Below are 53,707 nucleotides of genomic sequence, written 5' to 3' on the forward strand. Positions count from 1 at the left end.
CGAGTGATTTTGGAAGTGGGGGCGCATCCGTCTTGCTGTGAGGACCAGGACAAGAGCCACCTTCTCGATCATTTGGTACCTTGTCTCGACCACATGGAGGGTTCGACTGACGAAGTATACCGATCGTTCCTCGCCCTCAGCCTCCTGTACCAAAGCAGCATTGACTGCTTCCTCCGAGACCGCTAGGTACACCAGGATTGGGTGATCGGGTCTCGACTTCTGGATGACGGATGAGGATGTCAGGAATTCCTTGAACTGCTTGAAGATCTCTTCGCATCTGTCGTCCTAGCTGAACTTTGCGGCCTTCCAAAGTAGTTGGACCATCGGTCTCGTTTTCTCGGCCAAGCGGGGAACGAATCTGGAGAGGACTGTCAGGCGCCCTAGGAGTTGTTGTACCTCTTTGATGTTCTTTGGACTTCTCATCCTAAGTATAGCTTGACATTTATCGAGGTTGACCTCTATCCCCCTGTGGGTGAGCATGAAGCCCAAAAACTTCCCTCCCTCAACTTTGAATGTGCAGTTCTAGGGGTTGAGCTTCATATTGGCCCCTTTGAGTGCCTTGAACACCTCGTCGAGGTCCTTCACATGTTGTTCGAAGGAGTCAGACTTCACTACTATGTCGTCCACATATACCTCTACCGACCGATCAGACCTCTAAAGATCTCTTCCATGAGACGTTGGTAGGTCACCCCTGCGTTCTTGAGGCCGAACGACATGAACTCATAGTAGTAGTTAGCGTCGATCGTCATGAAGGTCGTCTTCTCCTTGTCTTTGGGGTGCATACTTATCTGGATATAACTAGGAGGGGTACCCTCCTCAGCTCTTGCCTTGCCTCCAGTTTGTTCTCGGTCGCTAGGGGGTCAAGGTCTACTAACGCGACGGTTGGCTCGACTGACATTGGTCGGGCCTCCCTGGGTGAGCGGTCCTTTCGGGAGGACTTTCTCTTGGGAGAGATGTCATTCATTAAGGACTCCACCCGGAGGCTTTCAGCATAGCACTCTCGTGCCTTCTTTTGGTCCACGTGGACCGTAAGAATGTCCCCCGTCTTCAAAGGGAACTTCATTGCCAGGTGAGGGGTCGATACGATGACCATTAGTTAGTTGATGGACGGTCGGCCGAGGAAGATGTTGTAGGAGGTATTGGCATCGATGACCAGGTATCGGATCCTTATGGTCTTGGTATTCTTCTCCGGGCCGAAAGTGGTCTAGAGCTCAATGTAGCCCTTGGTACCCACCCTCTCACCCGAGAACCCGACAACATGGTCGTCGTAAGGCACCATCTCGGCCTCGAAAATCCTCATGGCCATGAACGTTTTCCAGTAGAGGATGTCTACTGAACTTCCTTGGTCGACAAGGGTCTTTTTGATGGTGAATCGGTCTATATCAACCGATATCACCATGGGGTCGTCCTGGCGGTAATCCACGTCCTTGAAGTCTTCATCTGTGAAGGTGATGGGTGACATCCTCGGCCGGAATGTCACCGCATTCATCTGGTGCACTGCCTGTAGGTGTTTCTTCTGGGCGTTGTTGGTGCTCCCTCTTCCGGCGAAGTCGCCGGCTATGGTGTTGATAACCTCTCGATTACCTCCTCTTTCGGCCTCCCTAGGAGGGTTGTCTCTCCGAGACCGGCGGTCGTCCCTATGGTCTCGATTGTCTCGGCCTCGTGGGGGTGACCTCATTCTCTTAGAGGGCTCCTCCCTATGAGGTGAGCATCTTGTGTCTCAGCCATTTCTGACGAATCGGCGCAGGTGCCCGACCTGGATGAGCTCCTTAATCTTGTCCTTCAAGGCCTAACATTCCTCAGTGGAGTGTCCACTGTTCTGATGGTACCGACACTGTTTCCTTCGGTCGGCGTTGTTTGGGCTGGCCACTTTTCTGGGAGGAGGGATCAACCCGACGTTGAGTGCCTCGTCCAGAATTCTCCCCCTTTCAGCAATTAGGGGTGTTTATCTTGAGAATCAGATTGATCGATCTCTATTATCTCTGCGCCTGTCGCCCCGCTGTCCTGATCGACCTTGACGGTTCTTTTCTTCCTTATTCTTCTCCCTAGTAGCCTTGGCTCGGGCTTGGTTACGGAACTCCCTGAGTTCCTCCAGTTGCATATACTTAGCAGCTCTTTTTCTCAGCTCGTCCAGGCTGTCGGACGGCTGCATGCACAGGTTGTCAGCAAAAGGTCCTGGGCACAGGGCCATTAGCATGTGATGCATGGCAACGTCCGGGCTGAGGTTTCGGATGCTCATTGCCACTTTGCTGATCCTATCAACAAAGGTTCTCAGCGACTCTCCCTTCTCCTAGCGGATGCCTACCAGGGCGATGGAGATCAGGTGATGCGGCCTGCTGGTGACGAACTGAGTCTCGAACTTTGCCACGAGTGTGGCAAAGCTGTCAATGGAGTTGGGTGAGAGCTTGGTAAACCAGTTGAGGGCTGCTCCTTTCAGCGATGTAGGGAACACTCGGCACAAAACTGCATCGTCCAAGGTATAGAGACTCATATGGGTGGTGTATGCATCAATATGTTCGTCCGGGTTTGTAGACCCGTCATATCGGTCTCGGTTGAAACCCTTCCACTTGTCTGGCAGTGGGACTTCAATGATGGTGTTGGTGAACGGGTGTTGGCGAGCCGAGTCCGTGGTGATGGTCGTCCTAACCGACCTTTTGAGAAAGGATTCTCCCTCCATCTCGTGGGTGAGAACCTTGTCTCTAGTCTTCTCCACCGGTCTCGAGTGGGGAGGAGAGGCGAAGGACCTGCCGACCACATTGGTCGGTCCAGTGGATGGTCCTCCCTCCATTAGCTTCCTCTTCATCTCGTCATCTCCCTTCGGAGAGCTTGCATCTCTTGTTCATTTTTCTAGACAGCTTCCTCTGTCCTCCTCTTCATCTCGGCCATCTCTCTCTAGAGAGACAGCAGCAACGTTGCTTGGTCGGCATCAGTCATCCTTTCCATGCTTCTGGTTGAGACCATCTACTTTCTCTCTTTAGCTAGTTTCTTTCGGCCCCACGGTGGGTGCCAATTGTTCCTGCTAGGGAGATGAGACCTAGAGAACTATTGAAGTCTTCGTCCTTCTCCTTCGGTCGGGCAGCTTGCTAAGGCTTCACTGGGATCCTTCTCGCCTCCGTGCTTCTCCTTCGACTCTCGTCACGGGTGAATGCCAAATGGGGGAAGTACCTGCAGAAGACACTCTGACGCTCAAGTCAGTAAAGCGGGTGATCGGCACTCGGATATGTGCATAGTAATAAATGATGTACCTTGTTCCTTGGAATGTGTGTTATTTATATTATTTTAATGGGCTTACCTCATTGGGTCTGATTAATGGTATGGATCACACTTAGGGTTGCATTACCTAATCCTTAATGATAGTTTAGCTTCACTAACCTTGGTTTGAGCGTTAATGGTTATACGTGTTGGTCAGCCTGACCGTGCGTGGTGTCTTGGTCAGCTCGGGTAGGCAGACTGGAACACGTCAGCGGGTGTCTCAGTCATCTCGGGCAGGGAGACCAAGACACGTCATGATGTCGGTCGGTCATATCGGTACAATTATTTTAAAAGCTAAATTGATATTAGTTTATATTTTAGGGACCAAAATTACCTTACTAAAATGATTGTTTTTTTTTTATCAAAGATGTGCAAAATGTGAAATATGAAGTAAACAAGGGAAAGTAATCTTTAGCAAAACTTGCGTTTGAAAAGTACTTAAAAAGAATGAAACAAAAAAGGTAGGATATGTTCACATGCTATATTAGTTTTGTTGTCAAAAATTATTTATTCCATAATTGAACAAGATTAGATGAATAGTCGCGTCAATGATGCAACAAAACAAGTTCTCACACGTGGTTTTTGGATTAAATAATAATGAATTTAGAGATTAAATTGTGAAGTAAAATAACATGGAAGTTGATTTGCATACGCCACGAAATACAAAGAATTGCTTACAAGTACATCCACTCTGTAATGTATTACGTTGCTTTACTTCAGGTTCATTTAATCGAATCCCAAACCCAAAGCCATAGAAATTCCAATTTTACAAGTACAAGTACCTGTATGGATATTGGGGACTGAGTAATGTTGATCCACGTCGATACAAGGTGTCTTCTTCACTCTTGGTTGTCCTATTCTTCAAGTCTTCTTTCTCTTCGCGTGCTTCGGTCGGCCGGCGGGGGTACCTGCGATTGCACTCCGACGCTCAAGTCAGCGATGGTGCTCAAGTGTGAATTCTCTGATCGTATGGAAAACGTACCTTTTCCCCCTTTTCAGAAGTCCCTTTAGTAGGTTGACCTGGGCCTTGGCCATGTGGGCCAATCAGTTGATGGTTAGAGACATGCTTAGTGGTCTTTGGGTCGTGCCTGGTGGTTTCCTGAAAACCAGGGGAGTGGTCTAGAGAACGTGTTTTTACTTCGTCAATGGTTGTCATAACTGCTCTTTTCTACACGTGTAACCACGTTCTGGATTAAATTAGATTTAATCGACATAAACCATTCGGCCGTCCGGCTAGAGGTCATGGAAGGACGAAGAGTCGTATAAGACGCAGGGTTTTGTGATGATTTTACCATGAGTACCCTGGGGTCGTCCGGTGCCGACCGGTACACTTGCCCCCCAGGCTCGAGGTCATGGAAGGACGAAGAGTCGTATGAGACGCAGGGGTTTTTGTGATAATTTTACCATGAGTACCCTGGGGTCGTCCAGTGCCGACCGGTACACTTGCCCCCCAGGCTCGAGGTCATGGAAGGACGAAGAGTCGTATGAGACGCAGGGGTTTTTGTGATAATTTTACCATGAGTACCCTGGGGTCGTCCGGTGCACAAAATCTATTCTATAATGCCGCTGGAAGCACAAAATTTCCATTCTATTGGACGGAGAATCCCATCTCTCTTGACCATCGGCTTTGGGAATCTTTGTCTCCCATCGACCAAGAAATTTTGATGGCCGTGAATCAACTACCGTGTAGGCTCCCTACGCGGGAACTGATAGCTCTTTATGGGTCGTCCAAGCAGTAGGCGGAACTAAAAGGTGAGCACCTTCTTCTTGCGGTCGTTCGGCTAATAGCGTATCTGTTTCTTACTTTCGTGTTTATGTTGCAGAGATTGTTGAGCATAGATCCGGGTTTGAAGAAGTATATGATTCGGAGAGCCGTAGTTATATAATCTCGACCGAATGAACGGTTAATTAATAAATTGATTGAATTTCTGACCAAGGTTGGTGAATAATTGTAATGATATAATTCTGATGCCGGACGAGGCATAAATAATTCGGATTACCTTAAAGTAATAAGATAATTCTGATGCCGGACGAGGCATAAATAATTCGCATTACCTTAAAGTAATAAGATAATTCTGATGCCGGACGAGGCATAAATAATTCTGATTACATTAAAGTAATAAGATAATTCTGATGCCGGAGGGGCATAAATAATTCTGAATAATTCTGATGCCGAACGAGGCATAAATAATTTCGATTTCTGACCAAGGTTGGTGAATAACGTTCAAGTTATAATTCGTTATATATTCTGGCCGAACGAACGGTTAACGAGGCATAAATAATTTCGATTTCTGACCAAGGTTGGTGAATAACGTTGAAGTTATAATTCGTTATATATTCGGATTTCTGGCCGAACGAACGGTTAACGAGGCATAAATAATTTCGATTTCTGACCAAGGTTGGTGAATAACGTTGAAGTTATAATTCGTTATATATTCGGATTTCTGGCCGAACGCACGGTTAATGAATTAATAGATAATTCGGACGCCGGACGAGGCATAAATAATTCGGATTACCTGAAAGTAATAAGATAATTCTGATGCCGGACGAGGCATAAATAATTCTGATTACATTAAAGTAATAAGATAATTATGATGCCGGACGAGGCATAAATAATTCTGAATAATTCTGATGCCGAACGAGGCATAAATAATTTCGATTTCTGACCAAGGTTGGTGAATAACGTTAAAGTTATAGTTCGGATAACTTTCGTTATGTATTCCGACCGAATGAACGGTGAATTAACTGAATTTCTGACCAAGATTGGTGATTTAAAGTGCCTCGTTAAAACCTTCTCGGTAGAAAACCCTCCTTAGGGATAAAACTACCGAGCGAGGAAAGAGTGCACTAAGTTTATTCATCAACTGTAATAGAATTTGAGATGCGTGGCATTCCACGTTCTCGGTGCAGATTTTCCTGACAAATATTCTAAGTAATAAGCTCCTCCTGTTGCTGTGTCGGAGATGCGGAACGGACCTTCCCAATTGCTTGAAAACTTTCCTCCGTCCTTCCGGGCGTCGCTGCGCATGCGCCAAACTAGATCTCCTTTCTGATAGCTTCGTGGCTTCACTTTGGAGTTGTACCTTCGTGCTGCTCGTATCTTGCATGCTTCTTCCCTTATCTTGCATTTGTCCCTTAATTCATTGATGAGGTCGAGGCCGACTAGTAGACTTTCCTTGTTTAAGTCTAGGTCTAACGTCTGTCGGCGTAGTGAAGGCTCGCCGATTTCGACCGGAATCATGGCTTCTGTGCCGTACGTCAGGCTATAAGGTGTTTCTTGAGTTGTTGACTGGGGAGTACAACGATAAGCCCACAGAACCTCTAACAATTCTTCAGTCCAATTTCCCTTGGACGGGCCAAGTCTCTTCTTTAACTCATTGAGAATAACTTTGTTGGCGGCTTCCGCCTGACCGTTGGTTTGAGGGTGTTCGACCGAACTCGTTATATGTTTGATGTGAAGTTTCTCATAGAATTCAGCTAGCCCACGGTCGGTGAACTGTCGACCGTTGTCTGTGATAACGATCTGAGGTAGGCCGAACCTGCAGACAATGTTTTTCCACACAAAGCTTTGTACGTTCCGGGCGGTGATGGCTGTTAGTGGTTCAGCCTCAATCCATTTGGTAAAGTAATCTATACCCACCAGTAGGAACTTGCATTGCCCTTTTCCGGGTGTGAAAGGTCCGATAATATCCATTCCCCATTTCACGAACGGCCAAGGGGATAGGATGTAGTGCAAATGCTCTGGTTTTTGGTGCAATAGGGTGCCGAACTCTTGACATTTCACGCACTTTTGAACGTATTCAGTGCAGTCTCCTTGTAAGGTCGGCCAGTAGTATCCTGCTCTCAGAATTTTGGCGGACATAGTCCGCGCTCCTGAATGGGTTCCGCATATCCCTTCGTGTAACTCGGTCATTACATAAGTGACTTGTTCTGGACCAAGGCATTTTAGGAGGGGACGGGAATACCCTCTCCTGTAAAGATCTTCGCCAATCAGTATGTATCGGGCGGCTTGTAACTTCATCGTTTTCTCCAAATGTGGATCGCATACACCATCGGTAAGATATTGTTTTATGGGAGTCATCCAGTTAGGTTGGGTGTCAGTCGCCATGCATTCTTCGGTACCAACACTTGGTTTAGCCAGGGTCACGTGTATGGCCGACCGGTGGGCGCCTTTCTTTTTTAGGGTAGCCAATCTCGATAGAGCGTCCGCCCTAGTATTATTTTCCCTCCGTACGTGTTGGAAGGAGATTTCTTTGAACCTGTTTAGAAGATTTTTTACGAAATGAAAATACTGTTGGAGTAATGTTTCTCTTACCTCATACTCCCCTGTAAGCTGTCCGACGACTAGACGGGAGTCGCTTTTACAAGTTATATTTGTTACCTCCAATTCAATCGCCAGATGCAAACCTGCGATTATAGCTTCGTATTCGGCTTGATTATTGGAAGTTTTAAATTCAAATTTCATGGCTTGTTCGACAACAATCTCCCCTGGTCCTTCAAGTACAACTCCTGCTCCGGACGAACGACTGTTAGATGACCCATCTACGTATAGTGTCCATCGGGGAGTCCGTTCGGTCAGATAGGGAGTGAGTTCTGCTGTGAAGTCGGCGAGGGCTTGGGACTTGATGGCTCCCCTGGGTTGGTATTCGATGTGGAATTTTGACAGTTCGACTGCCCAACCTATCATTCGTCCGGCGAGGTCAGGTTTGGTGAGAATCTTCATAATGGGATAGTTAGTCCTAACAATGACCTTGTGATTTTGGAAATACATCCGCATCCGTCGTGCGGTGATGACCAAAGCGAAGGCAACTTTTTCGACCATTTGGTACCGGGTTTCTGCGTCATGTAAGACTCGACTTACAAAATATACCGGTCGTTCTTCCGCTTTAATTTCTTGTACCAGAGCGGAACTCACCGCTTCATTGGAGACGGCGAGGTAGACCACAATGGGTTCCCGTGCGTTCGGTTTCTGGATGACCGGTGGAGATGCCAGAAATGCTTTTAACTGTTGGAAATTTTGTTCACATTCATCTGTCCATTCAAATTTACTTGTCTTCTTCAGAAGTTTTATGATGGGTCTCGTTCGTTCGGCAAGCTTGGGTACGAATCGAGACAACGAAGTGAGACGGCCGACTAGTCTCTGGATCTCTTTGAGTCCGTTGGGACTTCGCATTTCGGTGATTGCCTTGCATTTTTCTGGATTAGCCTCTATACCCCGATGTGTGAGCATGAAGCCTAAGAACTTCCCCCCTTCTACGCCGAACGCGCACTTCTCCGGGTTTAAACGCATGCGGTATTGACGCAAGGCTTGAAAAACCTCTTTTAAGTCAGAAACATGTTGTTCGCAAGAGTCTGATTTGACGACGATGTCGTCAACGTATACTTCTACATTCCGACCGATCATGTCGTGGAATACGTGATCCATGAGTCGTTGGTATGTGGCTCCTGCATTCTTGAGGCCGAACGGCATGACTTCATAGAAGAAATTATCAGAATCTGTTCTAAACGCGGTTTTTTCTCGATCACGGTGGTACATTTGTATTTGATTGTAACCTGAATAAGCATCAAGGAAACTTAGGATTTGATGACCGGCTGCACCGTCGACCAGCCGGTCGATAGTAGGTAGAGGATACGAGTCCTTTGGGCACGCTTTGTTAAGGTCTGTGTAGTCTACGCACATTCTCCATTTTCCATTCGTCTTTTTTACCATCACTACATTGGCTAGCCATGTCGTATAGTGGGCCTTTTGAATAAAACCAGCTTGAATTAGCTTGTCGGTTTCTTCTCGTGCGGCTTTCCGCCGTTCTTCACCTAGTTTCCTTTTCTTTTGAGCGATCGGCCTGGCCTCCGTATAAACAGACAATCGATGGGTAATCACATCTGATTTTACCCCTGGCATGTCTGCAGCCGTCCAGGCGAAAAGATCAGCGTTCTTTGTTAATGTTTTACCGATCGTCTCTCGGTCGTCTGGTTTGAGGGATGTTCCCATGTATGTTTTCCGGTCTTTGTCCCGAAGGAATATGGGTTGAAGATCTTCTCCTGCTTCCATTCGGGGATCATCCAGTCGAGGATCTAGATCGACTAAAGCGACCAAGTGTCTTCTAGATTCTCTTCCTCTGGAGCGTCTTTCTGTTGACCGACCTCTTCGCTCTGTGGTCCGTTCGGCTGATGTGGTATAAAGCCTTCGGGTCGGCTCCACCTTCAGGCTAGCTACATAACACTCTCGTGCTGTCTTCTGGTCTATATGTACGGTTGCTATGTCTCCATTGACCGAGGGGAACTTCATAGCTAAATGAGGAGTTGAGACAATGGCTTTCAATCTGTTGATAGATGGTCGACCGAGCAAAATATTGTACGATGTATTGGCATTAACGAGTAGATATCGTATGTTGATGGTCTTGCTGAGGTAATCATCCCCGAACGTGGTGTATAGATCGATAAATCCTTTCGTATCCACTCTTTCCCCTGAGAAACCAACTATCTGCTCGTTGTAGGGTTGTATCTCTGCCTCTGGAATCTTCATCTTCTTAAACGTTTCCCAATATAGGATGTCGACCGAGCTACCCTGATCTACCAAAACTTTTGCAATTGCGAATTTATCTATCTCCACAGTTATTACCATGGGGTCATCTTGAGATGGATCGATTGCTGTGAAGTCTTCGTCAGTGAAAGTGATTGGTGGTATATGCGGTCGGCGTTGTGTGGGAGTCGAATGAACGGATTGAATTGCTCTCAAATGTTTTTTCCTTGCCGAATTAGAGCATCCTCCACCCGCAAAGCCGCCTGCAATGTAATTAATTTCTTGAGGGGGCTGACCGAGCGACACCGGTCCAGCGATTGTATTGATGACTGTGCGAACTTTTTGTTTAGTTCGACTTCTACGTTCAGGGCTTTCGCTTTTAGGCCTCGTTCGTCTGATCGGACTTTCGCTTCTTTTTCTTCTGCTTGAACGATAGTGGTTGTCACGGGTCCGGTCGTCTCTTCGTCCCGAACGTTCGCGGGGATCATGATCACGCTGGGGTGACCTGGGTGCAGTGATGGTGGTTTTCACGAACTTGCGCAGATGACCGGCCTGGACGAGCTCTTCAATTTTATCTTTCAGTGCTTGGCATCCTTCGGTCGTGTGGCCATAGTTACGATGGTATTGGCAACGTTTACTGGTGTCGGCATTGGGAGGGGTTTGTGATGGCCTCAATGTCGGAATCAATTCAATCTGCAGTGCTTCGTCGAGAACCTTACCCCTTGGTACAATCAAGGGAGTGTAGTTGTGGAAACGGGGTCCCCTATTGGGGCGATGTCGTTCTCGGTCGGTCGGTATTGTGGGGGGACGAATTCCTTTGCTATTGTCCGTGTTCTCAGCATAAGTTTTTCGATGGTAGTCAATATGTTCTTCTATCTGCATGAACTTTGTTGCTCTTGTTCTTAATTCATCCATATTGCACGGAGGTCGTTTGATAAGGCTTTCAGTGAACCTTCCTGGTAGTATGGCCGAGACCAAATGATGCATGGCTATTTCTGGATTAAGATTACGAATGTTCATACACACTTTGCTAAATCTGTTCATGAACGTTCTCAATGATTCTCCCCTTTCTTGTTTGACATTCAGAAGAGACATGGAGGATGTCCGATGAGGTCTACTTGTGGCGTATTGCGTGGTGAACTTCAATTCCAAAGCGTCGAAGCTTGCAATGGAATTGGGTGGAAGGTCCGAAAACCATCCAAGGGGGCCTTCCCTGAGAGAGGTGGGGAAGACTTTACACCATACCGTTCGGTCGGTTGTGTAAAGGGTCATTTGAGTTCTAAATATATTCAGATGTTCGTCTGGGTCTGTGGAACCGTCATAAAGGTTTATCGTTAGGCCCCTCCACTTGTCAGGGAGAGGAGTGGCTATGATGTCATCAGTGAACGGATGGCCTTTCGGGTTTGCTACCTCGTTTGGGGTTACTGGCTTTGCACTCTGACGGGTGTGTTGAACGAGTGACGTGTGAGGTATAGCCTGGGCTATTGTTCTTGTTCCTGATTGGAACGGTGATGGAGAAGGTGCACGTGAATGCCCTTCGCGTTCAGATTGCTCAAGTCTATCCAACAATCTCTTGTTCTGTTCTTTCAATTGTGCTATCTCCTCTGCGTGTTGTTGACGCTCTTCTTCTCGTCTTTTCCTTTCTTCATCCTGGCGAAGTTGATCGATGACTCCTTTTTGGAGTAACTCCTGCATCTGAATCTGGAGGGTTTGGAGTATGGTCCTATGCTCTTCGGAGATATCATTGTTGTTGTTTGCCGTTGAGTCCATCTTCAAGCGTTGGGATCCTTGGGTCTGGGAATAATGATTACTCGGGCCCCACGGTGGGCGCCAATTGTACCTGTATGGATATTGGGGACTGAGTAATGTTGATCCACGTCGATACAAGGTGTCTTCTTCACTCTTGGTTGTCCTATTCTTCAAGTCTTCTTTCTCTTCGCGTGCTTCGGTCGGCCGGCGGGGGTACCTGCGATTGCACTCCGACGCTCAAGTCAGCGATGGTGCTCAAGTGTGAATTCTCTGATCGTATGGAAAACGTACCTTTTCCCCCTTTTCAGAAGTCCCTTTAGTAGGTTGACCTGGGCCTTGGCCATGTGGGCCAATCAGTTGATGGTTAGAGACATGCTTAGTGGTCTTTGGGTCGTGCCTGGTGGTTTCCTGAAAACCAGGGGAGTGGTCTAGAGAACGTGTTTTTACTTCGTCAATGGTTGTCATAACTGCTCTTTTCTACACGTGTAACCACGTTCTGGATTAAATTAGATTTAATCGACATAAACCATTCGGCCGTCCGGCTAGAGGTCATGGAAGGACGAAGAGTCGTATAAGACGCAGGGTTTTGTGATGATTTTACCATGAGTACCCTGGGGTCGTCCGGTGCCGACCGGTACACTTGCCCCCCAGGCTCGAGGTCATGGAAGGACGAAGAGTCGTATGAGACGCAGGGGTTTTTGTGATAATTTTACCATGAGTACCCTGGGGTCGTCCAGTGCCGACCGGTACAAATAATAATGAATTTAGAGATTAAATTGTGAAGTAAAATAACATGGAAGTTGATTTGCATACGCCACGAAATACAAAGAATTGCTTACAAGTACATCCACTCTGTAATGTATTACGTTGCTTTACTTCAGGTTCATTTAATCGAATCCCAAACCCAAAGCCATAGAAATTCCAATTTTAATTCCTTTTTCAAATTTTTATATAATTTTAGCATAAAAGTTGCAATAATAATATAACTAACATCTTTTGTGGAAATAATTCAAATTATCTTATCTGAATTTGGCAAGTGTATATTTAAAAAAAAATATGTTATAAAACATCATTTCAATCTTTTTTAAAAAAGTAAATCTTATTTTAAACGTGTGTTTTTTTTTAAATCCATGTTGTCCTCTTCAGAGTCAACTCGTGTTTTTCTGTCGAAGCCGCGAAAAAGAATAACCGCCTCCAAAACTAATTTAACATTTTACAAAGAAAAAAATTATGAACAGAAAAAAAAAACCTTTATAGTTTCGTTTGTTAACAGCCCTTCCCTGCATTCTCTTCAATGTGAGTTAACTTTCAAACTCTCTGTCCAGAAATTGTTCTATGTTAGTCTTTGGGTTGTTTTTACTCTGTTTTGTTTCTGTGAAAAAACAAATCTTTCATATATCTTGTGTTTTATATACGATGATTTGAAATTACCCTTTTCAATTTCTTCATTTGGAAGTTGATTACTAACGAAATAATAGTGTATTTTGGAGTTTATGTTATCTTTAGACTTTTTTGAATTGTGGTTTTCTAATTTGAAACTGCCAAGAGACGATATTCATTGGGTTCCTCCTCCTCCCACTCGCCCTACTGCAATTTCAAATCTTTCTCTTGTTTTTATGAGTTTAAATGTTTGTTTCAATCTTCATGCTGTTGTATATTTGTATGTTATTCCCTCCGTTCTACACTTTAATGCAGAAAACTTGAATTAACTGTTTTATTGTGCTGAATTACAGAATTGACTACCCGATCTTCATGAATTTGACAAGTGTCGCTAGATCCAACGTTTCCTGTAGAGCGGGAAGCAAAAGCAATTTCCTTTTCTGGATTTTGGTTTGCTTCTTGCTACCAAGTTTTCTGGGAGCTCCTGAAGTAGTATACGTTCATTCTCAATTGATAGAGCTAATTGTTGGGTTTCCATCTTCCTCCATTTGGGGAGTAATCTTTTGGCAAGGCACACCAATAGTTCTGAAGTTTCTTAGTCTCATTTTCTGCACTCTCCTTGTTTTATCAAAGAGTCATGGTTTCCTCTCAGTTCTCTGTCTTGAATGGAAATAGTTCACCAAAGTCTTTCCTGAACCAGTTGGTTCTATCAAATGGACCACCCGATCTTTTGCCTTCTTCGAATTGTGAGGATTTTGAATTTTCTGATGTGTTTGGTTCATCTCCTGTTGAAGCCTCAATAACAGTAAGCTCCGAGAAATATGGAGATCACGTAGCTACACGAGGTTCAGGTGGAAAGATTTACAATGATTTTGACTGCAATAACATCCGCTCTCAATCTTTATTGGCTCCCACAACTTGTATTGATCGGTCCTTGCAGCTTAGCAAGCTCACCTTACATGAGACAGAAGATGCATTGGATCTTGTGGAGGTCTTAATAGACACACAGAAAGGACTTAAGAAACATTCTATTAACAATACAGCAGTAGAGAAAAATGATTTACATTTCGATGATTACTGTCTGAATAATCAGACTATTGGAGTTGAGGATTTTGAACTTTTGAAGGTTGTTGGGCAAGGTGCTTTTGGCAAGGTGTACCAGGTGAGGAGGGCAGGTACTTCTGAAATATATGCTATGAAGGTCATGCGTAAGGATAAGATCATGGAGAGAAACCATGCTGAATATGTAAAATCTGAAAGGGATATACTAACAAAGGTGGACAACCCATTTGTTGTGCGGCTCAGATACGCTTTCCAAGTAATACTTTTGATCATATCATATGTTTCAGTGTCAGGCTAAGAAAATGAACAGTACTATCATATTTGCATAACGACAACCTTTATTTGTTGAACTTACAGACCAAATATAGGTTGTACCTTGTGCTTGATTTTGTCAATGGTGGCCATCTTTTCTTTCAGCTCTATCACCAAGGCCTATTCAGGTATTGTAAGCCGCATGCTATGACTATATATGAAACGCTTATACATATCTGTCTCACACAAATTTTGTCAGGGAAGATTTGGCACGCTTTTATGCCGCAGAGATTATCTGTGCTGTTTCTTATCTTCACGCAAATGATATAATGCACAGGGATCTTAAGCCTGAAAATATTCTTCTCGATGTAGATGGTCATGTAAGATAACATAAACTTACGTCTGTGATTCTGTCTCTCTGCATTAGGCATGCCACATGCCTGCGTATTTATTCTAAAGTGATTTGTGATTTGTTTCTAACTTCTATCATATTGTATTACGGCAATTTATGTGCTTGATATCAGGCTGTGTTAACAGATTTTGGCCTGGCTAAGCAATTCAATGAGACTGGAAGATCTAATTCTATGTGTGGAACTGTAGAATACATGGCCCCTGAAATTGTAATGGGAAAAGGTCATGATAAGGCTGCTGATTGGTGGAGTTTGGGAATTTTACTATATGAAATGCTTACAGGAAAGGTTAGAATCTTAGTATTTTTTTTGTCTTGTAGTATAATAAAGTAGTGGTCGCACTTATTTTTCCGACTTGACATATCTCTCAAGCATTTACTACTGAAGATGGAGCTCGAATTGCATTGAACTTGATAGATCAACTTGATTATCTGAAAGGCAATAGACTGTTTTCTACTTTCTTGAAAATAATTGAAAGCTATTCGTTATTCATTATGCTTGGGTTATAGCATTTTACTCAAGTTTTTACTGAAACTGCTTTGTTTCTAATGAATTGGCAGAATAAGTTTGTATGTCTGATCTGCACGAAATTTATTTTGTTTCAGAAGCAAGAAATATAAGTTAACACTACTATGTTAATCCAAGAATGATGGTTAATGATATCAATCTCCAACTGAATTCTCCTAAGATTATGGTGAATGATTTCTATTAGCCAGTTAATGGCCTGTAGCTCTCCAAAAATCACATCTTACATTTCCTTAAATTGTGGTGCTGTGTTTTACAACTTTGATCGTTTAACCACCAGTCTTTTACAAAGTCCAGCCTGAATAGTATTATATTTAAACATGGTTGTATTTTGAAAAGCCTGAATAGTATTATATTTAAACATGATTGTATTTTGAAAATCCTGTTTCTAAGCAATTGCCAATAATTATCATATTGATTGAGAAAGTTATGTAGATCATGTGATTAGGTGTTTGTTTGTGACATATTTTTGTAGACTTGGATGTATTTATGTAAGGCTGATACTTTAGTTTGCTGATTTTTTAGTGGTTACTGTAACTTTTACAATTTTCCTAGACTTTATTTTCCTGTTTACTCCCATTGCAGCCTCCTTTCTCCGGCGGAAATAGACATAAGATGCAGCAGAAGATAATTAAAGACAAAATCAAGCTCCCAGCATTTTTGTCAAATGAGGCACATTCACTGTTAAAAGGGGTACATATTTTCTCCTACATCTAATCATTAGTTTTTTCCCCCTTATAATAATATATTTTTGACAAACACTCACTCTTAAGGGAAAAGGCTTTTATTGTTGCTGTATGGTTCCGAAAAATCCATATGATAGTGAAATATTCTTATATAGAACCAATCTTTTTATACATTGGCTTCACAATTGCCATGTATTGGATTGCGGAAGCATAATGGAAGTTTTCTTCTTCAGCTGTTGCAGAAAGATGTCAGCAAACGCCTTGGCAGTGGATCAAGAAGCAGTGAGGAGATTAAAAGCCACAAGTGGTTTAAGTCTGTCAACTGGAAGAAACTGGAAGCCCGTGAAGTTAGGCCATGCTTTGTTCCAAATTTCTGGGAAGCACTGTGTTGCTAACTTCGAGGAGCGGTGGACTAATATGCCTTTGCTGGATTCTCCAGCTTCTAGTCCAAAAAAGGATGACAGTACCTTCAAGAACTTCTCATATACTGGTACTCCACTTGAGTAACGATAGAAAAGCCTGATTTCTACAATAAAAGTCCAATTAGAGCAGCCAATTCATGTAATTTGTGATGGATTAGAAAATTTTATACCTGTGATATCACTCCTTGTATAAACCTATATACTCTCATTAACTACACATGCGAGTAATACTAATATTGTGTCATGTATATCTGTGTGAAGCAATACCAGTGACATACTAATATTACAATATGACCATGATATCAGCAACATGCTTTTGTATCAAATTCAATGTTTGTGAACCTTCTAAGTGCCGCCTTTCACTCTTTTATGAATCTGTTACAAGTAGTTGGACCTTGATAGATGTTTCTTGAGTTGGGAATATAGGTTAAGAGTGAAGACACTTCGATACTTCATCTAAAAAATTTCCTGCGTTTGAAAACTAAACTATGAGGTTCATAAGTTATCATCACCAAATAGTTACTTGGTGTCAAAGCTTTTCCTTTTTTCGCATTGTCTTCACCGTGGATAATAAGATTTGGATCTAGAGTAAGAGAAAGTAACTATGAAGCAAGACACTGCCACACACCTATAATTTTTAAAATAACGAATATATATATGTACACTGAACTTTATTATGAATCATTTACTCTCTTTTTTTCCTAACAAAAGGGAATCTAATCCATTCATCTAAAATTGAAAAGTGAAAAGTGAATCTAATTCATTTAAAATATTTCACCCCCTTATTGATTACCATCGTTGAAAAAGATACCATGTAAGTTAAATTCATCCAAACACAAATTTAAATAGAAAAAGAGAAATACAAAATGTAAGTATGAAATGGGTGTGTCTTGTCCCTTGTTATATATCCCATGAATGTTGGAGACGTAAAAATACTGTTTTTTAAATATGACACCTTAACTGAGTGTCTAACACGTATCCGAGCTCATTAGGAAGTAAGGATATGAGACAAGCATAAATTCTTTGTTCTTCTGTGGAGATACATTAAAAGGCAAAGGATTTAATAGGCTAAAAACAGAAGCACTAGGATTAGAGATTACAGTATAAGTATTCATTTTGGTTCTTCTACTGGTGCTAACACACTCGCACACTTAACGAAGAAGCTCTTATTCTAGCAACCACACCACACAAACTACTATTCTTTAATCTCTTAGACAAGAATATAAAGGGGAAACTGAAAGAAAAGAAGAACACAAACGTGCAAGTATAACTTACTGAAACAAACATTATTGTTTTTGCACCTTCCTCTTATTATTGATTATTCTAGTTGGGGTATTAAGATTAACTAAACCATCATGTTTTCTGGACTTTTATCAACGTTAGAGTCTTTTGTTTCCTCTTCTGTATCAGTTGTTGTCTCGTTTGCATTGTCTTGAGCAATATTGCCTGGGAGCTCTTTATCTTCTCCAGAGATTTCTTCAAGTGACCGGCCTCGTGTTTCTGGCACTAAGAAAGTGCAGAAAAATCCTAGCAAATTGACAACTGAAAGTGGCATAAGTGCGATCTTGATTCCTTTTATTTTGTCTTCTGCATTATCGGTATAGCTTTGCACAACAAAAGCACCAATGATAGCTCCTGCTTTACCAGCTGCTGCTGAAATCCCATGGCATGTTGAACGGAACCTGGCAGGGAACAGCTCTGCTGGCACTATAAATGTTGTGCTATTAGGTCCAAAGTTTGCAAAGAAAAGGGTGAATTCAAAAAGAATGACAAACAGGGTGTGTTTTCCGCCACAATAATCATATTTGTCATCTGATTTGCATTCATCTCCCCTATATTCTCTATAATTGAGTCCTAAAAACAGCATGCAAACAGACATTACAAAAAATCCGCCAAGTTGGATTTTGTACCTTCCAATCTTGTCAATGAAGTACACTGTGCACCAGTATCCAGGGACAGAGGCAAACAGCGCCACTGCAAACATTGCTTTAGAGAGTAGAAACACCTCCTCTATGGCATTCATTTGGGAAGTCTTGGGTACAAATCCACTCGCAGGGTAAATATCTTTTTGTGTTAGCTGAAGACTGTAGAAGGTAATATCCAAGAAGAACCAGGTGGTGGTTGTTCCTAGAAGGTGAAGGCCATGCTTCTCAAGAAACTTTGAAGAGAAGAATCCATAAGAGAGGCTAGGTGTGGCAGCAACCCTGGTATATGATTCTTCTAAAGGTATATCATTTTCAAGAAATTTGGCCATATCTTCAACAGCCTTCCTGTGATCTCCTTCCACTAAGGCAGTGTACCTTGCAGTTTCTGGCATTTTCATTCTCCAGTAATAAGTGAAGGCAGCAGGAAATGCACCAAACATGAGCACTATTCTCCAAACGAAGTCTCCTTGTGGTTGAGTAGATTGCACTGGATCAACTGCAAAAACTTTGGCTGGATATGCTAATAGGAACAGTTTGGAGACCAACATGGCTACACCTCCAGCAAACAACATTCCCACCCCTTGCATAGCAAAAACAGCAGCAACAAAAGCTCCCCTAGTCTTTTGATTGGCATATTCAGACATTATAACAGCCGAGAGGGGATAACCTCCTCCTATGCCAAATCCTAGCCAGAACCTGAAGAAGCAAAGACTAGCAACCACACTTTTGGCTGTGGAGCCAAAAGAAAGCCCTGATGCCAAGGAACACCACCCCGTGGTGGCAAGGGTTATGCCATAAACCCTTTTTCGGCCGAGTTTGTCACCCAGCCAGCCAAAGAAGAGCTGCCCTGAAAGGGTGCCACACAATGCAACTCCTGTTATTGCATTGCTTACATTCCTTGGAAGCTTCCCTGGACTGTGACTAATGGGGTCATAGTAGTACAAGCGACCTATGAGCTTGATAACTGCAATGATGCAAAAGAGACCATATGCATCAGTGAAGAACCCCATCCCGGCTATCACAATTGCCTTGTAGTGGTAGCTTTGTGTCTTGGCTTTGTCAAGTGCTGAGAGGACACCGTGGCTTGTGGCCATGGCTCTCTCGATAAAGGTTGGTATCTGATGGTAAAACGTGAGCAGAAGAAAAGAGTAGAAAAACATGACAGTTTTATAGCCATATTTTTGAAACAAATGCACTTGTCTTCTTGGATTTAGACAATTCAGACATTGCTTTCTTAAAGCTGTAAAAACATCATAGGTGTCATCGAGTCTCAAATACCGTCTGGTTCTAGGAACATGCATTGATATTTGAGAACGCACAATGTTTAGTGTTGAGGCTTGAGAAACTCTCCTAAGTGGTTTCCATCATAAGTTGGTTTCCAACATAATATAAAAAAGTATAACTTTGTTAGTATCTTGTGTCTTTCATCTTAGTGCCTTCTTTCACCGTTCTTTGTTTCTTGACAAGGGAATATTCTAATTCCTTTGATCCCTTTGGATATTCTACGATATGCATGGAGATTAGTTGATGAAATCCATGCACGTAATCTCCAAATATGTTTTTCTTTGTTGAGTTCACACATGATTGTTTACAGGGCCAAATCCGCGTATCCTTCAAGGCAAAACCTCTCTATTTTCTAATGGTTACAAATGTTGACACAAAAATGTAAAGCTTTGAACCATGCCTTGGAGATCTAAGGAGATTGATGTAACTTGAATTAAGAAGCATGAGAGAATAACAATACACTCTTCTAATCCATTTAGTAAAAAAATTTAGCATGGTGTCGGTTTTTATGTTTAGAAAATATTTTAGAAAGATAAGAAATGTGCTATGTGGAAGAGCTTCAATAGGATTTTATTCATAGACTCTACATAGAAACAACAAAAATGTAAAAAAAAAATATTAATAATATTTCAATATTAACTTCTTAAATTTAAACAAAGACCAATATTTCTATTCTTTATCTAAACAATATTTTAAAAACTAAAACATTACAAAAGAAACTCCTAAAAACTAATTTAAATTACAAGTATTTAAACATATTGTACTACCGGATGGCCGAAAGGCCGACTAGACGATAAAACCGACTAGACGACAAGATGCAAAGCTAAACACGTAATTAGCTATAAACAAGTCAACTTAGGTGATAAGCACGGTTAAGACACAATTGGGCCTTCGTTTGGATCCTAAAGCAGGCCCACAACAGCTATAGCCCATGTAGAGCAGTATAAATAGCAGAAGAGGCACGACACCCAAGGTAACTATTCACTCCCTACTCTTCTGGTACCTAGCTCTCAGACTGACTTGATCGTCGGAGTTTATTCGCAGGTACTCCCCCATCGTGTCCAGATCAAAGGAGATCCAGCCGAAAGAGGCCTAACCGAAAGACCGGAAAGACGAGAAGATTGCTACAAGAGAAAGTGTTCTGCAGGGTTTAGGTATTGTAGGAACATATATATTCTCAAATACATTTAAGGTGAAGATGTGTTAGGAAAATCACAATGTTGGACAGGTTTAGTCGTCTAGTTATCTTTTCTCCTTTTAAAACATTTGAGTGGACAAACAACAGGTTAAAATACACTTCAAGAAGCTTGGAATCTTCTTAGTTTTTTATTTCTATTTATTAAAGTAAGAAACACAAATTGTTTGTATTCATAAATTTTCTTTTATTTAATTACTTTTTGGAGTTCCGAGCACATTGGTCTTGAGGATATCATACTCCAAGTTTTGATGATTTCTTACCCATGTCTTGATGTGAGAGGAAAAAACAAATTGATTTCTTTAATGAGACATTATAGGCCTGTAACTTTCATCAATCTCTAAATAATACAAAACTAAATTTTTATTTCTGAGAAGGAATAATAAAATTTGAGTAAATCATCAAATTTTGGTATCAAAATCTAATGAAAAGTCTTTAATATTTCGAGGCATTTTTTCCGTTGGTAGATCAATGAATGAAACCATATATTGCAAAGTGTTACAACTAAATAATCAAAGTAAATTTGATTTTGTTAATATTTCAAGCTACTTGAATTTTATAATGGATATAAGTTGAAGATTTTGTAGTTAATCTTAGTTTTGGGTTGTAGTATAATGTTTTAAGGATTATAAGTAAGTTTTCATTGATCTTATTAAATCTTATAAATGACTTCTAAGAATGATATAACCTTCATTAAAATGTTTAGACATGTTTTAATAGGTTAAAAAGTATTTTAATCCATGAAATATTGCTGAACTTGTTTGTAAGATAGAATTTTAATTCATTAAAATTTTATTTTAGTAAACTAAAATTACTTCAATATGTCAGGAGTGAAACTCTCCTTGATAGGCTATTAAAACGCAATTTTGATTACTAAAATAAAAGAACAATTTTAAGCTATTTGAGATCACTAAAATATTGTTTTAATTGACTAAAAAATCGCACAAATTCACAAAAGTTTGTTTTAAAAATTAAAAGTAAGATGATTCCAAATCTTCATTTGTCTGTTATAATGTTTTACAAGTAATGATGGGAGATTTTGTAGAATTCAAAATTTTATAGTCTTATATAGTTTCTTTGTGTTGTACATAATTTTTCTTTTATGTTATTAATTTAAATTTTAACCCCTTCTTTTATATATTTATATAATTTATATTATTATAAGAAAATCACTAAATAAAAAATAATTTTAGAGAAAAAAGTAATAATTAGTCTTTGACTAAATTTAATATTATTTTAAAAATTAAAAATTATTAATATCTAAAATAGTTTTTATTATTAATAAATAGATCTTAAAATGAGTAGTTTAAACCTTAGTATAACTAATTAAATAAAATTATTTATTAATAATAAAAACTATTTTATATATCAATAATTTTTTTAGTTTTTAAAATTTATCTAATTTAATTAATTTAGTGATTAATTATATATTATTATTATTTTTTGAAATTTACACTTTAGTGATTAATTATATATATTATTATTATTTTTTGAAATTTACACTTCAATCAATATTATTGTAGGTGAGTCTTAACTTTGGTAAGACTGCAACACAAATAATAGAGCATACTGACACCAACAGTGTGAAAGAATTGTTTCCTTTAACATTTTATTTGTTATTAAAATTTTATCTAAGTGTGGTCCATTTCTTACCTTCCATGTTCTCACCACAACCACCTTTGCAGGTTACAATGACCATCATCCATTATTGTCAGCCAGAACTTTCTTCATCAGTAAATAAATTCAAGTTACACCTTATAAGCCTTGTACACTTTTGGTTTCTTAGGGTGATACACATATAAGAGATTTCATTTCCAATATACTGTGCCACAGTCATAAGCCATGAACATGGAATTTCTACAAGTTTCTAGTAACACACTTTCTATAAAAAGAATGTAAAATACTTTCTAAAACATTTTTTATTGATTAAAATTTATTACAAACTACAAAACCAGGAGAAAAAAATGTTTAATAAGTGAAACTTAAAAAAAATTGTGAACTTCAGTTAATAGTAAAAGTTCTGTTAAAGAGTGTGCTGCTTGATCAATTGAGTACCCATTCTATAAGCCTACCCTAGATCAATTTTACAAGAAATCTTATGAGCAAACATTCTGTCCTAATTCAACCGTAGGTGTAAACTGTGTGCATTTGACACATACCCTGATATGGGAATTCTTAGATTTTCAATCTTTCTTACTTGGAACAATGTGAGAATAAAAGATCATGCAAGATATACAAATGAGTGATACTGAACTGCAAGATTTGGAAATTTTTACTTCTTCAATGTCACTCACTCACTTGACACTACGTTTCTTAGTACATTTGTGGAATAAGAAACTACTTCGTCATCTGAACATACCACATGATACAATACAGTTATCTTAACTTGAATACTCTAGAGACACAACAAGGTTATTCCTTGTGTGATACAGAAAATAAGAAGTCCATGGCACAAAATAATCATGGAGTTTGTACATTAGATTCAGACTCAGATGATGTGTTACGGTTATTCAAATCAGGAAGCCTAATTTCCTCTATGTTCCTAACAGTTTCATCCATTGTTGGCCTATTATCTGCCACTTTTGCCACACATGCCAGTGCAATCTGAAGCATCTGCACCATTTCCTCTTCAAAATACTGCCCTCTAAGCAGTTCCTCATCAAAAACTTCAGCAGTCCATTCCTCTCGAACCACGGACCTCACCCATCTTGGTAGATCAACCATGTCCTCATAGCCAGAATATCCCATTGGAGCCTTGCCAGTGAGCATTTCAAGAAGGAGCACTCCAAAGCTGTAAACATCAGACTTCTGAGTGATCCTCCGGTACTCGGTTACTTCGGGAGCACGGTAGCCGTTGGTTTTTGACATGGTTGATTGGGTGGTCATCACAGGAGTGAGTCCTACATCAGTGATGCAGCCATCGTGTTCTTGGGTTATGAGCACATTCGAGGACTTGATGTTGCCATGAGTAAGTTTTGAATCCATGTGGTCGGTGTGAATGGAAGCAATTCCCTTTGCAGCTCCAAGTGCTATCTTCATTCTTGAATCCCAGTCTAATGGAGCTCTTCCCATGCCTCTGTTTCCTGTTGTTGTTTAGGAATGATAGGAGAATTAGGCAAATATGTAGCTTTGTCATAGTTCAGCTAGTGGCATGAATTGCTTATTGCTACATAAGTAAGATAATGCAGCTGTTGAATGGTGAACAAAAGGCAGCATATTTTGTCCATTATCTTGCCTAAACGACTGCTAAATAATCTTCAATAGTTGTTGATTAGTATGCTAATTTACCTTAGTTTAATTATTACTCGGACTCTCCCGTAGAAATAAAAAAACAGGTTACCTTTTCCATGACATCAATCGATCCAATTAAGTTCTCCTTTAATGACTAGCATAAATATTAACTTCAGCTTTTGCATTTTTACTCACACCTAGCAGCTAGATAAATATAATGATGCAGTTGAAGAATGGTGAATAAAGAAAAACTTATTTTGTCCATTATCATTAAAAGAGAGTGCATGGATTTGGGTCACAGAAAGAGACAATGTATTGATTATCAAGGTAAATAAAACGTACCATGCAACAAGGAAAACAAGCTGCCTCCAGGCATGTAGTCATATACTAGAAGTTTCTCATCTTTGGAAAAGTAAAAAGCTCTTAGGGGCATAACATTGGGATGCCGACCAATTCTTCCTACAACCTCCATCTGCTGCTCAAACTCCTTCTTTCCAACTAGAACTTCCCTCAACCTTTTAACTACCACTGCTGTTCCATCCTCCAAAGCAGCCCTATATGTTGTTCCATAGCTCCCCTTTCCAAGAACTTCAGCTGAAGCCTTTAACAAATCTTCAAGGTCAAAGCTGTAAGAGCAACCTTCAAAGAAAAACAACCTGTTTTTTTCAATGTCTTGCACCCCACTCCCAAAACTCTTTGAAACCTCACTCTTTCCAGAACACGGTGCCTTTCCTGTAAGTATGCCACTACTTTGACTCTTGTTCTTCTTTAAACAGCATACAAACATCACCAAAACCAGGAGAGACAAGAAGGCGCAGCCCCCAATTGCCAGAGCAAGTATAGAAGCTAGGCTAAAGTAACTCTTTGAAGTGGTAGCATTTCTATTTTGGGGAGCTGCTGCTGGAGAGAGTGGTTGATAAACAGGAGAAGGAGAAAGGGAGGAAGAAGAAGATGGAGTTGAGGCTGCAGAACACTTATTGAGAGGTGGTCCACACAAATGAGAGTTCCCAGCAAAAGAAGTGTACGGATAATTGTTGATGGAATTTGGAATTGAGCCATTCAAGTTGTTATAGCTCAAATTCAAATACTTGAGACTTGGAAAGTTGAAGTCAGGAATAGCCCCAGAGAGGGAGTTGTTTTGGAGATACAACCAGGTGAGTCTACTGAGATTCTGAAGGGTAGGTGGGATACTTCCCGAGAAATTGTTAGAGGAAATATCTAATGCTACGAGTTTAGGGGAGATAGAAGAAGGGATTAGACCTGAGAAGTAATTTTGCTGCAGGTTTACATATTGGAGTGAAGGAATAGAGAGGATGTCAGAAGGAAGGTTTCCTCTAAGGCCATTGGAGTGAAGGCTCAGAATTTTAAGAGAATTGAGCTTTCCTAGGCTGTTCTCTGGAATGGAACCCTTGAAACCTGCCCCTGGAAGACGGATGCTGATTACACTAGTTTCATTTTTGTTGCAAGTCACACCAGCCCAAGAAGTACAAATTGGAGTGGACTCACTCCAATTTAACCTTGGGGCATGTGGAACATTTGAAAAGAACTCAAGGAGAGCTTGTCTGTCGGAGTTCAAGTCAGCTACAATCAGGCCAAAGAGAGACATTATGAAGCTTAGCAGAACAAATGTAACAGCATGGAGTTGGAACTTCATTGGTTCTTCTTTGGTGTGAAGTGGAGGCAGGTGATGGTTCCAAGTTCTGACCTTAGCTGTTCTTCATCCTTGCTCGGTTCAGCTTTGGAAAATTATGGTAAAGTGTTAGCTGATCATATGGAGAAATATAAAAATGCTGAAAATCATAATGAACTACTTTTTTGTTCAGAGACATTGAGTTATTTCAGTAAGAAAGAGTTTTAGTCTAAAAACAATTATGTGCCACTTGGAAAGTGATGCAGAACTTAGACACGAAATGAAGGTTTACAGTGTGGATTTAGAAATTGATAAGTTTAGCAATTCCGTACTTAGAGAATTGAATTTTAAAGTAAGAATGTTTTCTGTTGGTAAAAACTTTCAAATAAATCGGTTCTTTCAAAACAACTAAGAAGATTCCTTTACCAAAAACAATATTTGCCAAAAAACAAGCAAGAAGGAAGAGGGAAAAAGGAGGATTGTAATTGAGAATCCAAGAAAAAAAAGAACTCAAAAAAGAAAAAGCTAAAGTTTGACTCACTTTTGTACTTCATAAAGAAACGACATTGTCGCTAAAAGTAGGCTGAAATCTCCTAATTTAAAGTGATGTCGTGAATCATGAGTGTTGATTTCTAGTTTTTGCCACCACACCCCTGGTCATTGCATACTCTAAAAGTTCACCTTCAAATACTGAAAACTACTTTTGTCTTTGGAGCTGGATTGAGACATTTACTGGGACGGGACAAAGAACATTCAAAAGGGATGCAGATGGGTAAAAAATTTCACACTCAAAGCAAGCATACATACCACCAATATCCTAACTTGCTGATGCCTCCAGTGAGAATTCATGCAAACATAACATCATTCACCTTAGAAACAATGCCAAAAATATTAAACAGACACAACAGTTAGCAGAAAAGGAATTGGAAGAATCAGCAGATCTTACTAGAATAATTCTAATTGGAAGCATGTATAAGGTTGGCAACATAAATGAATCACATCACTCCATTCAACTTAATTAAAGACCAGATTTTCAGAGACATGATCATTGCAAGCATGTTGCATAAAAAAAATGTCATGCAGATTTGTGAAGAAGATGCTAAAAGCATGGGATCCACAAATGGACCATCTTCATTAGAAATGCCTTATTTTCAATCCTTAATCAAGCAATTGTTCACATTTGGAGTTTAGAGGAACCAAGAGCAAATACCTGTGTATGAAATTCAGTGTGAGGATACCAAGAAATGCAGCATCAATGAGCAGGAGATATTAAATCCAGTTCAACAAAAGAGGAGAATTGCTATGCAATTCAAAACCTGTAGTGAAGATGAAATGAAGTATAGTATATGACATGAAAGCATGAAATAAATAGAGATTGAAAGTAACACAGCAAGATAATTTTCCTACTTAACTACAAATCTACTCTGGCAGCAATAATGAGGGAGCTAACCTACACCAAATTACAAGCTCTTCTCTCTCAACAATCACATTAATGTCCACCTTTTGCTGTTGAAATTAGCTAAACGTAGAAAGGAAAAAGAACATGGCTTGCATGACTCCAACTCTAACGTTTGAAATGAAGCAGCAACTCATAAATTAAGTTAGTTGGCATGTCTCTGGAAATGGACCCTGAAGACACTATTCACTAATTAAACAACTCACACAACTACTTTACGTGTAGTTTTTAGCATGCATATATGACCACTATTTCCAGTATCATGTTTATTTTTCAAAAAAAACTATCTCCATGCATGGCAATAAATTTTATTGAAATATCTCTATATATATAATATTGTTTCATGCTTACAATATTTAAAATAATTTAATACTTATATTATTATTATTATTCTTTAGCCCCATCCCATATGCAATCAATGCATGGTGGTTTATAATTTTAGTTCTTAAAACCAGAGGACCCAGTGAACCCATTCACCAAATTTATTTCTACAGCATTTATACGGTGGTTTAACTTATTTGATTTGAAAACAGAATTCAAATTTTGAAGATATTTATGTATATATATTTATATATAGTTTCTTTGATTTCAGATTTTTTTTCATAAAAACCAATTCTTTTGAAATAAGAAACATGAATTCTTGAATAGAGTTAGGGGGGCAATGCGGGATAGGCCATGCGGTCGACCCGCTACCAAAAAGTGCGGAACAGACTCACTAATATAGCCCGTTGACTTGTTTTGGTTTGTCCCGCATAATCTGCAGCTCGTGTGGGTTAACAGCGGAGCTGGACAGGTTGGCCCGCTGACCGGCATAAATAAAACAATTATTATTTAATTTTTTTATTGTAAAAAAAATCATACCTATTTATCCATTATTACAGGTGACCTTTATTTTATTTTTAAAAAATGAATTTAATGTACTAAAAAAATAAATGTTTTATTTTAATCATGTAAATGAGTTAGTATTAAGAGTGAAAATAGATTTAGTTTGAAGTAAAATCTTATATTTAAAATTTGTTAATAAAAAAATAATTTAAAGAAGATATTTCAATAGGATAGTTAAAAAATTAGTCATTTTCATTAAAATATTTTATAGTAAAACTTTGATAATATACTCTTATACATTTACATACATATATAGAAAAAAATATATGCAAAGCAATATTTTTAATCAAGCCTTCTAACAACCCTCCTACTTGAATTTATATTTTTATCTTAATTAAATGAATTGAAACACGGATAAAATTTTAATTTTTCAGTAGTAGGAATAAGTTTTTTTATAATTAATGAAATTTTAATTTTTGAAAAAAAATAAAAAATTCTTATGCGGGTTGACCTGTAGGCCCGCAGGTTACTTCTTATGCGAGGCAAGCCAGTAAAATGAACCCGCACTCCTAGCGCGGGGCGGGCCAAATGTGGGACAGGCCTATGTGAGGCAAGTCAGCCCGCATTGCCACCCCTAAGTAGAGTTAAACAAATTTTCATGTAAAATTTAGTCAAGATATAATTAAGTAATGATTTTTTTTTAATACAAATAAATATAAAATTCTTTAAAATGATGAGTTATTATAGAATCACAAAATATATTACAGAAATAAATAAAAAATTGTTTAAGAAACTCTCATAAGATTCAACACCAAAATCTCCGAATGAAATATTTAGCTTTTAAAAATATGTGTTACCTTAATTGCATTTCATGCACTTTTTATGTATTTGTGATCCTTCGGGTGTTTGTATGAAAATTACTTGTGTTCATCACTTTTGATTTGTTTCCTATTATAACAAATGGTATAAACCCTCTTAATTAAAAATATTTTTCCATAATTTTTTTCATTCATTTGTTTGGAAATTTGTAATGTTGGAAGCTGGATATCCCTACAACCCATCTTATGATTTTTTTTTAATATTTTACAAAAACATATTAATAATAAACATGTTTAATATATAAAAATATTCAATATTTACTACACAGATAAAATAGAATTTGAATGATTATAGAGTAGTATTCTAAAAAGATTTAGAAATAAATGAGTAGTGATTCAGTAATGTTTGGTAATGGCCATTGATGGGACAATGAATTAAGCATAAAAGCTATAACGTGGTTTGCTAGCTGTTGCAGAGAAGCACTTCCAGAGTTTTCTGTTAAATAATTAACAAAATTTTCTTAATTTTTAAAGGTATGTTGATGGAGATATTAAAACTATATAATTATGATATTCAAAAAATGAAAACTGCATTCAAACCTAAAAGTATCTTTCTAGTATTTTTTTTTTCCACAATAAATTTATAATATCTTTAAACTGGTATGCCAATAGGCCGAATGACTTTTAGGAAAATCTTTAAAACAATAATCAATTTTACGTCTTTTTTAAAATAATGATACATAATATAATAAATAAATATCAATTAGTAATTAAAAAGAAAATCTGAATATAAAAAATTAAAAATTAATCAATAGATCTATTTTTGAAGTAAAGATAAAATAATGGCTCATTATAATGATCAGTATAAATAATAATTCATTTAATTCATCAATTAGATAATTAATGAACATTTAAAAAATCAAAACTAACTTAAGCTTAAAACATTCCTGCAGGTACTTCAATCATATACATATACTAGTGAGAGGAGAACTATTTATTCTCTGTTGCCTAGAAGAGAAATCAGAATTAAAGAAGCAGCTAGAAGTGAAGTGGTGGAAGAATAGAGGAAGTTGAGTCAAAAACATTATCATAAGAACAATCTCATTCATACTTAAAAAAAATAGAAATTATGTTTATAATCTAATACTTCTATAAATATTCATATACTCTTTTTTTTTTTTATAACAAGGGATGTTCGTTTGCCAAATAGATCCGTTGCAAATTATTTTAAAAAAAATATTAAAAATCTATCGGAACGCATATTTAAGTTGTTTTCTTCAATCAACCTTTTGACACAAAGAACTTTAACCTAACTAAGAATCTTATAGGATATGCACTCTAACCATGAATTAGTGCAAAAGGTTGTGCTATTTACGGAGATCAACATTGTTAATTGTTAAGAACGTTGCGAAGAAAAAGAAGCGCAAACTAAAGCTGCATTAAATGCAACAATCATGTTAAGATTCGTTAGAAACAAAGTGGACATGCATAGAAGTTGAAGTGGCTCAACAGTTATAAATAATCTCTTAACAACAACCTTATTCCAAATTCTATTTAAAGTTTTCCATTTAGAAGAAGAAGAATAAGAATAAGAATAAGAACAACAACAAGAAGAGAAAAGAGACACCATGTCAAATTGCTACTCAGATATATAAGACTTCTCTAAGTCAAGAGAGGAGAAGTTTCACCATACAAAAATGTTGATCAGATGATAAAGCAAACATTATAGCTTCCTAAAAGGATCCTTAAGCACCAAGTAGAAACACTATTAAAGTATTAGGATCCATAATAATTTAATGGAAAACACTGAGAGTGAGTTTCCAACTACCTAAGAGAGTGAGCTTATCCGTTTTATACTTCGAAAGACGCTACCCCCCCTAAAAAAGCAAGATTAATTGTACTGGGAGAGAAAACATGAATTGTGTATTCATCTTTGAGATGTATCACTCTCCACTAGTCAGATAAGATTATCGTATGATCATCCAAAGCCTATCATTCTTGTATCTTATCCAGGAGTGGTTTAGTAAAGAATACTTAATTGGGTCATGAGTGGCTTGAAGAAAGAATACTCAAGGGGTTAGCCAAGAATACTACTAGCACACAAAATACTTAGTTAAGTCAGGAGTGACTTATGTCAAGAATACTCAATGGAGTACTCAAAAGTGGCTAGATGCTCAAAGAATACTCAAGTGTACTTCACAACAACAATTTGTTTTGTTGAACTTGGCTTGCTGGGAAAGAACTGGATGTACTAATGACAAACAAACTAATATAAATTGTTATGTATGTATTTGTTCCTTCTTATTTCCTTTATATTACATGTTATTATCATCTGCACTAATCCAAGAAGGAGAGTTAATATGTAAATACATCTTCAAAATGTTTTATCAAAATTCTATTAAATCTAAGTATTTTATTTGCATTTGTACTAATTGGTCAAACGCTAGAACTATTATCTAATCACTTGTTAAAGTAAAGATGAAAATGTGTCAGTCAAGTGATTTAGTTGAGTTACAAAATTTGCATATCTAATGTGACCAATTGGACTGGAAGAACTAAGGATAAATAATCTTTAAAATATGTTTGTCTGGTCATATTTGTTATAAGACATTGAGGAAACTCATTTTATGTATCATAAGATAAAGCATGTTGAAAAATGTTTATGAAAATGTGTCTCTTTAACTCCATTTTTTTCAACAAAGCATCTTAGGTTAACTTTGCATCAGGTGTGGTCTATCATAGATAAGAATACAATCTACTCATTAATCAAAGTCAATGAAAAAAATCACAGTCAAATGATTAAGAAAAGTTAACAAATTATGTATGATATCATACATCAAATGAAAGAATTTAGTTTGACTGTTTGAATATCTAAGTCGTCATCTGAATACCATTATTTAGACTATAATAGTGAAAAAATTTATGTTTAATTAAATTATAATTCAACCATTTCTTATTGTGATTTCCTTATTTTTCACATTTTTCATCCAGCTCATAAACACTTTTATCTTCAACATTATGCGTCTTCTAGAGGAGGGCATGTATTGAACAAGTCTCATTCAACTGGAGAGGCTTCTTGCATCTACTTAACGACCAAATTATTCTTACAATAATATAAATATAAATTTAAGGATATCACATAAAATTAATTATTACAATAACCTGTCCACATTTTATTTGCTATAGTATCCCTAATTTGTGACCCGAGCCTATAGCCATCCTCATGAGTTTGCGAGTGTGACACATCTATATCTCTTTGCATTAAGTCACGATTAACTTCTTCCAACAAAAAGTCATCATTATCTATCTCGTGAAGAAAGTTATGAAGAATACAACATGCTAAAATAATATAGGTCATCATGTCCACTGAGTAATGAGGCTCTGTTCTGCTGGCGATAATTGGAAATCGCTTTTTGAGGACACCAAATGTTCTTTCAATAACATTTCTTAGTGAGGAATGACGATGATTAAACAACTCACGAACATTTTGTGGATCTCTTTGAGAATACTCTTTTAGATGGTATCGAACTCCGCGATATGGAGTTATAACTTGGGCTTTGAGCATAAAACCGCGTCTCCAAGGTAGTATTTGCCTACAACCATTCATTAACACTTATTACTTATAAGTCATGTGATCAAATGAATATTTATTGCACTTGAAAACACACTCAACTAATCTTTTGGAATAACCAATGGATCCTCTTGTACAAACGCATCCTTCAATATCCTGGGATCAGAGATTGTTCCTTCCCACCCGAAAAAAACATATGTGAATTTCATGTCAAAATCACAAGCAACAAATACGTTTGCATTATTGGCGAGTCTTTTCTTCCACGAAGACGAGGAGCATCAGCTTGGGGAACTTTAACATGAACGTGAGTGTCGTATATGTCACCTAAACAATCCTAATACACAACAAATTCACATTTATAAATAACTTATTGCATATGACATGAATAAAATATTTAACTATTGTTTCTCATATTCATACCATAAAGTATGGAAAAAAATAGATTGTTGTTTAAGATATGAGGTTCAACTTCAGTCCCAATTGGTTGGATTAAGAACAATTCATGCAATATCAATATTGCCTTCAAAACATTATGAAAGTGACTAGATATTGTTTTCCCGGATCGATGAAAGAAGAACGAAACACTTCAATTCTTGACGTTATGACCAATGATGTATAAAAGTTTAGCCACTTGTTCTTCAACTATAGATAAAAATGCATCTTTAACCATCCCCGTTCCTCTTATTCGTTGACATAAATTAATAAATGCTTCCGGACCCATGCAAATAATGTCACGACATCTTTCACTATGAACCAAGTACGACATCAATTCTTGTCCACGACGCACTTTTTGTGGAACAAACTCCGGTATAGCATTATTTGTCTCGATTAACACACGCAACAAATTCAATCCATATTTAATCATGCAATGGATTGTCATTGATGCTACTTGTGTTTGCAAATTGATTTGCTCTTGTATTTGTGAAATTAGTTTGAAATCAACATCAACTACCACTATAAGAAAATCATGAAATAGAAACCAATTTTTAGAGACAAAAAATAATTAGTTGCTATAGTGACTAAATTAGAAACCATTTTAGAGACTAAAAAAGTTTTAGTTTCTAAATTAGTTTCTATTATTGTTAAATGGTTTCTAAATTGGTGTCTAATTAGCAACCAATGTTTTTGGTACCAAGGTGTGGGTGAGATTTTGTTCGTGGTGGTGTTATGTTGATGGTGGTGGTCGGTGGACGATTTCGTTGTGGTGGTCAGTGGACGATTTCTCTACTGGTGGTGCCGCTAGTGGTGCTAGGTGGACGATTGTGGTTCATAATGGTTGTTGGTGGTTCTGTTGTCGACACCGTGATTTTCTACATTTTAACGGATTTGGAATGTGAAGGATTAAATCTACTACTACTACTGCACACCTCTGACAACTACGCACCTCCAACCACCTCTAAGGTCTTCCTTCAACTCAAAACACATAACTCACCTCCTGTCCCCTCTCATATTTATTACTCTATTAACTCATCATCCATCATAGTTGAAGTAACCACCACAATTGAAGAACCTTTTACAAATATGTGTTTTGCAAATGGGATGCGAGCAAATCTCATGCAGAGCAACTATTTGCATTGCATGACCCTGTTATGGCACATAGGGATAATAGACGAAGGGTAATATGGTAAAAGTCAAAACTTTCTCACCAAATCTTCACAAGCCAACAAAGAGTCATTCTTCACTTTCTTTATCTTTTCACTCTCTAATAACCACAATCTCCTATATGCAAACATAAAGTGTTTTTTATTTTCAATCTAGGTGAATAGTAATCATCTGTATCCAAACAATGCCTAAATGAACCTACGGTGTGGATAAAAAGATACTTCTAAAACATTTTTCCATACTACAATTCCAAATTTAGATTTCCAGAACACATTTAAATTCTAAAAATTATTTTTCACAATGTATTTCAATTTCAGATTTTCTTTTCATTTTTAGATTTAAATTTTAAAAACACATTTTTTAATTCCAGATATTGTTTCTAAAATATATATTCAGATTTTGGATTTTGAATTATTTTTCTAGAATGTATCTTAGTAAAACAAACTCACTCCTCTTTCCTCTCTAAGGCTCACTGTACCAATGATTTTTTACCTTCACCCAATCAACTTTCGAATTTCCAAAATTACTATTGATTTCAAAATTGTTGAGGTTCAGTAGTAAATAAGGGTATTCATTTCAAAATTGTTGAGGTTCAGTAGTAAATAATACTGAGGTTATTCTTTTCTTTGGATGGTAAACAAAAACCAAAACATCACAATTGGATGTGGATACATGCTTGAAGAAACTATTGCTACATGACACTAATTCCAATTGCAAAGCATTCATTGTAACTTCAAGGATCAGAATGTAAATTCCAAGACTCACAATTAGTGTTTTGAACAAAATTACCTGTTTATTGCATAAAATTAATAACCTCCCATAACCATATTATAAGTTTCTTTCCATACTTTTCCTGGATCCCTCTTTCCTTTATCAAAGATCCTCATTGACTGATCTATACATAAGGAAAATTGCATGGCTTCACAATGAACGACACGATCCAGTCTAATCAAGAGAGAGACTACTTAGCAAAAGAGCCTGATAGAATTCGCTACTCTGGAATATTACTTAGCCATGCAACAACACGACGAAGTAGATACCAATCAGTACACAGCTCAAACACCACCTTGCTCCTAAGACAAGGGTGTCGTCTAATTTATGGCAAGCTGGCACATCAATAGAACATATCATTCACGTTCAAGTGATACACCGGCAGTGCTATCAATCTCGCTAATAAAAAAATACCAGGTGTATCGTCTATGAAGCTGACGGAAAATCAAATACCAACAAAAAAAGGAGGCATAAAATATCATAACAAAATTTTGCATTAATAAAATAACCAGTACAAAAAGTTCTACAAAAACAAAATTAACTCAACTAGTTTAATGGAATGTACTGATAAAATAACAGACTAAATCTTTCAAAACCACTAAAATTCAATCTCTAACACTTGATATAACAGACACAGACTTAAGCAGTAGCACTCTCAAGGAAAGCTCTTCCAGGCTGCCGGTTGGCCAATGGTCCATGGTTCCCAAGAAGCTACAAGAACAATACAGAAATTGATGAGCTTAAATAATTACAATTAACACAACTAAAGTACCTATTGAATAAACTTAGATGGCAGAATATATATAACAAGATTGAATTGCGCTATCTTTCACATTACCTTTGCATTTACACCATCAGCAAGAATTCTGTTGTCTGACTTGAACTTCAGATAATCAGAACGGCTAAACTTGGTGAAGCCCCTGCGCAAGCATTTCAAACAATAATAACCAAAATTAAACACACATGAAAAAAAGGCTGTTAATAAAATAGAGAAAATCCACAACTGATATGCGGAAAATTAATTACTCATCTGCCAAAAGAGCAAATACATACCATTTCCTACTAACAATAATCTTTTGACGACCAGGGAATTTGAACTTGGCACGGCGAAGAGCCTCCTGTGCATGATGGCTGTTGCTGTCCTTGCATCGGACAGAAAGGAGGACCTGCCCGATAGCCACTCTAGCACAAGTACCCTGTGGCTTTCCAAAAGCACCTCTCATTCCAGTTTGGAGCCTATCAGCTCCAGCACATGAAAGCATCTTGTTGATCCTAAGAACGTGGAATGGGTGAACCCTAACTCTCAAGTGGAAAGCATCCTTTCCAGCAAACTTTGCCATGTACTTGTTGCAAGCAATGCGGGCAGCTTCCAATGCCTCACTCGACACATTTTCCTTCTCCCAACTAACTAGATGGACACAGAAAGGAAACTCATCCACACCTTTCTTCTTCATGCCAACATCGTAAATTCTGATCTTGGGATCAGGAACACCACGACAGAAACGGGACTTGGGGTATGGCTTATTTTTAATTTGCCTATAACACCTTGCAGGCCCTAAATCAAACACCATTCGTAATTACAATCACACACAAAATATGGGCCAGTTCATTCCAAAACGTTATATATTGTAATTGTAATTCCAAATAGTAAAGCATTACTGGTAATAAGTATTAATGCAACAAAATTTATAACTAAAAATATAACATTAAATCTGAACCAGCTCGTTAAAAAGCATATGAGATTGAAATTTTGAAAAGAATAACATACATTCATAATGAATATTAATACTAAAAAAAATCAAAACTTAGAATATATAATTGGCACAGCACAAAAACACTCTTACAATGAACAAAGTAAAATCAATAAAAACAGTCATCTAACTTTTCATCAACAGTGATCACAGCAACAGGAAAATAAATCATATCTAACAACTCATTTTCCGAAATCGAGATAAATTTAAATAAAAGAGGAAACAGTTCACGAGAACCAGAGGAATATAGATTCAACAAAAAAAAAAAAAAACTCCATAAAACAATACAACATAGAAGAATCGAAATTGAAAAAAAAAAAAAAAAAATAGCGAAGAGGACAAGGAGGATGGAGCTTACTTCTCCCCATGGCTACGTCTCTATCTGCTCCAAACGCGTTAAGGTTGACGCTCTCTACGCAAACCCAAACCCTAGAAAAAGTTGTTTATATAGAGGCAGTTGCGTAGGGCTTTTTGCCTGTTTACGAGACGGGCTTTGTTTTGGGCCCAAATTGTTCTAGCGAGGGCTGCTTCTTCCTGCACCTCCATACCTTCTTGTACCACCCCCATAAATTTTTCTCATTCCAAAAATATCCTTTTTAATATTTCGGATTACATAGTCTGGAAGTCTTTTTTTAGATTCAAAATTAGCTTCCGGATTATGTAATCTGGAAGTCTTTTGTGATTAGCTTCTGGATTACATAATCCGGAAGTCTTTTCTATACATAAGATTAGCTTTCGGATTATGTAATCCAGAAGTCTTTTTTTCATATGTGTTATTAGCTTCCGGATTACGTAATCTGAAAGTCTTTTCTAAATATGAAATTGACTTCCGAATTATGTAATCCGGAATTTATCCAGATTACATAATCCATAGGCTAATTATTTCAAATCCAAGGAGTGGAAAAAAAGAATAAAATGGTATTTTCATATTTAGTATGGGGTAGCACAAGAAGGTATGGAGGTGTAGGAAGAAAGAGTCTCTAGCGAGTTGTAAAGTGATAAATTGTTGTTTTTTTTTTATCGCAAAACATTTTATTATTTTGTTATGAAATAAAACATTTTATTTTATTTACTAAATTTAAAAGATGAAGCATTCCAGATTTACGAACTCTAAAACTAAAAAGGTGAGTATTAAATAGGTTTAAAAAATTGGTTTTAGATTGATTTAAGACTCAAATACAATTTTCATTAATCAAAGTGTTTTTTTTTCTTTTAGAAAAGTGAATGTATTTTATTTATTTATTAAGCTTGTGGGTTTGGAATAAGAAGTGGGAATAGAGTAAAAAAGAAGAAAGAAATAACGAAAAATACAATTAAAAGTGTAATTATTTGAGTTAAAAGAAATAGAATAAAAAAATTGTGAATAATTTGATTCATGTGATAAGATAAAAAAAAATGAATTGATATATTTAAAAAAAATATCAAAGTGTCATTGTATCAATGAAGAAATTTGATTCAATGTTAAAAAATATTTTAATACATATCATTTTCATTGAGTAAAATTCTCTCTCTATTAGTTTTCAATGATGGAAAGTTAAAGAGTGAAGAAAGGTGAAGAAAGTTGAAAAAACTGAGATATAAAATTACGAAAATCGAAATAAAATTTATTGTCAGACTTTATTCTTTTAATGGCAAAGAAACTTGATTTTGTGTCCAGAAACTTGATTTTTAATGCGATTAACCATAACTAACCATCACAATGAATAAATATAATAATATTTATTCTTTTATTTTAAAATAATAAATGATTAAATTCATAATAAAATACATTTAATATTTTATTAATATATATTTAATGTTAAATAAATAAATCAATTAAAATAAAAAGTAAATTAAATTAAATTTTGATCATTTATTTAGTATACTTTATATTTGAAATATTATTTTATTTATTTATTAAGGTTTTATAATAATTTTATTTTAATTTATTTTTTTTAATCTAAATTTTCAAAATTTATAATTCAATTACATCTATCACATCATTCACAAAATTTTATAAATTTTCTCTTCACTTCCACTCTCTTTATCTTAATTCAAACAACCTCACTTTTCTTCAAATCTATCTTTTTCCACTCCTTCAAATCCATCATTTAATCCAAACAAAGCATACAAGTTAGATATTTAGGTGTAAAATAATTGTTTGTTATTTGATACCATTAATGTATGCAGTTTCGTAAATAATTTAATGCAAAAAATATATATAAATTGAAGTTGAAATAAATAAAAAAAAAATGAACAAAAATTATTATAAAATGTAGTTGATCTTCCACGTAGCCAAATTGGTCGAATAACTCCAACATCGACATCACCAATTGGAGGGTCTTCATCGTTGAAATGTTGATGATCCTAATTGATTCTATCACGTAGTTAGACACAATTAACATTAATGATATTTAAATTTTTTTAAATGATATTTCATTAAACCAATTTGACTACGCTAAGGTGAGATATGTTTTGACAATAAAGTTTATGTCATGATGCTGCAAAATGTGTGTAATAAGAATGTCCTTTGGAAGAGACATCTCTTTAAGTTTTATTTTGATCATCGTTTTGTTGATCTCGCTATATAATCTCTTTAAGTTTTATTTTGATCATTGTTTTGTTGATCTCGCTATATAAGTGACCATTATCAAGCACTTTCAGGATTAAGTGAAAGAATTCAATGTCCTTAAATTGGATGTTGTTCCTTCTCACCCAAATTGACATTGGTGAATTTCACGTTAAAATCACATTTGACAAAAGAATTTTGCATAGAATTTTTTTTTATCACAAAAACCATATGCATATGATTCTGGACCTTTGACTTAGACATGAGTTTCAATAGTTAAACTTAAACAATTCTAAAATGTCACATAAATAAAGTCCATTAACCTGGCATGGTCTTGGGGGTTTCATCTACTCCTCTTCCCAGGGTTTTTCCGACACCACATGAAATTTTTTGAGAAGTTATCCTTAGCTCCAAACGAGAGTTGTATCGGTCAACTTCTTCAAATGAATTAGTTGATGTCTTTGTGGAGCTAATTGCTCAAACCATCTCATTATGTAAGAGGTTGAGTGAGTAGGTTGGAAAGGTGGCTCCAATGTTGAGGTTGAAAAATTGAAGAAAGAGTTCATTGACTTAGGACACTCCCTTCAGACTGCCATGAATGCCAACGCTTCATTAGGTAGCCAAGTAAAGGCCTTAAACGAGGCTCACTCTCAATGTGAGGATGAGTAACGTCAACAAGAAATAGAAGGGATGTGACAAAGCCTAACCAACATGTGGATGAATTGCACAATTCGAAGGTGCCTCTTCCGAGTTGAAGATGATGCCTTGCCCCCGACGAACCCCCTGACAATGGTAACCCCTCGTAGATGTGTTTCTTTGCACCTCCCTTTTTTGCCCTCGTGATGTACCAATGGATCCCTTTTGAAACCTCTCGGTTGCCTGGTCTCCCTAGGGCCTCAGTCGACGTTCCTTTGCACAAACCAATGGAGATGCATGACTTGGATTAGCTCTTCTATTTTATCTGTCAAGGCAACACAATCCTTGGTGTTATGACCATAGTTATAATTGTAATGACAATGCTTATTTTGATTGTCGTTGGTTGGTGTAAGAACCTTTTCGACGTTGGCAGTAACTCAACTTTCACGGCCTCTTCTAGTAGGCAGCCTTTGTTGGTGTTTAGTGGTGTGTAGTGTACGAATCTTGAGCCTCATGATGGTTCCAAGAGTCTTATGGGTTGTTCGGTCAGACGAGGAAGTCCTTTTATCTTGATGTTTCTTCTTAGATGTAGCCTCAACCCTCATTTGCTTTTGAAAGTCTTTCAATTACTCTAATAACATGAACTTGATGGTATGTTGTTGTAATTCATCAAGATTTTTTGGCGAGTTCTTGCACAAACTATTTGAGAAAGGCACTAATCTCAAGGCATTGACCATGTGATGCATTGTTACATTTGGAGTAAGGTTTTGTATGTTGAGGGAACCTTTTCGAAGAGCTTTACAAAGGCTCGTAAAGATTCACTAAAACTATCGATGTAAGATGATGGAGACAACTTGTCACGAACTAGGACCGGACTTTGCTACAAATGTGTCAAAACAACATATCGATAAGGGTGGTAGTCGAGTAAACTAACTCAAAGCAACTTCTTTAAGTAATATGGGAAAGACAAGACTTAAAATCGTGTCATCTGAAGTGTACAAGATGACTTGTCTAATGTAGACATCTATGTGCTCGTCAGAGTCGGTGGTTCCATCATATTTTTCAAGAATCTAGGCTCTTCCAATTGGTAGGGAGGGATGTTTTCGTGATTCCTTTAGTGAAGGGATGTCGCCTTAATGACGCTTTAAAGTGTGTGGGAGGAGAATGATTATCGTTCTTCTGTTGCCCTGAAGATATTAACTTCTTAGATTTTCGAGGGAGCTAGTTGGCTTGATCCGACCAGTTCCCCATGCTCAATTGAGGAGTCAATTGGGAATATTTCCTTGGTCCTAAGCTTCTTCTTCATGTGAGTGTTTTCATATTTTAGGACATCTATTTCTTCATAACTCTTTCTCTTTACAGTTTCTAGTTCTTTTTGGAGCTCTATCAACATTGTCATAATAGTATCTGAGTGATTGTCTTTTGTTCTTTCCATAGGGGTCTTCTAGCACTCGTCATCCCTCGTGTAGCAACCATGTGGTTTTCTTGAAATTTTACTTGGTCCCACGATGAGCGGCAAAAATGTTCTTACAATGTCAAAATTAGTCCAAGTAAGCCACAATTCTTTTTACATACTACTTCCTTTAGGTCTCGATGAGTAAAGAGAAAAAATATCTGCAAAAATACTCAACACTCAAACAAGTATAAGATATTTTACGAGTTATAAATACTATTGAACCTAACTTTTGACTCTCCCATGACAACCTATTTATATTATTTTGGAACAGATTTTGCTTAGACACAATCTTCTTGTTAATCCATGCTTACAATTTGCTTAACAAGCTAATCTTTAATGAAGGTTGTAAGTTATCATTTTATGGGTATGTTGCTTAGATAATTCATGGGAATAGTTTCATGAAACTAAGAAACTAAACGGTACTTCTCAAGTTAAACTGTTCAAAGTATGTAGAGGTTGATCCCAATAGAACCTGGATACCAAATGTTGCAAAAAATATTCTGAAACATCTTTCATTAATATAATGTTTGTGATATTAAACATAAATCCCTTTAAAGATAAATAAATACTGTTTTAGCAAAAGAAATGAAATTGAATGATTCATTTTATGATATGATAAAGTATATCTAAACATTATAAAAATGAAAATTTCAGTCCATTTATAAATCCGTCACCGCTAGATACCCGAGAACAAAATTGGATTTCTGAACTGTGTTTGAATCGTAAAGGGAAAGATGAAAATCCAACACATACCATGTCTCGAAGACAATTATTCTTATCTGTATGAATCTAATCCAACATTCATCCATTCATTTGTCTCTTAGATTTTGCTGAACGAATCTGGGTGGCGCAGGATCGTGGATGAGAGCACCAAGGAAGCGGCGGCGGTGGACCCCGTCGAGCCGGAGAAGATTCTTGAGGCTGCCAACTCGCATGGCCTCACCCTCAAACTCGTCCTCACCACCCACCATCACTGGTATGGTGTACTATGATGTTTTTGTGTTTTTCTGACATGTTCCCTATGATGTTTTGTTTTACCGTTTATTATTGTGTGACAGGGATCATGCTGGTGGAAACGAGAAGATAAAGCAACTGGTGCCTGGAATCAAGGTCTATGGTGGTTCCATCGATAACGTGAAGGGCTGCACTGACAAGGTTGAAAACGGTGATAAGGTCTCTCTTGGAGCTGACGTCACTATATTGGCCCTTCATACACCTTGGTATGCTATGCTATGTTATTGCTAACTCAACTTTTCAAGTGTTTCCATTAGTTCACTACACTGTAGAGTATGGATTGGAACAGTAACTGTTGGGTCATGTTTGGATGAATTTATCAGAAAAGAAAATAGAAAGATAAAATGATTTAAGCTTCTCTAACAAATTAAAATTACTAAAATGATTTCAGCTTCTCTAACAAATTAAAATTAGTTTATGTATTATCTATCTTTTGAAAGTGTCCTCTTATTTCATTTAACCAGATACCAAATTTTAACCTTTTCAAGTGAAATTAAATTAGTCTGGTTGAACACAACTTAGAAGTGCTTTGGAGAACTTTCCTACAGGAAATATGAAGTTTATTTTTGAAGAAGTTCTCAAAAAAACTTCTAGCGTTTTGTATCCAAAAGGTTCTAACTTGAACTGAAACAGGTTTGAACAGGTCATAAACTTGTTTAGCAGTTGTTAGTACCAAGTATAATGTTTGAATACCAAAAATTCTTAGGTGGTCTGGGTGAATATTGTCCTATAGTCTTTGACACCCACAGCTACAACTTTTTTGTAATGTATTTCTCTTGCCAGAAAAGTCTGCATAGAAGAATCAATTTTGTAGTGCTTGCTGAACTTTTTCCAATTGTTCTCATCCCCTGTAAGAGGGTTTTAATCCTGCTTATCTGACGATTAAAAAAAATGATGTGCCAACTTGTGTGAAAATATACCAAGAAGGCATTGCCATGCTTCATTGGCCTTCTTATTTTATTGTTAATTTTTTATTGCTGCATTATCAGTTGTTGATATTTGGCATTCTTTTAGTATTTCTTGATGTTTGCTGTAGTGATTCAACCTCGACTCTCGCTTTTTCTAGACATATTTACCTCCCTTGTTAACATAGGCAATATTTGTAACTTGTTCAGTCACACACAAGGCCACATAAGTTACTATGTTACTGGCAAAGAGGATGAGCATCCGGCTGTTTTTACTGGAGATACACTGGTAAGTTGACTGATCCATCTTTATCATATCAGAAAAAAAGTAGTTATTTTGGAAAACATGTAGTAAACTTATTCTTAAAGTTGTCGCAAGTGCTTGAAGTCAAGGTATGTGATTTGTATTTGGCTCTCCCTTTAAAACTTTCATGTATATGAATTTGGAGAGGCTCTTCTTTCAAATCTCTACATTTGCTGTCTTATTGCTGGTTTACAGTTTATTGCTAGTTGTGGGAAATTTTTTGAGGGAACTGCTGAACAGATGTATCAGTCTCTCAATGTAACACTAGCTTCATTACCAAAGACAACTCGAGTATACTGTGGCCATGAGGTAAATCCCACCCTCCACACTGAAACAAATTATTATGGGGAATTTTGCTTATCCATATAGGCAGTGTCAATAATGATTGATCTTCTTATAATTTAAATGATGAATGGGATTGATCCAAAGGACTTCTTAAATAGTTAGTTCATGCATGATTACCTGGTAAATACTTTTAATTGGATTGATGGAGAAAGGGGGTTGGGGAATGATGTAAATATTTAAAAGTTGAAAATAATCCAAACTAATCTTCTTGGTCCAGTTCACACAGGTTAATATTATGTAAAAACTGTGTAGTATGGGAAATGCACACCAATTACTAGTCAACCTGATATGAATATACTGGAATAAAAAGTTGAAAACGAACTGATACTCAATTCTTGTAACAATTTTTTTTGCTGAAGTTAGGGCATTAGGCATTCATGAATACTGTTTCCTAACCTTTTGTTATGCTAGAGTCTGTGTTTGTCCATTAAGTGCCTAGATTGACAAATTATATTTTGGGTTAGGAGGTAGCGTTCTGCCACAGTAACCCTTGAGCAAGTAAATCAATAAATCCTTCATTCATTAGAACACAATTCTATGTTTCTTCTAAAAAATAAAATATAACTGGTTTTTAAATATACGAGATTCAGCTACTCAGATGTAAAGTTATGATTTGTGAAGAAGTGAATTGCTTTTGATAATCTGTAATGACTGTTCATAAGAACTCGTTTGTTTGGAATTGGTCGTGCACTTCTGTTTATCTTGCAAGACTTATGTCTTACATAAGTAAAAAATGCAACTTCGAGGCATAAGGTGAGGAGGGAGAAATTTTAGATTGTTTTATTTTTGGCCTAGAAAAGCCTAAATTCTCAGTGGCTTATTTCTTATATGCTTTTTTCACTTATATATATTAATCACTTATAAGAGTGTGAAGTTGTTTTTCTCCAGTACTCAGTGAAGAACTTGCAATTTGCTCTGACACTCGAGCCAGACAATTCGAGGACACAACAGAAATTAACCTGGGCTCAGAATCAGAGACAAGCTGGTCAAGCAACAGTTCCCTCAACCATTGAGGATGAGTTGGAGACCAATCCCTTTATGAGGGTTGATCTACCTGAGATCCAGGTTTGTCACCTCTCCACCCCCTCTTCAAAGTGTGAAACAAATATATTATTGCCTGTTGATTAGAGGGTAGAATGAAATGTATAATCAGAAAGTTTTTCAGGAGTTTATTGGTGCTTTCTACAATCCATCTGAAATTCTAACATATTTAGTTAGAATAGAAGCTGTTATTTGTGCAGTTTTTATGTTTTTTTCTTGGATAAAAAATACAGTGACTTACAAAGGTTGAAGCTGAAGCTTTTCTTAAACTGTGAAAATTTGCAGGAGAAGGTGGGCTGCAAGTCACCTGTTGAAGCATTAGGAGAGATAAGGAAGAAGAAAGACAACTGGAGAGGCTAATGAAACTAGCATTCTCATTTGTTCACTTTCCTTTTCTGTTTTATCATATGAATAAGGCCTTTATGTAGATACTGTAACAGTATGATTTGCCTGAAACTGAAATGGCAGTCAGAGGCTTGTCAAGTTATGGGCATGGATTGTGATTAGCACTGTCGCCTATATGCATATTTTGTTGGTTAATCGAAATACTAAAATGGTCTTTTTTAATTCATGTCATTTACGTGTGAACTTTAAATGAACTTTTTTTTGCAATAGAGGCTTGATATTTTATTTAATTTTAAATTAAAAATTAGTCGAATCACCTCTTAGATTACATGATACAGTTGGTTTGTAAAGATTGTTCTAAAAATAGCCAATTTTTTTATGATGATCTCGAGGGAAATGTACCGGAAAGAGATGCAAGAACAAAGGAACAAAAATACAAAAATGAAAGAGTACAAAATTGCTAGGAGTTTGCGAGTGTTGGAGTCGAGGTAAAAAGTTTGCTAGAAGAGCAACATTCATGATTTCTTATATGGTGTTTCCTAGTTTGCTCACAATTCCTGATAGATTAATTGTCCCATTTACATAATTGTATGGGCTTCTTCTTCGTTCTATAGGTCCACTCAATGGGAGGTCTACGACCAACAATACTTCTCCCTATCATCACTTGTCTACGACCAACAATACTTCTCCCTATCATCACTTGTAATTCTTCATTTGTCTTTATAAGATGGAGAATTTGGAGTTCTATGATCCCTTTGTATCGAGAAAGTCTCCTAAGTTGAAGTTTGACATTGGTAAACATGTGTTTGATAGACCTTTTGAATATGTTAATGTAGACATGTGGGGTTCAGTGAGATATCTATTCATGGTAGAGGGTTTTATTTCATCATTATCATATACGATTATTCAAAGTGGGTATGAATCTATATTTTGAAAAATAAAAGTGAAACTTTTCAAAGGTTTAATGAGTGACACATCATGGTGAGTAATCAACTTGAAGGTGTTGCAAACAATTGTCTGGAGTTTTTTTGGGAGTTTAATGGATTTTGCAAAACTGAAGGTATAAAGAGGCGTAAGACGGTTATAAGTACACCACAACAAAATGATCTGATTGAGAAGATGAACATAACCATTTTAGAGAGGGTGAGATGTATACTACTAGGGATTGGATTGCTTAAAACCTTCTTGGGGAAAGCTGCAAACATAGTCGTTTACCTGATAAATAGGAGTCCATCGTCTGCTATGAACTGAAATAATCCTATGGAAGTATGGTGTGGAATACCTGCATATTATAAGAATTTGAGGGTGTTTGGTGTCTTGGCTAGAAGCACGGGTTGAGAGATTTATCTTCATAGTATATGTAGAAGGTGTGAGGGAGTAAAAGTTATGAAGGTTAAAGCCTGGAGAGGCTAGGTGTTGAATGGCTATGATATGCAAAAAGTTGGAGAAAGGGGAATGAGAAAATCCATGTTAAGGTGAAGCTTTTTATTGATGGATTAGACCATTTGGAGTCATCAGATGATATTCACCAACCTTCTAACTCTTACACTACAAGGCTTAGACGTGCAAATGATAGGGAAAAGTTTGAATATGTTGACCTTATTAGTTATGCTTTGACAATAGTTGAGGAGATAGCCAATTAAGAGGAAATGATTCCAGGAGGCTATGGAAGGTTCAATGTCAACAGTGGCAAGTTACCATCAAGGAGAAGAATGAGTCTTTGTGGAAGAACCACACGTGGACGCTTGTTAATCTACCAAGAAATGAAAAAAATGGTAGGATGCAAGTGAGTGTTTAAGAAGAATGAGAATACCATATGAGGAAGGTTAGAGATTCAAGGCTAGACTGGTGGCAAAAGGTTTTACACAGGTGAATGGAATTGACTATAATGGGATATTATAACCTATGGTAAAATATTGTTCTATAAGGATTTTAATGTCTATTATTAACCAATAGAATTTGGTTTTAGACATGAAGACAACGTTTTTGCATGACATTTTGGAGGAAACCATCAATATGCAGCAACCTAAGGGGTTTGTTGAAGAGGAGGGGAAGGTCTGCCTCTTGAAAAAATCATTATATGATTTGGTGTAGCAGATCGGATCTGGCTCAAGATATAAGTATTATTAGCAGGTACATGACAAATCATGGACGAGCTCATTGAGAGACTTTGAAGTGGATGTTGAGATATTTAAACAGAACAATATCGTTTGATCTAGTGTATAAAAGGTCTATCCTTGATAAAGTTATTATAGAAGGGTATGTGGATGTTGATTATGCACGAAACGTTGATACTAGAAAGTCACTTTCTCTACATATGTCTTTACCTTGTATGGTTTTATGATTTGCTAGAGATCTAGTGTGCAATTAGTCTTGATGAGCTTAGTTAGACGGTTTGACCGTTTGTTATGAAGGAGAAGACTACCATCTACTAGAGATCGTCTACTAGTGTTAAGACAAGTTAGACCATCTAGTATGTGCTTGTTGTGACTATCTTAACAATTTTTTTGTTTTTTAGATGATATTTTTTGTCACTACTTATCACAGGGTTTATATATAGAGGTCATGAAGAGTTAAACAAAACACACTGTATTGTGAGTAGACTTTATGTATAAACCATTTGATATTAAAAGTATTTTTAATTTTTTCTGTGTGTTTCTTACTTTAATATTGTTGACGAACTCAACATGTGTTATTTAGTACAAAAACACTTTGGTCATTTTTTAAATTATCAAGTTAACATTTTTTTTATTATAGCATATCAATCAAATCACTCACAAATTTTCCATTCATTTTTTTTTATATATTTGCAACAACTATATTAAAATGTTAAGGAAAAGGAAGGAATATGAGCTAATATTGTTGAGGTAACTTATCTGCTTCGTAGATGCAACCCTAAATAGTGTTGGTTGGGCTGAAAGTGCCTTTATTACAATGAAAAAATTGAGAAATAAAAGGTTTTGTGGGTTGCATTGGCTTTATTGTTAGATTAAATCCTTTGTCCAATGAATTATGTTGTGTTGTCTTGTGTGCATGTTGTTTTCCTGTTATACAAAAACTTGGCCTATCTATAGAAGAAGTGTAGGACAGAGAGTTCTTAACAAGAAGGGAATTAAAAGGCTTGAGGCTGTAGGTGGGAAAATCACATGGGAGACAATGGTTGCTAGCTAAGGTGTCACATATGGGTTGGGAGCATGGGTGGTGGTATTAATGTGGTAGGTAAGGAAATAATAACAAGAATTAAGTGGGATTAGGTGAGTTGTGTTAGGGTACGAGGGGTTGAGTGTTTTTGGGAGGTGGAGAGCCTTCAAAAGTTTGAAGAAGTGATGCGTGAAAGTAGGATCGACACAAACGATGACAAATATCCAGAGCTTGTAGACTATAATGCCTATGTTGAGATCCTTGCCTAGAGGGTCTATCAAGTCCCTAAATGGTTTAATGAAATCTATACGACATATGAGTCATGTCTTTATCTTTTGATGAGAACAAAAATTACTTGAATGACTTACTTGTATATTGAAAGATCTAACAAATGTTTCTACAACTATAGTATTTGTTAGATGGTTATCTTCTGGTGATGGGTTAAAAGGTCATGGTCTAATGGTCTATTAAACGGTTTATTGACCAGGATATCATATGTGGAGTTTATCTTCACTAACTAGATGGTTCGCTTGTATCATGTCTGATCTAACAACATTTTGAAGTTGCATTATAAAATAGACTTTTCAAGCATCTACAATTTTGTTCACATTTGACAGTCTGACGAACATCCATCACTCTTAAACAATTGCTTAATGGGACTGAAGATAACTCAAGGTTGGGTGAACCAGGATAAACTCCTGTGTTGATCTCTTGATTAATCTTGCTTTTACTTATGTTTTAATATGTACTAATAGACGATCTGTTAAACGGTTCTAGAAGAACATTTCTTTTAGACTATCTATTAGACAACTTGCTAGACGGCCTACTCAACAATCTACTTTTTCATCTAATCTACCTTTTCATCTGTTGTAAAAAATTCTAAGATTCCATTCAATCCCTTTTCTAGAGCCAATTGTACCAACAATACATCATGTGATATAGTAGAGTCCTAAATAGTGTGGGGTGAGTTTGAGGAAAAGGTATTGGGCCACTAATTGTTGGTGAAATGGTTGGAGTTGCACCTAGAAAAATCACTGACATTGAAGTTTCAATTGGTGCGATGGTGGTTGGCTTGGTTGAGCATCTGTTGGTGAAGGATGTCGAGAACAATGTTGTGTTGTAAGATGAACTAAGGTACAATGGTGCCTACATATGGAGTGTACAATGTGCAACATATCAAGGATTATCAGATGGGACAACCGAAAACGCATGAAAAGAGAGAAGTACCAATGGCTGAGTGTAAGAGATGTCGAGGTGAATGTATTAATACTACGAGTTAGGGTGATTGTTGAGAAAACATTCAATTATGTCTTTAATCCTCTATTTAATACTTTAGTTTGACAATGTATTTCAAGGTGGACCATGAAATGAACTTAAGTGTCGCACATTGGGCCTTGTAAGGTGTGTTAGAAGGTGCTTATGCAAATGGGGTTGATAGATGGACGTGACATATTTCAAATGGAGAAGTGGAGCATGCTAAACTCTCACTACAATTATGCTAAGACTAATGAATATTAGGGTAACGTCAAAATTCTCTACCTTTCCTTACTGCTGAATTCAGTCCTAAATAGGGGATGTATGGGCCAAGTGAGCCTTACATTGTTTCAAAAGACTTTTAATAACACCTTGCTTATTACACAATGTAATCCTCCATCCATTTGGGTTGAGTAATCTGACGTTTAGCCTATTGTTGTTGGGTTAAGTTGTAACAATACCATCCATCGATTCAAACATTTTTTTCCTCAAAGTGAGTGGTTGGATTGTTTTGGCCGATAGGTTGTTATTGGGCTGAGACTAAGGGTGTACTTGGGTTGATTTGGGTTCAAAGGGAGTGGGTTGATTGTTTTGGCCTGAAAGGTTGTTAATGGGCTAGGACTGAATAAATATTTGGGACAAATTGGGATGGCTTGTTTGTGGGGTATTTTGGAACATTGGGGAAGTGGTTTGTTCGAGGTCTTGGATTTGGGATTCTTTAGTATGAGAGTTGTGTGGCAATTGGGGAGTGGTTAGGATGGGTGGTGGCCACAGAAAGTTAGGTGAGTGAATTAATTGTGGATTTGAAAGTCCTTCAGAGTTAGGTGAGTGAATTGGTTGTGGATTTGAAAGTCTTTGAGAGTTAGGTGAGTGAATTAATTGCGGATTAGAAATTCTTTGAGAGTTAGGTGAGTGAATTGTGGATTTGAAAGTCTTTAAGAGTTAGGTGAGTGAATTAATTGCGGATTTGAAAGTCTTTGAGAGTTAGAATTCGTGTGAGAGGGTGAGTTAAGTTCAGTGGCAACATGTGGTCCTTTGAATCTGCAAAGGATGGAGACATGGAAGACTGGGTGTATGCGTGAGGTGGATGGTAAACAGAACTCGTAGGCAACAACATCGATGCAGCGGGAGAACTTGGTAAGGACCCAAGTATCGAGGGTCGAGTTTCGTACATGGATGACGCTCCACCAATTGTTGGCGGTATGGTTGAAGACGTACCCATACCTAATCATCTGGGTTAAAAGAATGTTCTGAACGATGGCGATTGGTCTTGTCACACATTCGTTGACGTGTCCGACGAAGGGTTTGTTTGAGGGCGTGGAGAACCAGCGTGTGTCAGTGCAATAATTTTGCAATGGTGGTGCTTGAGCGTGGAATGTGTAAAAAATCTAAGGTGGTGGGAGGTTGTCTTCCCTACAGAGTATGGAACGACGAGGTGCCAATGGGGAATGATATGTCGTATTATGCCAAAGCTCCACTAGAAGGAGATATTAGTACCAAGTGTGGGGGTGATCTCCAGCAAAGCACCGCATGTAGGCTTTCAATTTCCGATTAAGGACTTCTATTTGACCACGGATGGTAAAAGGAAATGAATTTTATTGTTGTACCTTGTGCTTTGAATAGGTGTTTCCAGAATGTGTTGACAAATAGAGGATCTCGGTTTGAGACAAAGGTTTTTGGCAGTCCATGAAGACAACAATATCTACTGAGAATCACTTGGCGAGTTGTTGGACATTGAAATGTGTGGGTAGGGCCACAAAGTGAGCATACTTTGTGAGACGATTGCAAATGATCCATATGACAAAGTGACAAGCTGAGGCTGGTAAATGCGGTATAAAATCCATAGATAAATCTTTCCATACTTTTTCTGGTAATGGGAGTGGTTGGAGTAATCCCTGGGGTTTTGTTGGTAGATACTTGTTGCGTAGACATGTGGGGCATTGTTGAACCTAGTTCTTGACATCTCTGGTCCACCCTGACCAATAAAATGCAAGAACAATGCGAACAAGAGTGGTTTTGATTGTGTAGTGACTAACTGTGGGGGATTCATGCAGTTCTTGGAGGATGTGGTTTCTGAAATTGTTGGCAACCGGAAGAAACACTTGGTGGCGAAAGAATACTACTAGGAAGATACTTGCATGACGGACCAAGAAGGGACTGGGTTGTTGTTGTTCTTTAGTGCAAATGTCGACTAATTGTGTGTCTTCTATGGTGGAATAAAATTTCCGTAACTCTTCAAACAACAGTGGGATTGGCGATGATAATGCGAGCAATATTAAAGGCGTACTTGTGTCTTGGCGTGAGAGAGCATCTACAACCACATTTTGTTTATTAGGTTGGTATAGTATTTGGAAATAATATCCCTATAACTTTGATGTCCATTTTGTTGTTCCGGAGTTTGGATTCTTTGGGACTAAAGTGTATCTAAACTTTTTTTGCTTGTGATTATTTTGAAGTGTTGGCCTAACAAGTATTGACATCATTTCTTAATTGCTTTTGTGATTGCATACATCTCTCGAACATATACTGATGATGTTTGGAGCCATGGACACATCTTCTTGCTGAAAAAAGATTGTGGGTGACTCTTTTGGTTGAGCACGACCCCCACGGCTACTACGGGCGCATCTATCTCCACAACAAATGGCAGGGTGAAGTCTGGTAGGTGTAGTGTAGGAACTTGAGATATCTGTAACTTTAATTATGCAAAGGCCTCTTGAGCCGAGACATTCCATGTAAATTTTTGGTTATGTAATAAGTCGGTGCGAAGAACAGCGAGAGTGGCGTAGTGATAAACAAACTTTCTATAAACCTAGTGAGACCGAGGAAACCACGCAATTCCGTGGGTGATGTGGTTGTGTCCAATTGTGTACGACAATAAATTTTTCTGGATTAAGGACTACTCCTTCAGTCGAAATGATATGACCTAAATAACTTACTTGAGAAGTGACAAAACTGCACTTAGATAACTAGCAAAAAAATTCTTAGTATGTAGAACTTCTAAGATAATATGTAAGTGTACAATATGATTATGCAAATTGGGACTATAAATCATAATATCATAAAAAAAACTAGGACAAACCATTGTAAATAAGGTCTGAAAAGGTCATTCATGGTTGCCTGAAAAGTGGAAGGTGCATTAGTCGAGCCAAAAGGCCTGACTAAAAATTCATAATGTCCATCAATGGTTCTAAATGTTGTTTTGTGAGTGTCATCAGGGATGAGTTGAATTTGGTGATACCCTGAGTATAAATCAATCTTAGTGAAAATTATAAGTGAGCCTAGTTCATCGAGCAATTCATCGATGGTAGGAGTTGGGAAGAGATCACGAATTGTGGTTGCATTTAAGGCTTTGTAGTCAACACAAAAGCGTCAAGTACCCTCTCTTTTTTTTATAAGAATCACTGGGAAGAAAAAGGGCTTGTGTTGGGTTTAATGGTACCCTCTTGAAGCATCTCGAAGATAGTTGAGTTATAATTTCCTTGTGGGAGTGGGGATAATGATAAGGTTTAACATTAATGGGTGGGGTATAAGGGAGAAGGGGTATGTGGCGGTCATGTGGTCTAGGTGGCGATAAACCTCGGGGTTTTTGAAAGATTGTTTGGTTTTGTAGGAGAATGGATTGAATGGGAAAAGGGAGGAAATATAATGGAGATGATGGGTTTTGTAGGTCAGATTCCAAAGACGTTGGTGGAATTGGGGTGTTGTCAATTGAAAGCAGGTGAAGAGACACAATGAAGTTGGTGGATAGGTATTGGCAGAATTGGTGGTAGGTGGTTGAAATTGGGGTAGATGTAGTGGTAGCTTGTAGGGTGATTTATTGGTTTTGGTAGGTGAAAGCAATGTTGGGTATAGAGAAATTTGCCTCAATAGGCCTGAGATTGCACAACCATTCAATACCCAAAACTACATATGTTCCTTCAATAGATAAGAGGTAAAAATGAGTGGTGAATGTAAAAGTCTGTAGGGAGATGTCCACCAAGGGAGATATACCTTGGCACTGTATGAAGGCGCCATTTCCTACCATCACTAATAAGGGTGGGCTTGGCGTAATAAGTAGGTGGAGGTGGTGAGCAATGCGAGGTTGGAGAATATTGAGGGAGTTGCCTGAGTCTGTGAGAATAGGGACAAGTAGGTTGTGGATTAGGCCAGTGAATTTTAGAGTTTTGGGAGATGTGTTGCCTGTGAGAGCTTGGGGTGATAAATGAAAATGGATGGTCTTAGGGCATTCAGTGTTTGTAGGTGAATTGTCAATGGGTTCCAAGGTTGGGCCTAAGTTGTCCAAGAGAAGTAGAAAACGAGAAGTGGTGCATCTATGTTTTGGGGTAAATTTTTCATCACAATTGTAACATAAACCTAGTGTGTAACGTTCTTGCAATTTGTTTGGTGTGAGGCATTTAATGG

At 37.5% G+C, this 53,707-nt stretch overlaps 5 protein-coding genes and 1 pseudogene across 9 annotated transcripts; 2 read left to right on the forward strand and 4 right to left on the reverse strand.

The window, feature by feature from the left end:
- Window positions 1-6,112: 6,112 nt before the first annotated feature.
- On the reverse strand, window positions 6,113-11,542 carry LOC137825335 (uncharacterized). The gene has a single exon (XM_068631007.1). It carries the CDS (start codon window positions 11,540-11,542, stop codon window positions 6,113-6,115), a length of 5,430 nt encoding a protein of 1,809 aa, XP_068487108.1.
- A 1,314-nt stretch (window positions 11,543-12,856) lies between these two features.
- On the forward strand, window positions 12,857-16,607 carry LOC137825666 (serine/threonine-protein kinase AtPK2/AtPK19-like; annotated as a pseudogene).
- Window positions 16,608-17,603: 996 nt separating this feature from the next.
- On the reverse strand, window positions 17,604-19,277 carry LOC137825667 (low affinity inorganic phosphate transporter 8-like). The gene has a single exon (XM_068631392.1). The coding sequence runs from the start codon at window positions 19,275-19,277 to the stop codon at window positions 17,604-17,606; it is 1,674 nt and encodes a 557-aa protein (XP_068487493.1).
- A 3,634-nt stretch (window positions 19,278-22,911) lies between these two features.
- On the reverse strand, window positions 22,912-27,089 carry LOC137826258 (probable inactive receptor kinase At5g58300). 5 transcript variants are annotated; one of them, XM_068632155.1, is made up of 5 exons: window positions 26,734-27,089; window positions 26,331-26,355; window positions 26,065-26,255; window positions 24,236-25,629; window positions 22,912-23,745 (listed from the first exon to the last, which is right to left on the reverse strand). In XM_068632155.1, exons 4-5 carry the CDS (start codon window positions 25,545-25,547, stop codon window positions 23,123-23,125), a joined length of 1,935 nt encoding a protein of 644 aa, XP_068488256.1. In that variant the 5' UTR covers window positions 25,548-25,629; window positions 26,065-26,255; window positions 26,331-26,355; window positions 26,734-27,089; the 3' UTR covers window positions 22,912-23,122. The 5 variants fall into 5 exon arrangements, with proteins under 5 accessions (XP_068488256.1, XP_068488254.1, XP_068488255.1 ...); XM_068632153.1 differs by having other exon boundaries at window positions 26,331-26,392; window positions 26,734-26,866; XM_068632154.1 differs by lacking the exon at window positions 26,065-26,255 and having other exon boundaries at window positions 26,331-26,392; window positions 26,734-26,866.
- Window positions 27,090-35,042: 7,953 nt separating this feature from the next.
- On the reverse strand, window positions 35,043-36,772 carry LOC137824144 (large ribosomal subunit protein uL16-like). The gene is made up of 4 exons (XM_068629611.1): window positions 36,676-36,772; window positions 35,620-36,121; window positions 35,405-35,486; window positions 35,043-35,277 (listed from the first exon to the last, which is right to left on the reverse strand). The coding sequence occupies exons 1-4, from the start codon at window positions 36,683-36,685 to the stop codon at window positions 35,206-35,208; spliced, it is 666 nt and encodes a 221-aa protein (XP_068485712.1). The 5' UTR covers window positions 36,686-36,772; the 3' UTR covers window positions 35,043-35,205.
- A 4,767-nt stretch (window positions 36,773-41,539) lies between these two features.
- On the forward strand, window positions 41,540-45,142 carry LOC137824240 (hydroxyacylglutathione hydrolase cytoplasmic-like). The gene is made up of 7 exons (XM_068629780.1): window positions 41,540-41,738; window positions 41,811-41,933; window positions 42,016-42,177; window positions 43,087-43,165; window positions 43,376-43,489; window positions 44,414-44,590; window positions 44,852-45,142. Exons 1-7 carry the CDS (start codon window positions 41,692-41,694, stop codon window positions 44,924-44,926), a joined length of 777 nt encoding a protein of 258 aa, XP_068485881.1. The 5' UTR covers window positions 41,540-41,691; the 3' UTR covers window positions 44,927-45,142.
- Window positions 45,143-53,707: the final 8,565 nt, after the last annotated feature.

The sequence above is a fragment of the Phaseolus vulgaris genome, chromosome 8, assembly GCF_000499845.2.
Source record: "Phaseolus vulgaris cultivar G19833 chromosome 8, P. vulgaris v2.0, whole genome shotgun sequence".
NCBI classification, from domain to species: domain Eukaryota; kingdom Viridiplantae; phylum Streptophyta; class Magnoliopsida; order Fabales; family Fabaceae; genus Phaseolus; species Phaseolus vulgaris.

Coding starts and splice junctions, on each gene's coding strand:
- LOC137825335 (XM_068631007.1), bottom strand. CDS start 11,542: ATGGACTCAACGGCAAACAACAACAATGATATCTCCGAAGAGCATAGG.
- LOC137825667 (XM_068631392.1), bottom strand. CDS start 19,277: ATGGCCACAAGCCACGGTGTCCTCTCAGCACTTGACAAAGCCAAGACA.
- LOC137826258 (XM_068632155.1), bottom strand. CDS start 25,547: ATGAAGTTCCAACTCCATGCTGTTACATTTGTTCTGCTAAGCTTCATA. Junction 23,746..24,235: donor CTTGTTTTCCTTGTTGCATG/GTACGTTTTATT, acceptor AAACAACAACAG/GAAACAGAGGCATGGGAAGA.
- LOC137824144 (XM_068629611.1), bottom strand. Junction 35,487..35,619: donor ATTATTGTTAGTAGGAAATG/GTATGTATTTGC, acceptor ATGCTTGCGCAG/GGGCTTCACCAAGTTTAGCC. Junction 35,278..35,404: donor CTGATGGTGTAAATGCAAAG/GTAATGTGAAAG, acceptor TTGTTCTTGTAG/CTTCTTGGGAACCATGGACC.
- LOC137824240 (XM_068629780.1), top strand. CDS start 41,692: ATGAAAATCCAACACATACCATGTCTCGAAGACAATTATTCTTATCT. Junction 41,934..42,015: donor CTCACCACCCACCATCACTG/GTATGGTGTACT, acceptor ATTGTGTGACAG/GGATCATGCTGGTGGAAACG. Junction 43,166..43,375: donor TTTTTACTGGAGATACACTG/GTAAGTTGACTG, acceptor GCTGGTTTACAG/TTTATTGCTAGTTGTGGGAA.